Source organism: Acartia tonsa, chromosome 1 (genome assembly GCF_053477335.1).
Source record: "Acartia tonsa isolate MP-2025a chromosome 1, ASM5347733v1, whole genome shotgun sequence".
Lineage (NCBI taxonomy): Eukaryota > Metazoa > Arthropoda > Copepoda > Calanoida > Acartiidae > Acartia > Acartia tonsa.
In genome coordinates, this window is record NC_137260.1 from 20,941,851 (window position 1) to 21,013,645 (window position 71,795).

A 71,795-nucleotide genomic window follows, 5' to 3' on the forward strand; every position below is an offset into this window, starting at 1 on the left:
AGTAAAAAACATAACTTTTTATAAACCTATATATTAATGGCTTTTGTTAAAAAGAAGTTTTTTCTCTCCCAAAATTTTTTATCTTTTACTTTGGTAATTTGAACTGTCAGAAAGCTATCGTTGGGTTTCCCTCAGACAGATTTTAGTTTGTATTATTTGCATTTTTATTAATGAGTAAAAATTTTATTTGAAAATTTCATTGCTAATTAAAATTCAAAATAAATAAATAAATATGCACTTGGGTAACATTCTATCAAGTTCTTTGGATACTATACTGGATATAATGTAATGATATATCTGTACTGTGTTGTATTGTACAAAAATTAGGGTGAAGGTGTTGTATCAACTCCGTACTAAATTTTTAAAATTCAAAATACAACATCTAATTTATAAACTACCAAATGAAAATTCGTAGCTACCTTCTTTCCAAAAAAATAATTTTGTTATTTTTGTTTTTTCTATGTGGCCCTTTTTTAATGTTTAACTCTAAGCAGATTTAATAATTAAACTAATGTGATCTAACACCATTTATATTTATTTTTTCGTAGCAGACGAAATCATTATTTTTTCCAGAATTGTCTGCTTCTAAAATTTCCGCCATCTGTGATTTGGGCTTGTTTTGTATCAACCAATCACCAATTGGCTCCGCCAATTGGTGATTGGTTGATACAAAATAAGCCCAAATCACAGAACACTATTGGTTTAGAGCGGTAGCCAATATGAGCCGTCCGCCAGTAAGGTCATTAAATTAGGCAAATGGTAAAAGTTGCATGATCCCTTTCAAAACCAGGCCGAGACCTAATTTATGTCCAGGTTTCCTATCCCTTATCCCTGCTATAAACAGCTTCATTTCAACTATACAACTTGAAGATCTAAAAAAAAATATTCATTAAAATTACTATGGACATTTTCTATGATTAAAAATAATCTTGTTTACTACGTCAGTTCGTCATTTATCACACACTAAAATATTAATTATGTGACAAGGTTTATTTATATAAAAAGTATGTAAAAAAAAGTCAGAGAGGTAGGGATAAGCCCTGTTTAATTAATTTACAATCATTATTTCCCAATCAAATTCTACAAAGGCAGACAACTTACACATTTTTGTGATGAAGATATTTTTTGGCCATTGACTTATATCTAAATTTTGTATAAAATATAAAAGAAATCAAGATGTTAGGTACGTACTCAATATATTTATAACAAAATTAGACCTCTTAAAATATTTTGTTTTAAAAGTCTATTTTGTCGATTATTCAAAATCTATTATCAAAATTTCCCTTAATATTATATAGTACTTTGAAGTAAATATCCAGTAACTTACCACTGTGTCAGTTTATCAGGTATATCTATCCTATTCCTGTGTATGAAACTTGAAATATTTTTGTGAGGTTTAATTTAGATATCTTAAATATTTCATAGTGTGTAACAATAAACATACCAGTGTATAGTATGTTAAGGTATGAAATTTTAATATATTATTAGAAATTTTATATGAAACTTCCCTCAATATTCTATAGTACTTTGAAGTAAATATCCAGTAACTTACCACTGTGTCAGTTTATCAGGTATATCTATCCTATTCCTGTGTATGAAACTTGAAATATTTTTGTGAGGTTTAATTTAGATATCTTAAATATTTCATAGTGTGTAACAATAAACATACCAGTGTATAGTATGTTAAGAAATGAAACTTTTAATATATTATTAGAAATTTTATATCAAAACTTCCATTAATATTCTATAGTACTTTAAAGAAAATATCCAGTAATTTACCACTGTGTCAGTTTATTAGGTATATCTATCCTGTTTCTGTGTATGAAACTTGAAATATTTTGTTGAGGATTGAGGACTGACATATGAAAGGATAGAAGTTCTTACAAACTAACTAATTATGAATTTAAGAACCAAAATAACGTTTTGTATTTTGTATTTAAGTATTGCTTAATTTAACCCTCTTATAACAGACAGAAATAAAGTCATCATTATTTAATCTTCTTCTTAACCATGGGGAGTATTGTACTATAAAAATATTTCATGAAATTATGCCTTTAAATTTATTTTTCCAAAGAATTTTCTATTTAAAATATTGGTTAATTAATACCAAATTTCAAGATAATTGTTTCGACAAAATAAACTTGTAAATTTGTTAAGATCCATCAATATTTCAAACATCAACTTCTTTGTTTTTAAGGCTTATATTGTTCAAAACCATGATATATTTTTCACTTATAAAAACTATTATTAAATTTATTGATACAAGAAGTATTTAGGGAAGAAGTATTTAAACTATAATTAATTCAAATTACTGCTTCTTTGCTATTTAATCATAATTAATAAAAAGTTAGCGGAAAGAATCTAATTTTTTTTTAAATCAATTGTTATAGAAAAGTTATGTTGTTTTTTCTAAAGACTGTGTGAAGCCCAGCTCCGATGGGAGTGATGGAAAGGAAAGGGTATTGAAATACATAAATACAAAACAACCAAAATTAAACCTATATAAACAATCACTTAACGTTCATTACCATTAATTAGCGTTCGGAATTACGTAAATTAAAACTTACATTTTTTACATATACATACGCATGTCGGGGTTTTAAAGTTTAATTTCTACAATTATTTGGCTTAATAACTTTGCGGGGCTTTGATTTGTGATTGGTCTCTAATAGGTCAGGGTCTATAATACCCCAATTTATTCTAACTTAATTTAAATTTACTTTTACATTGCCAGGTCAGTCAGATACTAATCTACAATATTGAAAGTTGGCTGTTTATAAAATTTGACTGTACTGTATGTCAACCTCTCGAATCTCTATGATCCTGACAGACTGTAAATTAGTTGTAGAGACAGAATGACAGAATCTGTCATAAACACACACACAGACACACACACACACACACACACACACACATACAGACTCACACACACACACACATACAGACACACACACACATCCTATTTAAGGTATTGGGTAGGAAGGGGGAAATAAAAAGTAAGGTTTGCTAAATCATTATTAAAGTTTTCATAAAGGGGTAGGTAGTGAAAAATCTTTCTAATTTGCTGTACACAAACTAATATTTATGAATTTTCATTGCTTAAAGTACTAGTAGGGCTTAGCTACCCTTTTTATACCTTTTTACCTTTAATACAATTTTTATTTCAAAAAATTGATACTATAATTGAAAATTAAATAATTTTGAATCCTACTTTGAACAATATCATGTACCGTTCTTATTGAAACAACTTAGGTCTATTATTCGTTTTAAAAAAAAACCTTTAGATAGGAAAAATCTTTAACTTATATGAATATATAAAAGAGCAAAAATTGCTAAAGAGCATTTTTTCTTTATAAAATAAAAAATCTATAGAGCAATATCAAAAATTAAAGATTTATAATAGAAAGATCAGCTTTAAAAACTCAATATTGACAATTTCATCATTTTTAGTATATTTAAATAAAACAGGGCTATTTCAAGGCATTAATTTAATTAATACATATTAAACGTTTTGTTATGGTCACCTTAGTCTTATAATAAACCTAATTTTAACCATTTTTATTGAACCAATATTTATCCTTTAATTTTTTGCAGAGGAATACAAAAAGGGTACACACGCATTCGTTTTAAACTGCTGACATAAAAAATTTGATGGTCTTATGGAAATTTTATAGAAAATATTCATTATTTTTAGGTTTTATAACAGGAAAATTTTAATTCGTAGTTGAATACCAAATAGTTCAATAAGTTTTTAATTTGCTCCTTTGATTATAAGTAACAAAAAAATTCAGATCTAGCACAGTTAATGGTGAATGTAGCGTAGTTCGAATTATTCTAAAAACTCAAAACTTTATGGATGCAAGCGGCCAGATGGCTGAATATTTTATTCGCGCACCCTTGTGACCGACTAGAGAAGTCTAAACAGTTATCTGCGCAGACCAATGCGCAAAAAAACTTCTCGTGTATTTTCCTTAGCCAGGCACTTAGCTTATGTGCATTATTGTTTTTTAGCTTTAAATGATTTTTTAGGCCCATTTGTCGGTTATAACGAATATCAGCCGACACCATATTTACGTTTAGCCATACGGCCGCTAGCAAACATTAAAGTTCTTTATTTGGGGAAATACTCGATTCCATTAACATTGTACTATGAACTGAACCAGTTCCGGTAATTCTTTTAGCTCTAAATTCCTATTAATTTACATAAACCAGTAAACATGTAACTAATATACCTAATATGAGATAGGCTTTTCTTTAAACCTATGATTTTTTTGTCTTTAGCAAGATATCTCGGAGAAGCTGATCTAAAATACTTTCTTGGAAGCTGTATAATGTCACGAGATAGTTATAGGCTATTTTATTTAACCTCCCCTGTCCTCCACTAGAGGTGATTGAGGAAGCAACTATTAATTGCATATACAAATAAATATATAAAATATTGACTGCCACCTAACTCTTTGAATGGCATTTGTCTCTGTCCTACCCAGCCGTATCATTATTAAAGGCAATTAAATGTGTAGAAAAAAGGGAAACAGCTGTTTGGTTAGCTAAATTGACAAAATAAATTAAAATAGTAATGGGTTGGGTATGCTTTAGCTTCGCCCCAAACACAGTAATAGTGTCTGACTGATTATGACGTAACAAAAAAAATTAGCTAATGAGAGGCCACTATAAATTTTACCATTGGTCAATAACGGCCTCTCATTGGCTAATTTTTTTTTTGTTACGTCATAATCATTCAGACACTATTACTGTGTTCCTTCGCCCCTAGCATCTAGGGGCTTTTTTGGAGGGGGAGGGGGTTAGTCGACCCCACTATTTCAATTTTAGTTTTGAAAAGAATTTTTTTTTTGGGTTGGGGGGGTATTTTTCATTTTTTGGGGGAAGTTGGGGGTGTCCCACCCCCAAAGAAAATAGTTATAAAACTTCCCGGGACCTATGAGAAACTACCCTGTAAAGGAGAACCCGATCGGTTCAGCGGTTAGTGAGATCCTTCGCTACAAACAAACAGACAGACAAACAAACAGACAGTGATAAACAAACAGATATGTTTTGCCATTGGGGTCAAGAAAAGAAAACGAAGTAATAAGGGTAATTATGTGATATTATTAAAAGCCTTAACGTTTAGGTAGATTACAATATTGCTATAATTTACTTATAAAAAAGATTTATTTACTGTTTTAAAATTAAATTTTTGTTTAAAAATAATACGGCTTTGACTGGTTTGAAAAGGAGCATGGTATAAATTTCATCCTATTCGTCATAGAAATTGTTTCTGTACATATACAGAATGATATTCTACAATTTCAATCAATTTCTATTTTATAATTTGATTGTTAATATGTGCTTTAAATTTGTATTTTGTTTTATACTTGCGGGGGTAACAACTACACAATATGACCTAACCCAACCTAACTCAAAGTAAAAAACAAACAGACACAAACTAACCCCCCCCCCCCCCCAACTTAACTGTCCTCAATTTATTTTAAACTAATAGGGGGGGGGGGTCATTGATTATTAAGGCACTTTGTGCGAACATCATACCCCAAATTTGGTAATTTAACCTACTAGGTGACCAACCTTTAAAACTCAAAGTTCCAAAAGTGTCCCTAGATTGGTAGATTCATGTGCGAAGGGCGCAAAATTTTGTTTAACTTTAGATTTAAGGGTATGTGTCTTTTTTACTTTAGCTGTATTAGGGGGGTGTATCAGAGGAATGTCGTATACACTTGTTAAGGGGGTTGTAGGTGGGAGGAAACCTAAGATGGTTTATCCATCGCCCCTTTTGCACGCCTCTGGTTTGGTCTAAAATACAATGAAGTGAAGAGAATTAATCATATTTAACTTTTTTGTTTTTAATGTTAATAAATTTGAAGGGATAATTTTCAATTATATTTGACATATTTGATAAAATATGAACTCTAACTGTTTTTATACAATTGATATATATACTAGACAAGAGACAGTACATCCAATGGTGATACATAGCATTAAAGGAAAACATAAAATCGACATAGAGCTTATTAAATTTTGAGTTAGTTTTATGTTTATAAATCAGCTCATACCAATAACGAAATTAATTCGGAAGAAAATCACGAAACCTATACGTGTTTTTCAGCTGTCGTTGGGGGGCAACACATCATAAAATTGACGACCTCTCCATTTGCCCCCCAAATATTATTTTAGATTTATTTTGCTTGTTGGTTATACCTTATTCCTGGTTTATAAATACATTGATGCCATAATAAACAAATATACAATGACCATTTTAACAACAATTAGCGCATTAACCATATGTAATTAAAATCATTTCTTATCGTTGCAATTTATCTTTAAATAAAAACTATCGTTTGAAATCTACAGTCCCTTTAATCGGTACGTAATTGAAGACTTGCTTATAACATTAATCACCACTTTGGCTGTTGTGCGTTTAAACCAACACATATCCAACAGCATGGAATATTATAAACCAATCCTATCATAAACACCTATGACATTAGAATACAAACCAATATTAATATAAACTATAGAAATAACTATATAAAGAAGTCCATACATAATATCAATAGCATGAAAATCTAGGATAAGTGCCTTTTTATGTCAATGCTTTCTTCTTAAGCATATTATCAATGACAAATACCTGACAAAGTAGCATTATGTATGTTTTCCATTGGACACCAGCTTTACACCTTCCCTAATAATGTAAAAAGCCTAAAATCTTAGTATTAATATGTGTGGTAATGACAGCACACCCCCTTGGCTTATAATGGACTTGAAGCTTTGATATTTCAACTTAAATTTGTTTTATTTTCCATGAAATTCATTACGTCAAAAAGTGATTTACAGACTATAGTGGATAGGTTCACAACAATGTATTACGTCCATGGTAGGGGGCTCAGATATTAAGATTCTTTCTTCTAAACTCTAAACAAAATAGATTTTGATAAAAACACTATAGGAAAAGCTAGGTGAAGTAAAGATTCCTAAATGTAAAAAAAAAGCAAGGAAGTTGTCGTCATATTGGTTTAGGATATATACCTAATTCTTTTTCTTTATTTATTAGACATCTATTCTATTCATAACTTCATTGGTCCTTAGGTCTGTCTGTAACGCTAAGGCGAACATCCAACTTTAATATGAGAAATGTGCTATTCTCTAGAATTATGTAAGTTAAAAGTGTTTTTTTTGGGTGTAAAGATTCTAATATCAAGAGCATCTATCTATGATGTCCGTTTGTCTCTACATGTTATTTTGCAGATTCAAGTCATACCACAAGTCATAATAAAAAACAATTTGAGTTATAGAGCAACACTGCTATAAAAAAAATACAAAACTAATTAATAATTTTGACTTTGACCAATGATCTAAATTGCACCTACACTGCCTTTGATAAATGTTGATATACTAATTATCAAATTATTGAACAAAATCCACCAATTCGCAAGATGACCTAAATATGGAAAATATGTTTTGCCATGCTTTAATATAATATGTTTTTATGTTATCTGTATAGGAGATAATAGCAATGGCTGACTTATTATCGATACAAAAAATCACATTAATGATTACAGCACAAAATTTTGATGGGCAATGAACTCGACGAAAACTTGCAAAAAGTTTAGGGTAGATTATCGTTCCACTTATAAATTAATAGGTTTTACCTTTTATTTTTACCTCCTACCCTCATATTTAATTATATTGTATACAGTGCAATGTTGATATTTATATTTATTCTTTTACAGCAAAGCATCTCTAGAGTTATATACGTTTTGTAGGTTTGTTGGTCAATCGGTCGATCAATTTTCATTTACAATATCTAAATAGACAGCGGGCATTGTACTATTTTATTAGAAGTTGCTTCGCCCCTAGCCTTTAGGGGATGGTAGGATATGTTTGGAATATAGCCTAGAACCATCCACAGACTTGTTTAAAGTTTCATGAAAAGTATAGCTATTTCGGTCTAGCATTTTCTGAGATATTTATTTTCAGACATAAAACTTTTAACTTTTTATTTGATATCGCATTTGTACAAATATCAATTAATTTTAGTGGTTTGAATATTTTTCGTTTTACAGGGACATTTTTATTATTGTTGTGATTTGATATGATTTATACAATGCAATTTGTTTTATTAAAATGACAAATACTTTTAATTTATAAGATAATAAATATCAAAATATATTTCAATTAATCACAAACAGGCTCGATTTTTTTACTTTATTCATTCTTTTTACAAAATAGCTGTCCGATCGTCCTTAAATATAATGTTTCTGTAAAAAAAAAAATATGTATTTTTAGTGGTTTTACAGATAGTTGTCCGCAGACTTGCAAATAACAGAGGAAAGGTTTATTTCCTTTGAGAGCAAATGTATATAACAAAATTCATGAAATTTTCATTAAATATATCAAGTAACTGAACTTATACACTCGAACTGCACTTAGTTAGATTCAAATCTGTGGGGAGTAAGGTCAGACCAGGATTGGATTGTTCAAATTAACAGTGTTAAAACATTTTAACAAATATTTCAATCTACAAAATAGTAATTTTGTCTTTTGGATTTAGAATAATATTTTTTTTATTTGGAGGGGGGGGGGGAATTAGGGAATTATGTTGATCCAAAGGTAATGTATTCTACCTCGACGTATCTATGTCCTTGTAAAAGAATGATTATTTGTCAGAAACTGGCTGACACATCTTGTTGAATTATTACAGCCCTCCATACTTTTCAGATCCTAATTTGAGTTATAGTAAGATTAATTTGATCTATTACTATCATATAAATCATTCTAAATACAAGATACATATAAAGTAGAAAACATTACAATATTAAAAGCATTAAGTACATAGGTACTATAGATTAGTTATTACAATCCAGTATCGGCTTCGCTCCTTACCTTTAAGGGCTAAAACCTTTCTAACCACATAACTAAAATCTTTTAAAAATGGAATGAACCGCATTAGGCTTCAATTAAAAGTATATATATTTTTGTGTCAACTAAAATCTACATATACAACTCCTATGGGCATTGCTTATAACTAAGGGGTAGGGTAGAAGTTCTTTTTATCTAAAAAAAAAACTTGCTATCCTATGGAAAATCTGATCCAAAAAGGCACTTCAGAGGACTTTTGTATCAAACAAAACATTTTTGAGAAGAAAATATATACAAAAATGTATAAAAATAAGACACCATTAAAAAATGAAGATATTGAAAGTACATTTCTTTAAAATTATGTAGAAAAGTTTTAAAATCAATCTCAACCTTTCTCATGTGACATATGCAAACAATAAGAAACTTGTAAATACATTGTAGCTTAGCTCAAACAAGAATGAAAACTTCCAGAAAATTTGTACCAAAATTAATGTATTATCAATTAGATCTTACGCCAAATTATCATGTACTCTAATAAAGTGAAACTTGTAGCTTGCTAAATAACGATCTCCCATCCCCTCCCGTCCACTGCATTGTTAGAAATAGATAAATCAAAAAATGAAGTAGCTAAATGTGTATATGTTAATGTACGTAAGATCTAATAAATCTCGTAAATGACCTAAAGCAAAAATTTTTTCTTTAAGCATATTATTGGAAGCATATTATTAATAGATTACAAAAGTAAAAATACTTACAAAAAATTAGTTTGGTATGTAGAAAAGATTCGCTAATTTGAAAAAGAGACAGCGAGTGCGCTAAGAAAAACAATAATAACATCAGTCAAACAGTCAAATGACATACAACGATTCTTTCGCGAGTCAAAATGTTTACGCAATTACCTATTTCTATAATTCTGGACTGTTTACCACCCACCCTCTCAACAATATCTAACAATACTTCAAGTCAACACAACCTTTAATTTTTACTTTAATAAAAAATAAATTTTCATACCATTCTCTTTGAAAGAGTTAACTCTTCCCCAAAAGTAGATTAAAACCAAACAAAGACCTATACAAAGCGTACATGATAATTCAACCCGCTGAATTGCAAGGACGGTACAATTTAAGATACAAAAACTACCCCCAAAAACTCCTCATTTCTGTTAAAGTTGATTTTCCATATGTTATTTTGTCAACATGTCTGTAGGCAAAAAAAGACATTTTAACACTTTGCCTAACTTTTTAGGATACAAAGATACTCTATAGTTTATTCGTTATGTACGTCTGATCATTTAAATACTCCTCAACATTTATAGTTTTTTTTTCATTAAAAAAGTATTCATTGATGGTCCAATGCAAACTAGGGGAAAGTCATATCTTTATTGTGGAATTGTATAAAACCTGCCCTAACCTATAATAAAAAGTTATATAAGATTAGTAGACATATCAGTCTTTACATTTACGAGATCTTACTGGACAATGTCACATTGGTTCACAAAGATTTCTAATACGTTCTCTTGTACGTTGTGTTCAAAACTGGGGACTCAAATCTTAATTGGTTAGTGCAAATTATATTTTATTGTCCATTTTTTCCATCAATAATTTCAATCTTTTCTTTTTCTATATTTCTTTCCCGGCCTTTTCTGTCTGTATTTCTTTTATTAACTATCTGTCCCTATGACTTGTCATCACCATAATTATTCATTTGGGTGTAAGTGACTTTAGGGCCAACCCTCTAGGAAATAACTAGGTATTCAAAAATCAAATAAGAAATATGGCTATTGCTTCTAGTCCTTGCTTCCAGTAACTGTAGATTAATTATTGATTGAATCTTATTTCATACTATTTTATACATATTAGCTACTACGCCCCTAGTATTGACTCTATTTTAAAAGGGGGTAAAAGGGGTTCTGGGAATAGCCTAAAACTATCCTGGGACCTATGTGCAACTTAAATAGAACACCTAATGAGTTTAGTATTTATTGAGATCTTAAGATTCAGACAAAAAAAACGTATTACTGTTTAACATATGATAATATAATTAGTATATTAGTTCTACTATTAATAATTCTGTAAAATTTTTTTTTTTTTTTAATTGACAACCTAATAATTGATACTCAATAATGGATACTTATCCCTGTAACTGGAAAACAAATACAAGATGTCCTTTGTATGTGTATGTATGGACATCATTCTTGCACAACTAATTGTTCACACTTAGGGACATCATTTCAATCTTGTAATGTTAGAGTACAATATTCTTTGTATGTGTATGTATGGACATCATTCTTGCACAACTAATTGCTCACACTTAGGGACATCATTTTAATCATGTAATGTTAGTGCACAATATTCTTCACTTCTTAAATTTCTTTTGTTCAACCCCTCTCACCTTGTAATTCCATATTTTTTTATGTATTATCTAACAATATAACTGTACGTCCTTTTGTTAAAATCATCTTTAGCTAGATACTCTGGGCTAGCAATCAACATCTGAATCTTTAGAACTAAATCAACATTCATTAATAAAGCACTGATAGGGAAAAAATTGCTAAGCTAATGGTTCATAATATTAATAGTATTTCCCTAGTAATAAAGCTTTTAAACCATAGGTTACAATACAAGATTAAGATTTGTAAACATTAATCAATCAATATTTTCTTAGTTTTGTAATATATGGCTTTAATTTTATAAAAAAAAAATTCTTTACAATTATGAATATATTATGTTATTAGGTTCTGACGCTCTACCAGAGTTATTGTTCGCTATACCAACCATTTAGGAGGGGGTAATTACCCCCCCCCCCCCAAACAATTTTGCTTTGCGCGCATTTTTACTGGTAAATATTTGATAGTATTAGGTAGGTACCTTTTTACATTATCTAACCCCCCAAAAGTTTTACCTCAGGGGTAAATTTGGGGGGGGGGGGGGTAAAAGATTCACCCCTGCCAACAGATTTAAGGGGGGGTAATTACCTCCCCCCCAAGCAATTTTACCCCCCCCTCAAAAAAAAATATTACCCCACCCCTGAAAAAAATTTTATCCCCATCCCCAAATAAAAAAGCTTGGACGCCCCTGCGCTATATCACTATATTTCAGTATTATTTAAATAGATTACACTTACCGAATATATTTCCGTATCCGATGAACATATTAAGGAAAAGATAATAGGTTGCAGCTTGACAGGGAATGAAATCAAGGAATACAAAGAATGCGAGGTGATGACATTTAAACATTCAGGGATACAGGGACAGTTATAGCCCATTCCTAATATATTTAACAGAAATGTTTAGTTCTTCTCATGGCTAGCCTTTGGAATAATTTCTTTAATAGCAGTATAGTTATTTATCGCATCGTTTTATAGACAGCTTATTAGGCTAACCAATACGATACGGTTTTATTATGAATATACAACTTTAGGCTTGCAGTTTTCTTTATTTACAAATGTTTCACTTGGGATAAGATAATATCGTTTTTAAAGATTATTCTACTTTACATTTCCCTGCAGCCCTATGAATGATGACACTCAAAAATTCACAGCAACATTCTTGAAATTATGAATAATTCCCCAGAAAAATTTGAGTATCAATCTAGCAGACAAGGCTGGCTTTGTAAAGCTGACATTATGTCAGGATAAATTGTCCCAAATAGTCCTCGCCAGTGTTATTAACTTTTATTGTTTTTTTCTCCCCAGGGATAGGGAAGGTGGAACAGTAAATTTTTATCTTGAAAAAATGTTAAAGTTCATCTTATTACAAGCATCAAATATTATTAATACACCGTTACTTACCAGAGGGGTGAAAGCCTTGAGATAAAGTTCTACCAAATGTCAAGTAAATCTACCTACTTCAACAAAAGATACTTTTAAAAATAAAAATAAATAGAAATACATAGTAAAAAAATAGATGTTGGATTAGTTTATGATGAAAATCAAATTTACTTTACAGTTGCATTTTACATATTATGTAACATATCTAAAATAAAAATAATAAAAATGCCTGTACAGTTATTTATTTAGACCGTGCTTTTTTGAAAATTCATTTAGACAATCCATCAATTTTATTTTGAACTAAAGAAATTGGCGTTTAGTCAATATTCTATTTATTTATGAATTTATAGGCTAGCTATTTCAATAGGTGCTCTGTTACTCTAGCTTAGGTAATATTTTATATATTCCTGATATTTTCATAAACCCCATATAATTTAAGCAAATATATAAGGGATAAGACGTTAGCCGATAGATTGATGTACAATGATGATACACAGTAAATAAACCAACAAATCAAAATTTATACATTTAAACATAAAAGTTTCCAAGGTTGTGAAGCCAACAAATAAGAAAACATAAAGACTTTAGGGACGAGTGTAATAAACAGACCAATGTCATATTTCTCCATGCTGTTATCATCTGTATTCACACCCCTCTAAAGCTTACACATCCCAAAACCTCTTCCGATTTTGGTTTAAGGGGGTTTCTTTTTGTGTGCTTTGCACATCCCCCTGGAAAAAAACTTTTCTGGTTGTTTCAAAATATACGATAAACATTATAGAATAATGAATCTCCTTTTAAATACTTCAATATAAAGCAGATAAATTGATGTTATATTTAAATCAATCATTTATTCATTATTTTGAAAATAGAAATTCAAAATATCTATATAGGACATGGAAAGCACATTATAATAATTCTTTCATGATTTTTTGTTGTTTTTAGATCTTTACTGTCCCTTATAATATATATTGGAATACATCAATATTAACTAACAAAACAAAACAAAATAATATCCATTAGTTTGCATCAATATTATTTTACTTTATACCAGGGCTCGGCAGCCGGACATCAGCCTCGATTAAGCCTTCAATTTAAACCCGTTTGTAAGCTTTGAATTTTTTTAAAAAGAAGGATTATACTTCACGCTGATTTTTGAATTGATAAAAATTGATTTCCTTTAGGCTTACAGGCGGCTAACGCGCGGCTGCCGAGCCCTGCTTTATATTTACACCACACAATACATTTAAAATACACTGCATCAAAATTTATTTATGTAAACAGTAAACAATATTTCATTTATGAATATCTTATAGTAGAGAAGCTACTCTATGAGTCTATAGTTCACTTAGTATGTTCGTCTGTAATTCAATGCAAGAAATAAGGGGTATAGTCCTTTCCACGACATCCCTCCATAAGGAGCGATTCTTCGTATTTTTAAAATGGCTTTTTATAGGTTATTTCAGGTTAGGTTAGGTTATATTGTGTTAGGTGATTGCCCCACAGGGTTAGGTAATTGGCCCCGCAGGGTTAGAGCCCCCCGCAGGGGCTAGAAATAGGAGAAAAACTACTGTGAAAAATACGAAGAATCGCTCCTTATGGAGGGATGTCGTGGAAAGGACTATACCAGAAATAAGTTTTCCTCGGCTACAAAATACAGTTTTATCTCTCGAAAGGTTTCACGATTTTCTTTTTATGACCACTGGACAGTTGATCTATGACTCACTTTATCCGTTTGTTATCTAGGATTTTTTTTCATTTATGCTTCGTTACAGATGGATAATGTCATCTTTGTTTAAAATTTGAATATTAAATATGACCATTAGGTTGTTATTTAGAGTTGTCATCTTATTGATACAGATTCCTGGTTCATGTACATATTTTGCATTAAGAGGCACGAAGCGGACATAATTTTTACATTTCTCAAAAATTTACAATTAAATTACTAATTTAGGCACGTTCTAACTAAGATTTAATTACAATTGTTTAAAAATAATTTATATGTAAAACTAATTGATGTAGGTAATTAAAAGCATTATAACTTAAGAAAAATTAAATAGGCCTCTGAGCATTATGTTCACCAATATAATTAAATCCATTTCATTGATACTAATTAAAACAATAAAATTTATAGAGATTATTTTTCTAGCTTTGGCTACTATAAAACAAATTCACTATTTACAAAAAATGACAAAATATTCTAAATGGCGAAAATGCCACAAGCCATAATTGTTGGTTTGTTTGTCTGCCTGTCTCTTTATCGCAAATCAACAAACTAAATAATTAAAATTACTTAGTAAATTAACCCTTTACAGTCGGGCCCCTTGCCGCACCTGAATCGGTGGGGGGGGGGGGGGGGGGGGGGTGCGTTCAACGCATAAATTTCATTAATTTCGAAGGACTTTTAAATTTTTAGTAATTTAACACTTACTTAAAAATACAATTTAACCAATTTTAACTCATTGTATTAAAAACCTCAAACCTTAAAACAAAACTAAAATGGTGGGGAAATATTTAGGTGTGATGGCTCGCCATGGGGCTATGAAATACTACCTCTAACTCCTCCCCCTTGGAAATTAAACAATATACTTTAATTGCTGGTTACTCATGATTTTGATATAAAGTTTGATATTACCAATCATTTGTAAGATGGAATAAGGGTGGAGATTTCAAGGGATATTATAGCGTGCAGTTTTGGAACAATAGGGTTGGGGAAGAATTTTTAAAAATATCTAGCTGTATGTTTGTGTGTCTGTGCCATAAGATCTCGCTTGCTGTTGGACTGATACAGTTCTCCTTTAAAGTGAAGCTTCTTATAGTTCCAGAGAAGGTTTAAAACTATTTGGCAAGATAAATAACCCTTGGAACAATTCCCCACTGGCATTCCCCCTTCATTCATGTGACCCGTATCCGATGTTCTTTTTATAAAAATAACAAGGATAACATTAAAGCTTTAATAATTTATTTCCATTTAGAGTCGTTTTCATATCTTCTGTGTATCTCAGCAAATTAAATAAAATTTTGTAATTTTTGGAAAATTTACCAACCCTAACTTTCTCTTTGCATATAAAGCGGTCAACTGAAAATAGTTGCCGAATGTGTACGCAGTTTCCTGAGTGATTCCTCATCCTAGCTCAATATTTACTACTAGCTAAAAAAGCTTCAAACTTCAAAAAAAAAAATCAAAATTTAAAAAATTCAAATTTATAATGTATAATGTATAAATCGTTTACACATTCAAATTTTTATTTTTTTAAGGGAAGTTTGAAGATTTGTAGCTAGTGGTAAATATTGAGCTAGGATGAGGAAACACCCAGGAAACTGCGTACACATTCGGCAACTACTTTCAGTTCATTTAAAGCTGCCATTTCAGATGTAGAAAAACATGGTTGAAGGGGGGCGCAATTCTTATCATATCGACTCTTTTAAAGTATGAAGATTCAAATTATTAACGCGCTATGAAAATTGGTTTCAAACTTTTCTGAATATGCCGGGACACGGATAGTTTTAACAAAAGCAAACAATAGTTTTTAATTTAATTTTGTGAAACTTTTTATTATTTATAGGCAAATTTATTTAATTCAAAAACATTTTGCACCATCTAAAGAAGTTGCTGAAATTATTATTTTTTAAAAATTATATTTTTTTATAACTGCAATTTTGTTCCATTTTTTTCCTCCCGATAAATTTTCCTCACTCTGGACTGTAAATAAAATGTACATATTCTTATAAAGCTTTGGCTAATGATATGATATTCATCGATCAAATAAAGCTTTCACGAAAAGCCCAACCTTCTAGGTTAGGCTATTGTTGAGACCTAATATAATAGCTAGTGATTGCGTCTCTAGAATCTAGGGACTATGCATATACCTCATTAGATTATTATTCAGAGTTTATTTCTAAATCTTGGGAAACTAGAAGAAATATGATTTCGATGATGGGAAGTTTAGATAAATATTTCCTTTGATGGTGAACTAATGCTTTGTTTTTTAGAACTTTTTTATTTTGAATTTCTGACAAAATCTTATTTCCAGACCCCGCGTGGCTCTACCCCTTCAGTGTTCCCTATCTATATATCTGTTCTCTTAGGGATTCCTCAAGCCTTTGACTCACCTAAAATAGGCATTTTAATACGGTTTTAGCCACAAGAAATATGTTTGTAGTCCAAAAGCAATATTAGGGAAACTGCCATAATTTTAAAAAAGAAATTTTGGGTACAAATAGTAAAAAACTTTTTGGATAATAATTGTTTAGCGCATCGTATTATACACAGCTTTCGGCGGATATAAGATGAAAAATTATAAGATTTAAACCGATTTTGGTAGACCGGAGGGGCCAAAGGGCCAGGCTAAAAAACAGGTAATAATTTTATGATTTTTATTTTCATATTTGTAGAAAATTGTCTGTAATACGATTCTATACATGATTTTTCAGTATGACTGAGAAACGGTTCTAATCCAGCGGATTTTAATCGGTTTCGAAAAACACAATCGTCTCAATATATAAAGTACAAAAAAGGACCCTGAAATCAGATGTGCTTAAAATGGATTGCCTATTTCTCCTTCAATTTCTAAAGTTGTACAGCAGATAACCCAATTATTGCAAACGCTATTTTCAGCTACTCCGGTCAAAGGGAAAAGCGGTATGATGTATAAACGTTATACATTATACATTAAAAACTTTAATTTTTCAAATTTTGATTTTTTTAAAGTGTGAAGCTTTTTAGCTAGTAGTAAATATTGAGATAGGACGCGGTAGCTAGGTACACTTAAGGAAAGTAAAATTCAGTACATCTGAAATCAACCCCCATAGTTTTGATAGATGTATTAAGTATGCAGTGTATTCTTATTTGGACTAATAAGACACACGATGTGCAAACCATAATACAAAAAAACTTTGCTATACTGATGAATAGATGGTTTGTGTGTGTTTTAGTAATTTTATTTAGATTTCAGAAGCCATAAGACCAGATGTATACAATTTTGAAGATAGCAACATATTGGTCCGTGGAAACTTAAGGTTATTTAAAGGGGAGGGGAAAAAGTCTCAAAATACTTCTATGAGCAACCACCCTAAATGAAAATAAAAATCTCCCTAGCAAAACTAATTTGATCCTGCAGTCTAGAGATCTTGTTGGACACATTTGACACCTTTTTTAACATTAATCTTTGAATGACATCTACGATTTGACTATCTGTGAGTAAATTTTATTTTATGTTAGGATGAAGAAACACAATTAGATATTCCAAAGATAAGAAATACATCAGAGGAGTAATTCTCTGTTAATCTTATTATCATACTAATAATAATATTATAATTATCTTATCAAACATTTTTTGTCATTGTTACTATTTATTTTTGTTGCTCAATGTTACAAACTATATGTGAAAAATGTTTGGTTGTCTCTAATATGGTTGTCATAAAAAATATATCATTTTAATAAAAACTAGTTCAAATTTTTTTAAAAATATTTTTTTAATTATTTGATTATGTATCTAAAGATTTTTTTGGGGTGATCATTTTTTCTAGGGGCGATTTCTCTTGTTGTGAGAGTTGTGGTACTATCCCCCCCAAAGAGTTATAAATCTTCCTAAGACCTATGACAAGCTGACACTGTAAGTGGGAACCATATCAGTTCAGTGGTTACAGAGATCCTTCGGTACAGACAGACACACAGATACTGTTACTTTTATAAAAGTATGTATGTGATATATATGTGCTTTTGCAGTTTTTGTTATTTTTCTAGTTTCTATTATGCTAAATTTGGTGGCTATGTTCATAGGTTGGCAACCCAATCTTAAAGTCCTATCTGGTAGCCATGTTGATAAAACTTGAAAAAAAGTTGTGTGTGTGTTGGTAACGTGATGTGACTGATGTGTAGTAGTGAAGGGATAATGTATCCTCTACATGGGATCACGTCTATCTCAATAATTTTTTTATTATATAATGCAGAAACTACAAAATTTTAACAATGATAAAAGACCCCCCCGAACCCAGTAATAGTGTCGGACTGATTATGACGTAACAAAAAAAAATTAGCCAATGAGAGGACATTATTGACTAATGGTAAAATTCATAGTGGCCTCTCATTGGATAATTTTTTTTGTTACGTCATAATCAGTCCGACACTATTACTGGGTTCGCCCCCCCCCCCATCCCCCCTCTTTTAGATGGGTTCGCATCTGCGATATACAGGTAAAGAAGACAATGCTTCAACTTTTATAGTAACTGTTTAAAAATACCATGTTTACATATTATATACATAAACACAAGTTATTTTTTAAATATTTTTTTAATAAAAGACAATTGTTCACTACTATATAGATCAGCAGTTTCAATTAGTATGTATAAAATAAGAGTTAAAAATTATATGTCTTTTCATTTTGAATCCTTTAAAGAGACGCTTATGCTCATTCACATATTTATACCCTGTAATCTATATATCTACCAATCTTTCTAGCAATCTATATGTCCAACTATGTATCCTTTGTATGCCTGAAATAATGCTGTCAATTTGATGTCTGTCATCCTATACACTGTCCATCTATCTGCAGAGAAAAGACAAGACGGTTCATTCATTCATTTTCTCAAATTTTAGTACATAAAAATCAGCGAGAAGACCTTACCTGACCCCAAATCTGTCCATCTCTCTTTTCAGTAAAATTGTCAAAGCATCCAAACGGCTTAGTCGCAGCTGCCGAGAACTACCCAAAAGTAGAGTGAAACAGAGAAAGAAAGAAAATTCTAGATGAATATAAAAAGAAGGAATATTTCTTAAAAATGCAGTAAAATGGTTGGATTCATTTGAAAAATAAATAAAGAATAATATGGATAAATAATAAAAAAGTATTTCATGAGAAAAACAATTTTGACTATAAATGCTTTCAAGATGGTACACATTTCTGGTAGACTTTGACAGTAGTTTGTTACTTTTATGTTTTTTCTCTGTCAATACTCTTGTCTTTTTTCTCTTCACTCAAGAAATGTCACACTTAATCCTATCTCTTTCTCTCTCTCCTTCTCTTTCTTTCTCTCTCTCTCTTGCTCTATTTTATCCTTCTTTTTATTCTCTTTCTCTCCTTCACTTTCATTCCTTTCTCTTTCTCAGTTCGAAGAAAAAAGTATTCCAACTAAGAACATTTGATGTCATTTACTGCAATTATTAGCAACCCATGGCTGCGTATGGCAGGTGATCTACTAATTATTTATTCTGTAATTATTTTTTACTTTGTCTAGAACCTATTATCCTTTTCTCTATGATATTTCGTCACTAGTTTATTTTTAACTAGCGGCTATGCCCATAGTGGCCTCTAGGGGCACTTGAGGAGGGGAGAGTCAAATTTGATAACCCAATTTCTTATTTTAGATTTTAATAGAAAAAATAACAAAACAAAAATTTTTTTTTTGGGGGGGGGGTTCCCCCCCTTCCCTTATCTTTAATTTTAGTTTTAAAAATTTAAAAAAAAAAATTGTTTTGGGGGGGTTGGGGGTGTCCCACCCCCCAAGAAAATAGTTATAAACCTTCCCGGGACCTATGAGAAGCTACCCTGTTAAGGAGAACCCGATCGGTTCAGCGGTAAGCGAGATCCTTCGGTACAAACAAACACACAGACACACACACAAACATCCTGTTACTTTAGTATTTATTTTTAATATATAATGAGTAGTGAAAACATTCATTTATATGCTTTATTCTATTACATATATGTCTGTTTGTCCATCTTTAGATCTGTAAACTTTGGTCAGTTTGTCTATCTAGGAATACTATACATTTTTAATCTTTTTGCTATCTATTTATCAAACTATCCATCTATCTATATAAATACATAGTTCTCTTGAAATTACTGTCATAGAATATTGCAGGCCAAACTAAAATTATGGCGAAAAATTGGCAACATAAGAAATCAAGATACCAAAACAATACACTGAGTATAGGAGAGAGAGGAAAAAAGATATATGGAAGAAAGGGGATAAGAGAGATAGAGAAACAGGAAGAGAGAAAAGCAGGAATATATGGATAAGACAATGGGGTATTTATCAATATTCCCACATTTTATGTAATTTAAATTGTATGTATTTTTTTGTGAGAATTGTAAGTGATTTAATTATCTATAATACAAAATAGAACGATGTCTGTCTGTTTGTTTGTCTGTGTGTTTGTTTGTTTCTTTGTCTGTTTGTTTGTTTGTAGCGAAGGATCTCGCCAACCGCTGAACCGATCGGGTTCTTCTTTTCAGGGTAGCTTCTCATAGGTCCCGGGAAGGTTTATAACTATTTTCTTTGGGGGTGGGACACCCCCCCCAAAAAAAATATTTTTCTTTTTTAAACTCAAATTAAAATAGTGGGGTCGACTACCCCCCCCCCCATAAACCCTCCTACCCCCCCCCAAGAATTTTTTTTTAGATTTATTTTTTTAAATCTAAATTACGAAAAATTGGTTTGTTCAAACCTCTTGGGACAAAGCCGCTAGTACATAAAATAACATTTCCTTTTTCCCTGCATTTACGAATCTCTCACTCTCGCTTTTTTTCTTTCTTTTTTCTCCTCTTTTCCCCTTGCTGTTACCTAACCCTTGCCCCTGCGGGCGTGTTTATAGTAATCCATAACTTATCAGAAAGTGTTTATACCCTCAAATTATAATCTTCGTGCATCGTAAACTTACTCTTTTAGATATTTCTTGAAGTTTGGGTTGCGTAGCATCTCTATAAATAAACCTTTGTACATTGTAAACTTAAATTGTTGTAGTTTAAAAATTGCTGTAAAACATATTTAAATTGTTAAGCAGCCAATTATTTAATACATTTAGCTATAGAATGTAGAGTTGCTTTGCTTATTGCGTTTTAGTTCAATGAAAAACAAAAAAAATGAAAAAGTTCATACAGAAGTAACTGGACAAAGTGTCTGAAAAATCAGCCATGTGACGTCATAAAAAAAGGGAGATGAGAGGAAAACCTTAAAAAAAAGATATGGAAAATCACTCATTTTTATGACGTCCCATGGCTGATTTTTTAGACGCTTTGTCCTGTTACTCTTCTAAGAAACATGACAATATCATATGTAACCTATTTTTTTCAGGAGGCTTAGAACTTTCATAAAAATGGATAAACTTGTTATTGTTTTCCAAACACATATTTTTAAGGTAAGAATGTGTATTACATGAAGTGTGGCTTGTCTTGTCATATATATTTTTATTAGAAATGTTGCTACTCTTTCATTTTTATTGTTTGTACGTCCGTATGACCATTGGTCTTTTTCCTTTGCAATATTTATGGAGGCCTATACCTCTATTAACATTTAAGAAAGATAACAACATACCAAAAATAAAGCTCAAATTTGTAGGGGAGAAAGTCAACCAAAAATCATACACGTGACGTCATAGAAATGAGGGATTATCCTTCTCTTTTCTAGGGGTTTTCTTTCCCACTTTTTCTCTCATCTCCCTCATTTTATGAAGTCATGTGTCTGATATTTGAGTGATTTTCTCCCCCTACCTTAAATATTAAACATTTAACAAAGTATATTCCAAGTTCATGAGTATTTTTGATGCTACTGATGGATGTTGACCTCCTTGTTCCTCCATCAAATATGAAATTTGTACCCAAAGTATTAAATCGGGTGAATACGCACCTCTTGTTTTATGCAAAAAATAAAACAAGGTTGGTATTGTCCAAGAGCAGCCAAGTTTTTATATTAATTTTTGATAATTTATAAAAAGTATATCCAATGATATAAAATATTTTTTTTTTTTTTTGAGGCTGATGATCTCATAAATTGTTTTCGTATTAGTCTTCAGGAAAGCCTTTTCAATATCTAGGTATGGTTTTGGAATATTTTCTTGACCTCCATCGCCCTTACCCTAGAGGCTAGGGGCGAAATAATTTGCATTTACTATAGGATAGGAATGTTTATTTGAATGCGAGTGGAGGGTACCTATACTCTAAACAAGACTGTGTGACTGCTACTGACAAACAAACTGATTTACCGTCAAGTTTGATTTATAGAGTAGCTTTTCAAGTGCAAACTGGCAAACTGGCACGGCATCGTTATCGATATTTCATTATTACACGTTGTAACTACCCTTATCTTAGCACGATTACCACTTCTCACATTTTTTTAACACTTTTAAACAATGGTCGAAATATGTGCAATTAATTGTTGGTAGCGAATCTATTCTTTAATTAGGGTTTGCCCTTATGTCTGTCTTTCAAATCTAAAGATAAAATGTGTGTGGATGTCTGGTATGTTTTTTCAACATTTATTATTTTTGTTGTTTTTATCAGGGATCCTAAGGGATAAGACAATGAATTATAAACACAACTACCTCTTCTGTTGATTAAAATTAATTGTTATGATACTTCTTGTTTAAAACCAAAATTCGATAGAAACTCAAAGAGTTTGAGCCGACGAAAATGATATCATGGTTACAATTTTACGGACGTCGAAGGTTTTTTTAAAGGGTTAAAATAAGGGGTTTCCAAGTTTGAAAATAATCTCCCCTTATTCTGCCCTTCCCCTTGGACGTCTAGGTTACCAGTGTAATTTACAGTCCATTGTCCCCTCCCTCCTTATTATTTTTTCTAATGCAAAAACGTTGATCTCTCCTTCTCAACCCCCTTTCCTTTGACCAATACAAACCTTTTCTAAAGTTGTAGAGTGAACAGTTTAGTCGTTTTTCCAAAACTTTTTTGAGATCACTAGAATAGGTTGACCAATTTTAACCCATTGTGTATGATCTTAAAGTTTGAATAAATGTGCAATGAATGTTGATCCGTAACTAGATACTCATACTTTATTTATCATTTTTAACACCAAAATTACATGTACCTTTTTATGCAGGGATCAACATATTCAAAATATGGCATAGTAATTTGCATTATACGTCTATCTTTCTATCAATGAACCGCGGCTGTAGCGTACATCATCTGATTGATTCGAATCTTAGCCCACACCGCGTCATAATAAAAGACGTAAAACATTGTACCTACTGTTTCTATTCCATATGTGCTACTTAACTTGTAAAAGTAGGAAAAATGACTGAGCCCAAAACAGGCGCAACTGATTACTGTGTACAATTATGACTTTAAATGGTCAATAATGTTTTTGTCTGCGATGGTTGGGATTTTAAGGCCAAGGAACCTGCTATAAGTGGTTTTTTTCTAATTATCAAAAACAGAACAAAATTGGTAACGTTATATTATATGTATCTATCTATTTTTCTAACTATATTTTTGATTACGATCTACTTATCTCTTTTCCTATCCATTTCATTATATCCTTCTATCTATTTATTTAGAAATATGCTTCTATTTTTGTTGTTGCATAATTTTTTATATTTGATAAGCCTATATATCTATGTACAATTATGAATCTATTCCATTATTTATCAATCCTTCATTCTATCTATACATCTACTCATCTATATATCTATCTATCTGCATATTTATTTTATTGTTGTCAAATATAATACTTACACACTCGTACAAACCCATTTTGCATATGGCTTAACATTGGGACACTGTAAAAAAAAAGGCTGTAAAAGAACATAAATAAATCACAAACAGTTCTGATCATTTTGGAACAAAGCATTTCCCCTTTAATAGTGTACAGAATTTTTATAATTCAACTGATTTGTAAAATCTTAGAGCTTTGATCCAAATAGCTAAACTTTTAAATTGTTTAAAGAGGTTTCAAATATTTTAGAGAGGTAGAATTCGTTTTTACCCCATCCTTTTTAGCTGACCAAATTTGAGAGATTTTTACTCCGCATTTTTAAGAGTGACCCCCTGGCAGAAAGGCCCAATGTTATGGGCCTGTACAGGCATGAAAGCGTGACACTCGCCAAATTAAACGACGGTGCAATGATTTTTAACTTCGTGTTGATTAGTCAATAGTCATACAGTCATATTTTTCACTTTACATGGCTTGCCAATGATAGGTAAATTGAATATAAGAAAAAGTTTGAAATATGGCATAAGTATTTAAATTACACCTATCTTGAAAATCTATACATCTATATTTCGATCCGTTTGAAAGATTTTACAGGAAAAAAACACATAAAACTAAGCTGTAGGTTGTTTGATTTTCTTTTATATGATTTATTTTTTTGGAATCATTGTACCCAAAAAGTAAGACAGAAACAAGTATGACAACAACCATAATAATCATACTAATAGATCAAAAAAAGAACAAAAACAAGATGCTGTGAGTATTGGTGCAAAAAATATGACGTAACAAAAAAAATTAGCCAATGAGAGGCCGTTATTGACCAATGGCGGCAATGGTAGTGGACTCTCATTATCTAATTTTTTTTGTTACGTCATATTTTTTGCACCAATACTCACAGCATCCAAAAACAAAAAAAAGGATATGCAACGCTTTAAATTTTTAAAAATGATTTAGAAGAATGAACAAAATGCTATATAAAGCAATCCCAAAACTTATTTAAAATCAGGATTCTAAAAATGGACATACTTACATTTTACAGATACTTCGCCCATGGACAATTTCTAGAACTTCCATACTTCTTAGTAATGATTATAGAGTTGCATCACTTTTTAATCTGTGTCTACCTTTTCCAGGAATCATCATGCCATCATTTAATCGATAGGAAAATTCTAACATAAATTAGCCAGTAGGGCCCCCCCCCCCCAAAGTGTAGAAAAACTTCGCTTTAAAAAAAAGGAAGATAAAAAAAGACAAGGAGAGAGAGGAAAAAACAAAGATATGGTATTTTTACGAGGTTGTCATTAGACATTTAAAACCATTAAACAAGAACAACTACATGCATAGACAGACAACTATTTTATTTTATTTTTTAGACTATTCCTGTTAAAACTTTGATTTGATTTTTAACCCTTTAACGTAGTGCAGATATATTTTAATCAGGCTCTATTTTTCGTCATAGATTAGTTCAATTCCAATAGATTTAACAAATAAGGTGTATTTTTGACATTTTTACTCCCTTGTAATTTTTTTACCTGGGAAAATAAAGTGGTAGCAGTTTTTCTTCCACCTCCCCCCACAAAAAAAGCTGGGATGTTCTTGGTTGCATATTTATCTATGTATTTTCTAACTAGCTATCAAACCAACTTTTGTTGGGGTTTGTAAATCTTGAATGAATTTGTTTGCTTCTTTGTGGTTGAAGAGTTAAAGTCGTTCTTAAAGTTAATTATAACAGTGGAATAACAGTTAGTTGCAGTTTATCATGCATCCTTATTATACTGTCATCTCGTGGCATGAGACAGTTATAGGAACCCAGTTTAGATATAAAGGAGATATCACATATATATCCTTCTTTATGTCTAATTCTTTCTATACATGTGTGTTTGTTGGTGTGTTTGCAGACAGGATACAACATTCTGGAAAAGAATACAATAAAACATTTTTGCAATTCAATTCTACTCATTGATTGGCGACAGTACAATATCATTTATTTATTAATATTTTTATTAGGTGCTCTATTTAAAACCTTCACTAAAGAATGGCTACAAGTATTCTTAAAAACAGAAAGCAATATATCTTTAAGATCAGAGTGGTCTTTCTACCTTCTCAAAAAGTAAGCTTACAAAACTTATAAGGGGGAGGGTTTTATTATAGCTTCAGTATTTATTCTAGATGGCTCTGTTTGAATATGTATATTTTTCCAGCAAACTTGTTTGTTTTGTGTATTTGCATGAAGGAAAAGGCAATGTGAAAATCAATCATCCCTTGCATATTAAGCTTTCAATTAAAGTATTAAAAAGATTATGGGAAAACATAATTCTATATTTCTATCCCTGTATCCTTGACAGATATAGCTAGGATACTATAGAATATATATTCCCATTTCTATGTAAAAGAGTTTCAATAAATTGTCTGAATTGCTAGCTGAGCTAAAATATAAATATCACAAATCTGGTGTACCAGAGAGGAACACACTGTGACAAAGTTGTGGAGTTTTTAACTTTATTATCTTAATATTTTTAAAACTTACTGTTTTTAAACCATATTAATCCTGAATCATTTTCTAGAAACTAGAAAGACTAGAAAGATTGGTATATTACAGTATTGGCGGCCACAGGATACCAGCAAAATTTACTGGGTTATAAAATTTACTTTGAAAAATCTTATAAATTTTTTAATATTTTGTTATTTTCATGAGAAATTATTAGGGTTAGCTTCTAAAAAAAGAAGGCTAAAAGTTTTCTTCTTAATTTCAACTTAATTGATAGTTATAAAGTTTTAAAAAATTATCATTCTGAGGGCCAGTTGTGCCAGCAAATCCTCTTGGTCATCCAGGTACATTGGGTAAATATTGTAGTTGGATTCCAGGTATGTTTCTGCAAGTCAATATCATACAGGTTTTTATGAAACGTGTTGTGCCAACTTACCATTTTTTAGCTTAAGCTTTAGAGGCCTAAAAGTTTGGGGTAATATTGTTAAATGGAAAAAAAATCTTCCAAAATCTTGAACTGTTATATTGTTGGACGAGGGGTAAGAATATAAAATAAAGAAAGGGACAGAGATAGAAAAATAATTAAAAAAGAAAGGAAAAGAAAAATGTCTGTACACAGAAGTGACTTAATAAAACAAGTTGCTCTATAAGGATTTTATTCTATTTGTTTACTGAAAAGTTGCTAAATCCAAAAAAAGGAATGACATTGGAAAACGTTATTTTTTGTAATAAAAGTTTAGAAGTTAAATCCATTTTTCGATCATTTAAATAACTTTTAGATTAATTTTATATCCAAATTAAGCAGAAAATTATTAACAAAAAACTGATAAACATCTCAAATTAACACTTATCTATAATACAAAGTAGAACGATGTCTGTCTGTCTGTCTGTCCGTCTGTCTGTCCGTCTGAAGCTTAAGATCTCAGTAACCACTGAACCGATTGGGTTCTACTCTTCAGGGAATATAGCTACTGGTCCTGTGATGGTTTTAAGCTATTTTCTTGGGGGGTGGGACACCCTTAACCCCCCCAAAAAATGAAAAATACCCCCCCCCCAAAAAAAAAAAACACAATTTTTTTTTTTACTTTTTCTTTTTAAATCTAAAGTACGAAAAATTAGGTTGATCAAACCTCTTGGTGCAAATCTCCTAGAGGCTAGGGGCGAAGCCGCTAGTTATTTTAAAAGTAACAGGGTGTATCTGTTGAGAAGGATCTCGCAAACCGCTGAACCAATATGATTCTCCTTTTCAGTGAAGGTTCTTCCAGGGAATAGGGTCCCAATTGAAATTGACCCTGGATTTTTTTTTTACTTTTTCTATCTAGGACTAAATGTAAAGGTTGACTTTCCTGCTATTATATACAATAAACATGTAAATTACAGACCAATTAAAAAAAAAATATTATCTTAATGAAAGAATTTTCATTATATGCTAAAACTGAAAAAATGTATACAAGCTAAAATTAGCAAAGCATTAATATCTATGGATGCCTTCAGTATGGAGTATTTTAATAGGGAAAGATAGATATAGAGAGGGTTAGTTATTTTCATTAGATAAAGGAATAAAAATAATCAATTTTTTAGAATAATTTTACAAATTGAGTTAAGCTTTAATACATAAATTCAGGCAGCTAACAGAGCCATCAAACTTCCAGGTTACTCTGGTGCTTTCTAAAAAATACTGACTTTTAAAATCTTTTAATGTATGATTTTTAAATTTTAATTTGATTACCTACTACAGTACTTTCATTCCCTCTCTAATTATTGTTTTCATTCACATAAAGATAATTTATATTGTTTATTTTATCTCTTCCTTTTTCTATGATGTTTCACTCTTTTTTTTCTCTATCTCCTTCCTTCTCTCTCTCTCTCTATCTATCTCTTTTTCTAAGTGGGCGTGTATATATTCACATATAGATAATTTACAACCTTTTCAAAAGTGAAAATTTTCTGTCTCATAAATATTGACGAGTGTAGTATGCAGCACTTACCCACGGACCAAGGACGAGCATTCCTGAAAACTATTAGGAGAACAGGGTAGATTAAGAATTAAGCATAAGAAATGCAGGAATGATGTTAAATTGATCTGCCTAGATTATTTAAAGCCAAGTCAAGTATGACTTCGAAATCAAAATCCGCTGAATCGTTCCGTATTATAGCCAGTTTTCTACGATTAATAAAAAATCATATTATTGATTTTTTTTTCCGGGCCTTCGGCCAATTTTGGCTAACAAGACTTGTTTTAGTCTTTAATTTTTTATTTTAATATCCGCGGAAAGTTGTCTATAATACGATGCGATAAATAACTATTTCCATGTAAAACGTAAGTAGAAAAAATGGTAATAAAATTGGGCAAAAAGTGCCTTCAACTTTAATTTAACAGTTGTGTTGTAATAGTAAGTTTTTCTTGAAAATTGAAAATTTAGGACAAAATCGCCCTTGTTTAGAATCTAAATCTATGTCTTTAAAAATGGAAGAAAATTAATGGGGGAGAAAAAGAGAGGATAGAAGGTTAATTGGTTGTAGCAGAAGTATATCTGACATGAAAAATATATCTTCTAACCGGTTTGTGGCCATTTCCCTCTCCCCCTTTATGGCCTGAAAATGGGGAACACTTTCGCTTTCATGAAAAATCTTAAAAATGGTTTCAATATGTGGGCTCGTATTAACCCCTTAGCTGACGATAACGTGAACAGTCTAAAATAATTTATTTTAAAAATGTTTTTTTTTATTTTCATTTGGGGTTTATGGTTTTTAGTGTCGTTTTTTACGATTGTAATAAGTTTTTTTGTATTCATGTGATATTAATGAAATTTTATACAGAGACTACCAACTACTTTCACTAGCTAAGTTTAAAATTTCATCGATCTACATTGAAAGGCTAACGAGTTAACGACACTCAAAGACAATCAACATTTTTTATTTAATAGTATAAAAAAAGACTTTTTTAAACGTAGTACCTACGGACAAAGATTGCATAATTAAAGAGATTTAAACGTAAAAATCGATCATGAAGCATAAAAGAACTGCAATTCTCATTTGTCTAAAGAATCTACACAAAAAATTTCAGACTCCTATCTTTATCTTAAGTGGTTTTTTTTGCACAAAAAGTTAACGTTAATTTTGTGAAAGGAAAAAAATAATTGATCAGAAATTTAAACCTAGTAAATGAAAACTAGCATAAATCCTAACTAAATAACTATTCCAGTATGGCTTCAAACCAATTTATATCCGATGGATTAGAACTGGCTCTAAGCAATACTGAAAAATCATATTTAGCTTCGTTTTACAGTCAAATTTCCACGATTATTAAAATAAAAATCATAAAATTAATGTTATTTTTTTACCACGGGCCTTAGGCACATCAGGGGCCACAAAACTGGTTTTATTTGTATATTTTTTCATTATAAATAACTGTGGAAAGCTGTCTATAATACAATGCAATAAATATATATTCCAGTATGTCTTCAAACCGATTTATATCCGATGGATTAGAACTGGCTCTAAGCAATACTGAAAAATCATGTTTAGCTTCATTTTACAGTCAAATTTCCAAATTTAATAGAAATCAAATTAAAATAGAAATCATAAAATAATGTTTAATCTTTTAGCATGGGTCTTAGGCACCTCATGGCCCACAAAACTGGTTTTATTTGTATATTTTTTATTCTAAATAACTGCGGAAAGCTGTCTATAATACAATGCGATAAAAACCTATTCCAGTATGGCTTCCAAACCGATTTATATCCGCTGGATTAGAACCAGCTTTATGCAATACTGAAAAATAATGTTTAGCTTGGTATAACAATCAAATTTCCACAATTAATAAAATAAAAATCATAAAATTAATGCAAAATTTTTTTAGCACGGGACATAGGCACCTCAGGGCCCATAAAACTGGTTTTATTTTCATTCTAAATAACCGTGGAAAGCTGTCTACGTTAAAAAGTTAATGAGTTAACAACAACCAACATTTGTTATTTAATAGTATAAATAAAGACTTTTTTTTATACATAGTACCTACGGACAAATATTGCATAATTAAAGGGTTTTAAACATAAAAATCGAGCACAGAGCATAAAAGAATGACGATTCTCATTTGGCTAAGGAATCCACACAAGTTGTTTTTTTTTGCACGAAAAGAATGCACTATACAACAAGTTCTACCTTGTCAATATATCCATTTTATGAGGGATCTTTAAGTTTTTCCAGTATGGCTTGGCAACCGATAAATATCCACTAGATTATAATTGGCTTTCAGCCATACTAAAATGCATCATATTACAGACAATTTTCTCTCAATTAATAAACCTTAAATGAATAAGGCAAATGATATTAACGGGACTAATTGGTACCCAAACTTTTATAACCATTAGTAAACATTGAACTGTAAATTACATTTGGTACCCAAAGTTTTATAACCATTTGTAAACATTGGACTGTAAATTACATTTGGTACCCAAAGTTTTATAACCATTTGTAAACATTGGACTGTAGATTACATTTGGTACCCAAAGTTTTATAAACTATATATGGCTATATCCGCTAGATTAGAGTCGGTCCTCAGCAATTCTGAAATGCATCATATTACAGACAATTTTGCACAAATATTGTTAGTGATTTAATGGCTATAGAATAGCGGTTTTAAATCGTATTTTACGTTGTTTTTACGTTTAAAATCGTTCAATTTAATGACACTTCTCAACAAATATTATTAGTAATTTAATGGCTTTAGAATAATGGTTATTTTAATCATTTTTATGTCATTTTTAAGTTGAAAACCGTCCAATTTAACGATACTTTTTAACAAATATTATTAGTAATTTAATGGCTATAGAAAAACGGTTTTTTAAACCTTTTTTATTTACGCCGTTTTTACGTTAAAAGCAATCCAATTTAATGATACTTTTTAACAAATATTGTTAGCAATTTAATGGCTATAGAATATCAGTTATTTTAATCGTTTTTTACGTCGTTTTTACGTTACAAACCGTCCAATATAACAATACTTTTAAACAAATATTGTTAGTAATTTAAAGCTATAGAATAACGTTTTTTACGCTGTTTTTAAGTTAAAAATGATGCTTTTTGACTTATTAAAAAACATTTTTTAAAGCTGTTATTTTGATATCTTTTAACTTAATTAGAATCAGTTCTCAGCCATACTGAAATGCATTATATTGGATATAATTAAATATCTAGGTTTACATTTCGAATATAATGCTAATTCTATCATAATGGGGGATAAAATCTTTTTATCATTTTTAGTCTTTTAAAATCGCTAGGATTTGTAGTTGCACCTAAAAAAGGGGCGAATAATGAGATTTTCCTTTTATTATTGTTATTATCATAAACCGGTTAGAAAATATATTTTTCATGTCAGATATACTTCTGCTACAACCAGGTTAATTGGGGTGGCTATGCAAAGGGAAAGGGTGCTAGGAGGGGGGGGGGGGGGTATTTCATCTATGCATGCTAAAAAAGCAACAAATGGACATTCAAACAGACACAGACAGACATAGATGGACAGACATACAGACAAACACACCAAAAAGGGGGAAGGAAGAGGCATCAAAGAAATTAATGCAAAGTTGTTAAAAGATACAAAGTTAGGGGGAAATGCATCTGCTTAGGGGTCTTAAAAAGGTTGTTGACAAAGGAGTGCCAAACTAACCCATGCAGTAGGGGCGTGATTTAAATATATATAGTACACATTTATTTAAACTTAATTTAGGGGGTTACATATATTTGCAACGTAGTTATAAGACTTTGGGTAGCAATAAAATGAGACATTGGGTACACCTCTAACTGAAACGATTTTTGATTAGTCAACGGATCTAAATTTGTCTCGGACAGGATATAATTAAAAGCCTAAATCGGACAAGGAATAGCCGAAAACGATATTTTTATACTTAAAATTTAAAATATAGAGCTAAATGAGTGATTGCGTCTTTCTCTTTTTATCGACAGACGCACTTGGATATATCATTTTCATAATGAATGATATGTATTTCCGATTTTAACGTCAGCTCATGTTTAAATTTGGTGAGCTATATTATTGAGTAGCGTTGTTAAGATTGGATGGAAGAATTTTGTAATGAAATCGAAAGTGGGGAAGGAGGATAAGGGATGGGGTAAACGGGTTATCAAAAAACCAAAATTTCTTGCCAGTGGAACAAATTCCACCCTTAAAAAAGAAGTTTTATTGGGGGGAAGTTAAAAGTGTTTTACACCTTTCATCATTTGCGGGGAGAGAGGGATGGAGATGAACAAAAAGGAGTGGAGTTGTTTAAAAGGCTCCAGTAATTTATTGAATTAGAAATTGAAAGAAGAAAAGATAATTACTGCCAACAGAAAACCATAATTTACCTTAAATTCAGAAAGTTGCATATATCAGTTTTAAAGGCCTGGTTATTTGGAAACAATTTTAGCACTACTTCTCTACAATTTTGCAAAAAAGGAAGTTCGTCTGTTCAATCAAATACAACATTTTAGATTCACATGTTTATTAATTATCTTTTAAGCTGTATCATATTTTTTTCTTCAAGAATAAGTTTAAAATGCAAATAATTTAAAATCTTGAATAATCAAAATCCAAACGGACACATAGAAGTTTTAATACGTTTTAATAGATTGAATGATTAGTTAATCAATTAGTGTTATTTTGTTAACAAATTAACTTGTACAAATTTTTAATTTTTTTTGTAAATTAGGGTATTTAATCAAAATATAGTTACATATAAAATTCTGTGTAATAAGTTAGTGTTAGTCTGTGTATTTTGAATTCCGCGGCTGTGCTTCATTCAAAATCCCCTATTTCAATTCCATGGTCCTTTCCCTGCTATGTAATTGATCGATTAAGCCTACTTAAAAATTCATATACTCATGCAAAATTAGATAGTTTCCTAATTGCTAAAAATAATAAATAAGTACTCTATTCATTTAAAATATCTGACCATAGACAGAAATTTTTACTTTAAATATGTAAGGAAATAAAAATATATCTAGTCATTGTATCATTTTTATCTGAAAAAGTTTAGCAAAAAATAATGATGAACATAGAAATAATATTTCAAATTTTATTATGATAAAATTAGATACATAACAAAAGACAAAAAATCTTTAAACATAATATAAATATTAAATAAGAAAGATTTCCAAATACTAAAAGAATTTAGTTAACATAAATAAGATAATTTCAATTTGGGTTATTGGACCAAACCCATCCAGAATTTACAAGCCAAGTTAAAGTAGAGGCTTGAGACGAAAAATTAGGTTGTACCGAGTTAGAAGAAGACGGTACAGGTGGACAAGAATGATTTTGATAAGAAAATAAAATAGTTTGTTGGCAACAAAGAGGCAATCCAACAAGTCTGTCAGAAAAAGAAGCAAAATTTGAAGAAGAATAAGAGGCATTATTTGGAACTTCAGGATTAAGACTTAGTTTAGTAAAAACGTTTAATAAAGTAGAATGGTCAAGACTGCGATAATGCTGGGAAGTACCTAAGTCCTTCCAGCGTCCTAAAATTCGTACTTCATCGTCAGTAGCCTAGAAAAAAGGCTGTACTGACTCCTAAAACTTTAGCTGATTTTGAAGTTATTGGTGTCTCAAACCCGATTTGTTTGTAAAGGGCGTTTGTCTGGCGAAGCAAGGTCTGGACTGACACACTAGCTCGACCGTCGGCTACTAAGACTCTAAAAGAAAAGAAATAGTAGATATTTTGAAACAAATCTTAACATATACCGAGTTAGATAGCTGAAAAAACGAAAAGAATAAATGGTTAAGAATCTTATTAAAAATAAAAGAAATAAATGTCTAGGCTAAAAAATCTAAAGAAAAAATAGATAACTTAAAACAAATCTTAACATATATCAAGTTTAAGAAAATGGAAGGATGAAAAAATTTAAATGTAAGCATCTTTTAAGTAGAACGAGAATAAAAGGAAGAAAAGTAATCGTCTTAAGAAAAGGATTAAGTACCTAGGCTCACCGGGAGCGGCGCCATTGTTTGTCCTCGGGATTAAAAAAGAGTTGTCAATCATACCGGATCCCCTGGGGAAAATGCGGAGTCTATTCAGGTAGTGTATTACAAAACTGTAAATACAAAACTCGCCACCCGAAAAGACTATATAGGATGTGTTGCCATCATACCTAGAAAATTTTAAACTAGGTAACTAAAATTGGAAATGAGAAACTTTAGTTTGATGGCGAAAAAATTCTAAAACAAGAGGTGTAGTTAAAAAGGAAAAAATACCTTTGATCATTTTTAGCTGTAGCAAAGAAAACAGCTAGCGCTGGAGTTTGTAGGTGGCCCAATTTTACCAATGATATGTCCTTCCCTTTCAGTTTACGGAGATCCTCTAAACGGGCACAGAGCGAATACTGTAATAGCTGGACAAACAAAGCTCTCCAAGTAATGATTGAAATCTAAATAATAAGAAAGAAAAATAAATAAAAGAAAGAAAAAATTGATATTTGAAAAAACAACAATATTTGTCTTGGTAAAAATAAAAATTCTTGAAAAAAGAATGATTAATTCTAAAAAATTAAAATAAGAAAATAAAATTTCCATAATGAAGTGTAAAAAGAGTAACTATTTACATTGTTATTTTTTGCTAATAGTTTCTTAAGAAATTAAACTTAAAAAGTAAATAACCTTGTCAGGATTAGAAAGAAATGGAGTGATAAAGTGAGATACGGCAGATCTTAAAACCGAAAGAGGAAGAAGAGCCGCTTTCTTCTTCGGCTTCTTCTCGGAGGCGGCGCGGCGGATAACCGCGACATAAGTTCTTTCGACGACAGCGGTCCAAACATTATTGAGTCTCAATGCTGAGCATAAAAACTCAATACTACCGGCTAAACCGGAAACATGACAAAAAGGACTTTTACTATCTTCTAAGAACATAATATACTCAATCAAAGCATCTTCATTAAGATGCATCAGAGAAGAATTATTCTTTTTCAAATATTTATTTAATCGAGTCAAAGTGCGATTGTAACTATCTTGCGTACCTCGACTACGTCCTGCTGTAACTAATTTAACATGTTTAATTTGCTTCGACGAAAGCGAAAAGTCATTAAAAACATGAAGTAAACGTAGTGGGCCTCTAGAGGGAATATTAGAATCTTTATCACTGAGCAGTTTTTTGTTAAATCGAAGATAATCGATTTTTTGCTCACGAAACATACGCATTATGTAAGTCTGAAAATAAATTTTAGTGGTAAGAAAATAAATATTTCTTATAAGAAGAAACCAATAAACAGTAAATTAAACCAAAAACAAAAATTACATTATTATAAATTATTGTCCTGTAGAGCCAAAGCCGCTACTACCTCTTTGTGTGGCTTCTAACTCTTTTGTGATTTGAAAAATAGGGTTAGCTATCCGCTCGAAAATAATTTGTCCGACTCTGGTGTGAATATTAACTTCAAATGGTACATCTCCGTTATTAGATATGAGAATACCTATATTGCCTCTAAAATCGCTGTCGATGACGCCTTGAAAAACGTTTACTCCCATGAGATAGGCAAAACCAGATCTGCCAGCTATTCTACCGTACATCCCTGGAGGAATCTCCATAGACATGTCCGTATACACGATCTCGCGGGCTCCAGGCTGGATAACTACGTCGTGGGCAGCAAAAAGATCATAGCCGGCGGCTGTAAGAGAGGCTCTATGCGGATGCATAGCCTTGTCCGACAACATCTTAATTTTTACCAATTCCTCTGTCATAGTTTATTCTGAAAGCAGAATAAAAAATCATATTTGAAATTTTAATCGTGAATAATAGAAGTTAAAATAGAAGATTCTACTATGTGAGGACAAAAATCAGGGAAAAACATGATTTGAGCAACCAAATCGGCAACGTTAATAATAATTTCTTGAGAATCCATATTAAGCAGAGTAACATAAATCATATTACAAAAATCAGAATCTATAATCTTAGGATTTACTGCAAGCTTTTTAGAATCAACTAAAAATGGACAGGATTTAATTTGTCCGAAATAATTAGGGGGTATTTCCATATACAATCCAGTAGGGATTTCTTTGACAGCTCCGGGAGGAATAGTAATTAAAACATTGCTATATAAATTAAAACTAGTACTATCATCCAGTCTTTTTGTGGGTAACATAGCAAACTCGTCAGCTCGACGAATATGAACAATAGGTATCCGAGTTTCTCCTTGTGAAATAAAACGAAAAGGCCACATTTTAAAGTCTGAAACGAAAATAAAATGAAAACAAAAAGATTTAAAGTAAACTTTCGGGTAACAAAATACGTGACCTAGTGGAGGTGTTAATTAAAATTGCTAAGGTCTTAAATTTCTTTTGACCTTTGAAAATTGTGTCCTTGCTAAAGGAAACATAGGTAGGATTAAAAATCACAAAATCTTGAATAAACCAAGAAAAGAAGGACGTATCTATTAAACAACTCCAGAAAGCACTAGATCTCCAAATAGGAACAATTAAAACTCCATGAAAGTCAGAATAAAGCAAAATTTTAGAAATAACTTTACGAATCAAATGTGTGGGAGGGTGAATGTAAAACAAAAGTTTGACATTAAGATTACAAAGAAAAAAGTCTACATCAAATGCTTCATTCTGAGGTATCTTGGAAATAAAACGTGAACAACGTCTATTACGATAAGAAGCAAATGCATCGATTTCAAAAATAACTTTAAAATATTGCTGTAAAAAATTAAAGTGATCATGATCAATTCCATATTCATCTGAACTGGAATTTAATTTGCTGCCAAGATCAGCTAATCTAATAGGATCAGTTTCACGATGCATCCACTTGACATATAAAAGCAATCCTAATGCATATTCTTTCTCCTTAATTTGTAACAGAACTTTTTGAATGGCGGGAACTCTTGATCCTTTATTAAGAAAGGAAAAAACGCACTGGTTATCAGTGATCCAAATAACAATTTTATTACGTTGAGTTTGCAAAAAATTAAAAAATTTATCAAAACCATGAGAAATTGCAAGAAGTTCCCTAAAACTGGAACTAAGTTCTTGTTCTGTAGAAGTAAACATATAGTTAGAGACTAAAGAACATTTGCCGGCAATATAAGCATAAGTTTCAGTATTAGAGGCATCTGAAACAATAGTGCTAGCTTCTAAATTAACATGTGCAGGATTAATATCCGAAATAAGAAATTGAACAGTATTTTGATCGAAAATCTCAAAAGATTTTTGAGCAAGAAACATTGGCCTGCCGTTAAATTTAACAAAATATTTATCACATAATAAAAATTCTTGAAACATATCATGAGTTACATATAAAAAGGCATTCCAATCTTGAGTAGAAACAACACTACCCAGATGATAATTGGCTGCTCTAGAAACTATACGAACAAAGTTTCCATGGGTATAAAGAGCATGAGCTAGCTTACCTAGGAAAGAAGCTAGTTCCTTTGCAGGAAAAGGTAAACTTTGGTGATAAAAAGATTTTAAATTGTTTAACATGAAATAAATTTTTTCAACTTTAATATCAGGTAAGGTTAAAGTTAAATCTACTGAATTCAGCCAGTAGCCGAGATACAATATCTTGGTGGATGGAACAAAATTACATTTAGGAATTTGAAAAGTCCATCCACAAAAAGAGACAATAGTTATAATAAAATAAATAGAAATTAGACATCTATAAAATGTGGCTTCAATACATAATCCATCATCGATGTACACACTAATGTCGCAATGAAGTTTATGACAAAAAATTTTCAATGGACGGAGAAGCTGATCCATAATGTATACAGCGGTTGCCGTTCCAAACGGCAACCGCTTGTATTTGTAATAAGAAATTTCTCCTTGAATATTAGGTACGGCAAAGCCAAAAAAATCGGTGATAGAAGGATCTAAAAATAGCTGGTGGTACATTGACGCCAGGTCAAAACTGGCAAAATAACTATTTTGTTGAATCCGACTTAAAACGACTTTAATGTCATCCATGAGAACTTTATCGATCCAAAGATATTTGTTTAGTGATTCTGACAAATCTATGCACAATCTAAGAAAAAATAAATTTGAAATCTTAATAAACTTAGAGATTTATTTTTAAAAAACAAGAAGATTCTCTCTCAAAGAAAAGCTGTTATAAATAAAAAATTTATGAAATCAAATTTATCTTTTTTTAGTCGTATTAGTTAGGCAGCAAGTTCGAACCGCTACTGTAAGAGGACTTACAATAAACGGACGAGACTCACATTCAACGATAATACCCTTTGAAAGAAGAGAGTCAACTTCTTCTCTAACAAAGGTTAGGTCTCGTCGAGCGCTTAAGTTATTACGTTTATAATATGGAGGAGGAGATTCAATAAAAACTTAAGATAAAGATTAATTAAACTCTAACTTTTTGAATTTGAAAAAAGTTTTAAAAAGTTAACTATATAGGTAGAAATTATAAAGAAAGAGTAAAATTAACCTGGTCTATAACCAAAACGAAGCGTATTTAAAACTAAATCATTAGCTTGCAGCGTATTCTTAAAAAACAAAATAGATTGAGCAGAGTGAATAGAATTCATAGGTAACTTATAAGTTTCAAAGATTTCACGTTGAATATTACTAAGATATAGTAAAGAATCTTTATCCGAATCCGGACAGTTAGGAAACAATAAATTTAAATCATGAATAGGAATTTCACTGGATTGTGGTTGAAAATCATAAAGATCATAGATCAACGGTTTAGATAAATCAGGTAGATTTAGCTTGGGTTGGACCGTTTGGGCAGACGTTAGCATAGTGTCCTGTCTGGCGACACTTAAAACAGGTGACAACTCTACCGTCGGAGGAGCCTGAACCCATCTTCTTGTTAACTCGTCCTCGTCGACTTCCTCCACGAAACCCAGCATTTAGGTTCGTATTGGACAGGACTTTTTTCTGGTCAGGAGTCATAAACTGCCTTGAACCAGATAGGGCTATGCGAAAGACTTCTTGAAAGTCAAAGCCTTCAAAAGTCGATTCTAGATAGCCCAGAATATTTTCGGCCAACTAAAAAATAAAAAAGAGTTGATAATATAAAGATTCCAATATCTAATTGTTTAGAAAATTCCATAAAAAATAAATTGGTATTTCAATGTTTGGAAATAAATGAAATAATCCAGATATAACAAAGTAAAACAAGAACCAAATTCTTAATATCACTTAAGAAATTGAAAATCTTACTAGAAAAAGAAATGAAAATAATTCATATGTTAAAAAATTATGCAGTAAGAAAGAAATAGATGAATAATAAACTCAATAGGTTTAGGTCTTACTAATTATTATAAAATTAAACCAAATGTAAAAGATTCAGTAGCAAAAAATAATAGATATCATAATATCAATGAACAGTTGTAAATGTTTCTATAACATATTATAAAGATTAAAAAACTTTATTCAAACATAAAGCAGTAAGAAAAATAATGGATTAAAATCTTACTTTAATGCCTTCTAAGCAGTCATTTTTGGCACTATCGACATCCTTGAAGATGGAGTGAGGAACAGTGAGATTAAAGAGACGCCTGGTGGCATCCTCTACAAAGTTCTTGAGTGCGAATACGTCTCTGAGAATTTGTCTCATTAAAATGAGAGCAGCGTTCCCGTTATCCGCAAAATTCTAAAATAAGACAAAATTTTAGTCTTATTGGATAAATCCAAAGAAAAGAAAAATAAAAGCGAATTGAAACACATTTTTTCTATTTGATAAAGAACCCCAGAAAAGAAAGAAATACAATATAAGGCATGCAAAAACAGCTCCGACTGAACCTGAAAAGAATTATTATTAATATCCAGAGCTGATCCTGCAAAAATAAAAGAAAAGAAAGAAAGAGATAGCCCCCCTAAAAAAGCACCCTCAAAACCCAATACACTAACGTGAGAAGAGTAGAAGTGAACCCAAAAATAAAAAATTCGCTTACATTAAAGTTTATAAGAGATCTATCCCGATCCGTGGTGAGGTCTCTATCAGACATCAACAACCATGGTGAGGGTTTGGCAGCTATCTGGGCGGCTTTTTTCTTAGCCTTCTTGGCAGCCGAACCGCCAATACGTCTCCAAGCGTCGGAGTCTGAAGAGCTATGCCTCCTCTTTTTGGACTTCTTATTCTTCCTTTTCTTGTCTAAGAAGAAAAGAATAGTTAGAAGTCAAACAAAAATAAAGAAAAAATGGAAAGATCTCATAAAAAATTAAACAACTGTTCAACAAAAAACTCTCTGTAAATAAAATTTGGATTTAAACAAATTCCAAAAAAAAAATAAATTCATATAAGAGAGAATAAAATTCAAAAGAATATATTAAAAAAAAAAAATTAATATAAAAAAAAAGGATAAACTAGATCTAAAAAATCTAATCAAAAGAAAATAGAGTTACATTAAATCACTCTAAGTAATGAAAAAATTTACCTCTCTTTCTACGTGGAGAAGAATCTTCACTAGAAGAGGAATCAGACGACGAAGAAACTTCACTGGAAGAAGAAACTGGCTTCTTCTTCTTAGCTTTCTTAGCTTTCTTTGATTTTTTAGGTTTTTTAGAGAAATCCGAAATCTCTTCCTCCGAAGAAGAAGAAGAATTTTTACGAGCTTGGGGAATCGGTGGGCGATTGATTTGGGGCACTTCAAAATGAGAGATTCTAGGCTGACCACTGAGATTACTTTGAAGAGCTAGAGGATCTGTAATTGTGGCCGAATTGGCATAGGCTGGTGGTACAAAAGTGTTAAACTGTTTTTAACCTATTTTTAAATCATATATCAAAAATATACTATGACACCAGTAGAATTAAACTGCAGAGCCTAAATTTGAATTAAGTCCCCAATAAACTTTTTTGAGGGGATTTAAAAATTAATTTTAATGTTGCTGTGGTCTTTTTTGATCAGAGCAAAAGGTCTTTTTTTATTTGGGTAAAATTCGTAGCTTTTAGAGTGTTTTGCTTCATATATATAGTATTCTGGTATAGAGTAAAATTAGGCCTTTTGATTTCATCTAAATTAATTCATTAAAAACTTAATTCTTTACAATATATCAATGAATTAACTTTATCGTGCTTGTTTTCCATCACTTATTTAAAACACAAACAAATTGGCTGTAAAGGGTTAAATAGTGAAAGATGACAACAAACGTTTACGCAATACAACAAATTTTTTTTTGTCACATATACAAATATGATAAAATATAAGATTATTCAAACTTATTTTTTTAAATATTTTTAAAAAGCACGTATCTTTTATGTGTATAGTTTTCATTCTTTTCATTTTAATTAAATAAAAATTATTTAACTACATTGGAAATAAGTCACTTTGTGAAAACACTCTTTTTTGAATTGTAAAAAACTGAAATGAAACAAGGCTTCTAATTGGTTCAGACTTCAGAATAATATGTTTTATTTTAATGTTAAATTTCTTCTATATAAATTATTGTTTTAGAAAAAATTATTTGCATCGAACAGAGTAGAGTTTTAATTATTGTATTGATATAATCTGAATCACATCAAATTGTTCTGTAAGAAACAATTTAACCCCAAACTAAAAAATGCTTTTGCTTCCATCAAAATGATCACAGCAACATATAAAATTGATTTTTAAATCCCCCCAAAAAAGTTTATTGGGGACTTAATTCAAATTTGTGCTCTGCAGTCTGATTCTACTGGTGTCATAGTATATTTTTGATATATGATAAAAAAATAGGTTAAAAACAGTTTAAAAAGACTAGTTTGAAGAGAACTAGACATTGGCAAATTGACACTATTGGATCTAGACACATTTGGAATACTAGGACCAGGATTATTAGCAGGAGTGGTCACAGAAAGTCCACCAGAAGTAAGACTAGTTAAATTATTTTGGGGTGGAGTAATGCCCGATGTTTGCAAGGTAACTGTGGTGGAAGGAAACGTAGTAGGGGGCAGAGGTGGTCTAGAAACTTTTGGAATGGGGGTAGTTACAGTTGGCTTAGCCTTAGAACCCGAAGGGACATTAGACATGATTGTCTGAAAAGAAAATAAAAAATATGAAAAATTCTTTTTTGTATTAAACAAAGAAAGAAACATAAAGAAAATTATAAATAGAAATATAAAAACGAAATTTAGAAAATAACAAATAAAATAATTGTGCATAACTAAAAAACATAGAATAACACTATTCTAAATAAATCACTAAAGTAAAATCTGTCAAAGAATAAAAAAAAACATGATCAAATACATCAAATGAACAGAACACAAATTGATAAAATTGAAAAAACTTAAAATATGGGAAGGGAGGGTGGGAAAAATTTAAAAATAAAAGAAGAAAACATGAAAATCGTTTTTCATGTATTAATTTAAGACTAACTAAAATATAAAAAAGATATTTAGATTTAGACTGTTACACGTTTGAGCTGTAAATAATTTTGCGCGGCATTCGAATGATTTTGCGCCAGCCAAATCAATCAATCACATAACATGAAAAGGATCTAATTATTTTGAAAAGAAAAGTATTTTGAATTCCGCGGCTGTGCTTCATTCAAAATCCCCTATTTCAATTCCATGGTCCTTTCCCTGCTATGTAATTGATCGATTAAGCCTACTTAAAAATTCATATACTCATGCAAAATTAGATAGTTTCCTAATTGCTAAAAATAATAAATAAGTACTCTATTCATTTAAAATATCTGACCATAGACAGAAATTTTTACTTTAAATATGTAAGGAAATAAAAATAAATCCAAACATGAAACACTAAAAAATGCACACAAAAAACAACCCTTGAAGAAGGGAAAAAACTTTAAAAATTTAAAAATAAAAGAAGAAAACATGAAAATCGTTTTTCATGTATTAATTTAAGACTAACTAAAATATAAAAAAGATATTTAGATTTAGACTGTTACACGTTTGAGCTGTAAATAATTTTGCGCGGCATTCGAATGATTTTGCGCCAGCCAAATCAATCAATCACATAACATGAAAAGGATCTAATTATTTTGAAAAGAAAAGTATGTAATAAGCTAGTATGTGTATGTGTGTGTGTGTGTGAGTGTAAGCCGTAAATAATGTTATGTATCTCTCTTGAGCATCAATAGTTATAATTTACAACCCTGCTCTGAAGAAAATATATCTCAGCTGTCTCATAAATACTATACATCTACCATACAACTCATGAATGCAGGGAAAGGGCATTGGCAGATTAATTTACCTTCCCTCATTATATTTAAGCTTTTTGATACAGAACTGGTAGTTTAAAATTTGGGTGAAGCTTACTTTTTTTCATTGCCCTATCCCTGCATCTCTTACAACTACACACATCCTTCCACTTTTGATAAACAGTACCCCTTTGGTTTATCATTTATTCCAAAATGGCCCCACAATCTTTACAAATTTCAATTTTAGCAAAATATTTATGAATCTGCCCAAAAGACTCTAGACATTTCAATTTCTATACTTTCGATAAATTTTAGACACTGGGTCTAAAGGTTAATTATTACTAATAAAAAGAATTTAACTTTTAGATTTACCTAACTGTAAGACACTAGGAGAAAGAGCAAGAGGATAAAAATATTTTTAAGAATCACACTTACTGAAAAAAATCATTATTTGCAGCTAATCAATTATTTTCCTTATTGGCTATTTTGCTTTATTAATAAAACACCAGCAAGTTAAAAAATGCCCGTACCCCTTTTTATCCCCCTCACATCATACACCATACATTTTAGATATGAGGTGAGTTAGAAAAATTTTACATAAACATCAATTCAAAACATTAAAAAGTTACAATTTATGAAGTCTTAAATTTTAATGGCTTCAAACACAAAACATAACTTTTACAATTGAAGTTATATAAAAAGTTTACTTTGAATTACTTTGAAAGTTTTTTAGAACTCATCTTTGTATGTCCATTTTTGGATCAATTTAATTACAGGGCAAGGGGTGGGAAAGGTTATATTTCAATCCATTGGACACCTCAGACTACCAAAATGCTATCTATTTAAGGATTAATGGATATCATGTAAGTTTTATGATATTGAGAATATGATGATATAAAATATCTAAACTGGCTTTAGAAATTTATTTTTATGTATTTAAGGGTGTTATTTATTGACATATCTTAATAGTTTTGATCATTCTAATTTCTTTTCATTTATTAGTATAAACATTACGAGATTTGCCATTTTTAAGCTTTAGACTATTAGAATTTATGCACAGAATTAACTACCTTTTCTGCTATTGGATATCATTATACTTGTTTTCTGTTTTTTCCCTATATTTGTATGAAATTTATGTAATGTTATGCAGCATTATATTATACCAAGTAAAGTCAGTAAGTAACAAGGAAAAAGGTATAGGACAATTAGATATTAATTAATTATACCAAGTAAAGTCAGTAAGTAACAAGGAAAAAGGTATAGGACAAGTAAATATTAGTTAATTATACCAAGTAAAGTCAGTAAGTAACAAGGAAAAAGGTATAGGACAATTAAATATTAATTAATTATACCAAGTAAAGTCAGTAAGTAACAAGGAAAAAGGTATAGGACAATTAGATATTAATTAATTATACCAAGTAAAGTCAGTAAGTAACAAGGAAAAAGGTATAGGACAATTAAATATTAATTAATTATACCAAGTAAAGTCAGTAAGTAACAAGGAAAAAGGTATAGGTCAATTAAATATTAATTAATTATACCAAGTAAAGTCAGTAAGTAACAAGGAAAAAGGTATAGGACAATTAATTATTATTTAATTATACCAAGTAAAGTCAGTAACTAACAAGGAAAAAGGTATAGGACAAGTAAATATTAATTAATTATACCAAGTTAAGTCAGTAAGTAACAAGGAAAAAGGTATAGGACAATTAAATATTAATTAATTATACCAAGTAAAGTCAGTAAGTAACAAGGAAAAAGGTATAGGAGAAGTAAATATTAATTAATTATACCAAGTTAAGTCAGTATCAGGGAAAAGGGCTTTAAATCTTAGATAAAAAACTTTACTGATACCTGTGTCCATGGTGTTATACTAAAGTCGCATGGAAAAAAAGTAGCCTATTTTATATACAAATATATTAAGTGCTCTTAAAGAACAACGAAAAAAAAAATAACTTTACTTTTTTAGTAACTTCTCTAAATTAAAGCAAGTTTTTTTAGTTTGACAATATTAATTCTAAAAAGATTCTGAAATGATAAACATAAAATTAGCAAGTTTTATGTTGTTTTTGATTAACAAATACTTTTAACATACATAACTTACATATGTAAAAGAAAATTTAGATTATTAACAAATGTTGTAATAACAAAAGGCAAAAAAAAATTATGAATGTAATTTTTTTCATTTGATTTATATCTGCCTATACCGAAGGATCTTGCTAACAAGTATTAGTAAGCTTATATGGTTCTCCTTTATAGTTTAGCTTCTCTTAGGTCCTCGGCAAATAACTTTCTTATTTTATTTGTTTTTAAAACAAAAATTTGAAATGAGGGATTGGTCGCTCCCCCCCCCCCCCACAAAGAAACACCGATTTATAATAAATGACTGTATCGACCCTATATTAAGAAAATGCTGTAGGAAAAAGGTAGTAGCACCCCATAAGGATATTTAGGTTTGTAAATGAAATTGGCATTTTCATTGTATTGAAACAATATTGCAAACATAGGCACAATTCAAGTAATATTTCAGTCAATTGAAATAGTCTCCCACCCCCCCCCCCCCACAATCTCTTTTTCTTTCATATTTTTAAAAGAAATTAAATTATGTAGTATTAGTTATTAAGGGTAGAGCTATGAATCAATGTAATTTGTGGCCAAATTGAGAAATCATGAGAAGAAAACTTTGAAATACAATGTTGTTATAAAATGAATCATAAATATAGACAATCTAGAAATATTTTCCGTTCCGGAGAATCCTTTTTTCCGAGTTGGGGTGTTATTTAGTCTTAATGAATGTTTAGACAATCTTAAATGCAAAGTTGCTCAGGTTTTTATATCTGATTGGAGCCGAGTGATCATACTTTTACCCTGATACTGGAAATAATTGGCCTACAAATTAATTTAGAAAAAGAATGGTTTTTAAATGTATGTTAGAGGGATTGTTTGAATGAAAAAGGAAATTGTTGAGGAATGAATTAGATTGCATAGAAGTATGTATTGTACATGCTCTGGCTAATTTTAATACTTGTCTACTTCATCTAAACTTTGGTTAACTACATACTTACATTTTCAGTGGACATTGGGCTGTTTATTACACTAGTCCCCAAACGTTTCAACCATTGTTTTAACGATTGTATTCTACAAAAGGGGTGATTTTGTGTATCATCATTGGGAATGTACATCAATTTAGCGACCATTTAGATCCCGACTTTCATTTTGCTACCCTGTTAACATTTGGAGTTGTTATTAGTCAATGACTCATTGACTATATAACTAAATACCTAATAATTAGGGGAAAAAACGCGGAAAATATATGCTATAGTATGCAAATAAATTGTCAGTTATAACTACTTTTTTAAAAATAACATATAACAATGGAATTATTGTATGTATTCAAATATTGCCCAGTTCTATAGAGTTTACAAGCTAAGCTTTTTGATTCTTTTACTTTACTTTTAGCAGGTTCTGTGCCTATTTTTAAAACGTGTAGCTTCACTATAAGGGTTAGGTTAACCTTCCTCCACATATCATTGATTTTTTGATAGAAAAATAGTGAGTGGAGAAAGTCGCTCAAAAAAATCAGCATGTGACGTCATAAAAATGATCTCTTTATAGTGGTTTTCTTTCTCACTCCTCCTATTCTCATCCCTCATTTTTATGACGTCAGAATTTGTATGGAGCGACTTTCTCCCCTCACGAAAAATAATGCAAAGGTCTTATCTCTTTATAGTGGTTTTCTTTCTCACTCCTCCTATTCTCATCCCTCATTTTTATGATGTCAGAATTTTTTGGAGCGACTTTCTCCCCTCACGAAAAATAATTCGCCCCCCCCCCCCCCAGAAAGTATGATTATAGTTCATCAAATGCTTTAATAATGTCAAACAAACACATGTCATTTTCATATCAAAACGGAGAATATTAAAACTCTTATTCATTCACTTTTTGATTGATTATTAGAAGAAAATGTCCTGTCCCAATTATGGAAGAAAATCTGCAGATTATTATCAAGAATTCCCCCTTCTATTTTCTTCATCTCATATTGACCATTATATTCAGTGTCTTGAATATCACAAATTATGGTATAACATTACAGGATATTAGGCGTCCGCATTGTTCGGAAAGGTGCTATTTTCAAGTCCAAGCCTAAACTACATTATAAATAGTTACATTCAATTACATATTTCTGCTATACAAGGCGCTTGACATTTCTTTGTAAGGGAAGGGTTCAATGCCAGGGAGAGAGGGGACATCGAACTGTAAATTCAACTGATACTAAAACTTGTTCTACTAAATTCATTGGCTTAAAAACTTTGGCTTTGGTTGTAACAAACTTATAGTGTCCTAACTTTTCCACCAATTATTACAATATACATAAGCGACTCTTTATATACTTCTTTTTAACCTATTTTTAAAAAAATACACTATTCTAAGACATGAAGATATATTTCGATTTTAGCAATCATTATTAAAGTTAAGAGGTGGGAGTTAAGTCTTTCAAAATAGGTTTGACTTATTAACATGAGCCTAAAGGATATGCAATCAAAGGTTTTAGTGAATTAAACTGTAAATTTGCCATAACTAGTATTATTATTGCGAATATGAACCAAAATGCGCAATTGAAAGTCCACCCCTTTTTACATACCCACATATTACATGTACACACTCTCATGGTAGGAAAACAGGGAAAAGTTTTATAAGAATAAGAATAAAGTAGAAATGTGTTACCAAATTAACTTGTTTCATTACAATTTTAACCTAATGAACCAAAGACCCTTACCATGTAACTATACTATAATGACATATTTTTTATAGGGACATAGGCAAAAGCAAAAGATCTAAAAAATTCTAGGACATTCAGATATACTTTTCAGAGAAGCATAATAAACATGCTTAGAGTGGTTTCAGGCTATTTTTTTTCTCATTGGAGCCCTTTGTGGCCTCTAAGTTTATAAAGAAAGATTTTTTATAGGGATTTAATAATATGTTCCCCTATTTGTTTTCTACAAAATGTGTTCGTCTCCGTGTGTATATATATGAAGATGTCCAGGCAAATTAGAATTTATCCTGATATAAAAGCAGACTTTAGTATCCCTCTCCCCTCCCCCCATCCCCTAAAACTACTCCCTTTCTTACATTTCCATTTCTTCATAATAGAAAAGCGAAACTTTTCAAAATTGTGGTAGTTTTGTTTGTATGTTGTACTCAAAGATACAGCTGTTTTGAAGAGTTTCCAAAACATTTATAACCTTTTTTGTATGATATCATTTGTAGCGAAGCTTTTCTGAAAATTACAGTCTGTTGGTAAAGCACTGTCAAAAATTGTGACATTCTTTTCATATACCATATCAATGATATGTGTGTTTTAAGAAGTGGTCATATCTACATTTTTAAAAATGACATATGGTTTTTGAAAGGGGGTGTCTCGAAATATTCAGTTTTTTTTAGTATTTAATTTTCTTTACCTCGTCTTCTTTTAACTCTCTTGAATTATGTTTTAATTCCCCTTTTAAAATCTTTACTTTTCTACATTTTTTTCAAATCTTTGCTATCATGGATGTTGTTATTATGTTTGTTTTGATAGTATGTACGTACATATGTGTGTCCAAAATAAGAATATAGGAATACACATATTTATAATACAAGTCAACACACAGGGAAAGGGAAATTGAATATTGATAACAATAAATAAAAGTTAAAATGAAACTTTAAAATCCAATTTTTTATAATTCAGTCACTGCTAACCCCCCCAACTTCCTTCCCCTCTATTTTTAAATGTCTCATTTCAGAAGATTTTTACGGAAGGGCCTTACTTCAACTTGAAATCCCACTTAACCTTAGAGTATTCAAATTCTTAAAACTTAAGGCATTTTCCTGTGGAGCACTTTAAAGAGAAAAAATAATATCATTTTTCATAATTAAATTAGGTAAATTAAAGGTTAGGAAAGCCCTGTAAGGTAAAACTTCTTGCTAGTAAGTGTTGGTCACACCTTCTGAGTATCTATTTATTTCTAAGAAAACTTATCCCTTTAAAATGTGGCGCTCTATTCTAAACAAGAAATTATGTTTATAACCACAAATTCTATGATGCTGTGCTGTGTAATATTTACTACATATTGAGGGCTTAACTTACAATACCAACATAAACTGGACCTTCTGTCTGGAATATAGCCCTACCAACCAGGGATATAAAGGGATAAGTCAATGGACGATAGATTGATGAATATCCCAAATCATGATACATAAACATTAGATCTTTTCATGAAAATACCCTTTCTCGAATTTCATTCTTCTGCTAACCTAAAAAGTTACTTTAGGGGCCTAGAAATACATGTACAAAATTTTAGCTCTTTATCTCTACTGGCGACCTAGCGCCAGGCATGTAAAATATCAACAGATAACGGCAGAACGGCGGTTTTAACAATATCTCAGTAATGTGCAGGTTTTAAGCTCTTCTGCATATTTCAATTTAAACACATAAGGCCAAAGATATTATATCCAAAAAATCTTTTGTCAAAGTCTACTCTACACCTAGCGCCAGTCAGTTTTCTAAATGAATGCATTTTATACCTGTGAAAAATGAAATCGCCAGCGCTAGGTGTAGAGTAGACTTTGACAAAAGATTTTTGGGATATCATATCTTAGGCCTTATGTGTTTAAGTTGAAAAATGCAGAACACCTAAATTCACCTTCCAAGCCATTCTCTAAGCATTTTATTTTTTTTATGAAATAACGGGATTTCAAAACTGCCATTTGAAAAGGCCTAAAAAATATCTTTTTTTGTCCCTCTTTTCACTGTTTATAGTTACAACTTATTAAGATATTATTCTCAGTTAAAAAAAAATTGGCGCTTCCAGCACCAAAACCGGCAAAAACAGGCAGTTAAACTTCTGTACCCCCTACTTAACCCCCTAACAGACCCCCCCTGTATCTCGGCTCCTGTTACAGATAGAGACATAAAATTTTTTTCTGGTGGTTCATGTGTATTTTTAGAGAAAATTACTTTTTCTAGTCATAGCAATCAGACCGCTCCTTATCCGCTTTATAGCGGCCAGCCGCTAAATATTTAAACAGCTGTAGAGCAGCCAATTTTAAAGCTAAGAAAACCAAATTTTATGACAAACTATTATTTTTTATAACAAAAAAAAATACCTATTCTGACCATCGCCGAAAAACGGCAAATAACAGAAACCGCCAAAATTGGCAGTAAAACGGCAGTTAGCGGCGCTAAATAATATTTTTTATCTGTTTATAGTTACAACTTATTAAGATATTATTCTCAGTTAAAAAAAAATTGGCGCTTCCAGCACCAAAACCGGCAAAAACAGGCAGTTAAACTTCTGTACCCCTACTTAACCACTTAACAGACCCCCCCTCCATCTCGGCCTCTGTTACAGATAGAGACGTAAAACTTTTTTCAGGTGGTTCATGTGTATTTTAGAGAAAATTACTTTTTCTAGTCATAGCAATCAGACCGCTCCTTATCCGCTTTTTAGTGGCCATCCGCTGAATATTAAAACTGCTGTAGAGCAGCCAATTTTAAAGCTAAGAAAACCAAATTTTATGACAATTTATTATTTTTTATAACCAAAAAAATACCTTTTCTGACCATCGCTGAAATACAACAAATAACGGAAACTGCCAGTTTTGGCGGTAAAATGGCGGTTGGCGGCGCTAAATAATATTTTTATCTGTTTATAGTTACAACTTATTAAGATATTATTTTCAGTTTTAAAAAAATTGGCGCTTCCAGCACCAAAACAGGCAGTTAAACTTCTGTACCCCTACTTAACCCCCTAACAGACCCCCCTCTCTATCTCGGCTCCTGTTACAGATAGAGACATAAAACTTTTTTCTGGTGGTTCATTTGTATTTTTAGAGAAAATTACTTTTTCTAGTCATAGCGGTCAGACCGCTCCTTATCCACTTTTTAGTGGCCAGCTGCGGCCAACTGTTTTACTGCCGAAATTGGCGGTTTCCATTATTTGTCGTTTTTTGGAGATGGTCAGAAAAATTATTTTTTTTTATAGGAAAATTAATAGATCGTCATAAAATTTGGTTTTCCTAGCTTTAAAATTGGCCGCTCTACAGCTTTTTTAATATTTAGCGGCTGGCTGCTAAAAAGCGGATAAGGAGCAGTCTGAACAGCTATGACTAAAAAAAAAGTAATTTTCTCTAAATATGCACATGAACCAACAGAAAAAAGTTTTACATCTCTATCTGTAACAGGAGCCAAGATAGAGGGAGGTCTGTTAGGAGGTTAAGTAGGGGTACAAAAGTTTAACTGCCTGTTTTTGCCGATTTGGTGCTGGAGGCGCCAATTTTTTTTTAACTGAGAATAATATCTTAATAAGTTGCAACTATAAACCGATAAAAATATTATTTAGTGCCACCAACCGCCGTTTTACTGCCGAAATTGGCGGTTTCCATTATTTGTCGTTTTTCGGAGATGGTCAGAAAAAGTATTTTTTTTATAGGAAAAATAATAGATCATCATAAAATTTGGTTTTCCTAGCTTTAAAATTGGCCACCCTACAGCTTTTTTAATATTTAGCGGCTGGCCGCTAAAAAGCGGATAAGGAGCGGTCTGATTGCTATGACTAGAAAAAGTAATTTTCTCTATAAATACACATGAACCACCAGAAATAAGTTTTACGTCTCTATCTGTAACAGAAGCCGAGATAGAGGGGGGGTCTGTTAGGGGGTTAAGTAGGGATACAGAAGTTTAACTGCCTGTTTTTGCCGGTTTGGGTGCTGGAAGCGCCAATTTTTTTTAACTGAGAATAATAGCTTAATAAATTTTAACTATAAACAGATAAAAATATCATTTTGCGCCGCCAACCGCCGTTTTACCGCCAAAATTGGCAGTTTCCATTATTTGTCGTTTTTCGGTGATGATCAGAAAACGTATTTTTTTGTTATAAAAAATAATAGTTCACAATAAAATTTGGTTTTCTTAGCTTTAAAATTGGATGCTCTACAGCGGTTTAAATATTTAGCGGCTGGCCGCTAAAAAGCGAATAAGGAGCGATCTGACTGCTATGACTAGAAAAAGTAATTTTCTCTAAAAATACACATGAACCACCAGAAAAAGTCTCTATCTGTAACAGGAGCCGAGATAGAGGGGGGGACTGTTGGGGGGTTAAGTAGGGGTACAGAAGTTTAACTGCCTGTTTTTGCCGGTTTTGGTGCTGGAAGCGCCAATTTTTTTTTAACTGAGAATAATATCTTAATAAGTTGTAACTATAAACAGTGAAAAAAGGGACAAAAAAAGATATTTTTTAGGCCTTTTCAAATGGCAGTTTTGAAATCCCGTTATTTCATAAAAAAAGTTAAAATGCTTAGAGAATGGCTTGGAAGGTGAATTTAGGTGTTCTGCATATTTCAACTTAAACACATAAGGCCTAAGATATGATATCCCAAAAATCTTTTGTCAAAGTCTACTGTACACCTAGTGCTGGGGATTTCATTTTTCACAGGTATAAAATGCATGATTTTAGAAAACTGACTGGCGCTAGGTGTAGAGTAGACTTTGACAAAAGATTTTTTGGATATAATATCTTTGGCCTTATGTGTTTAAACTCAAATATGCAGAAGAGCTTAAAACCTGCACATTACTGAGATATTGTTAAAACCGCCGTTTTACCGTTATCTGTTGATATTTTACGTGCCTGGCGCTAGGTCGCCAGTAGAGATAAAGAGCTAAAATTGTGTACATGTATTTCTAGGCTCCTAAAGTAACTTTTTAGGTTAGCAGAAGAATGAAATTCGAGAAAGGGTATTTTCATGAAAAGATCTAATAAACATACTATACAATTAGTGGTTGAAACGTTTGGACACTCAACTAAATGAACCAACCAATTAAAATTCAATTAAAGTCTCCAAGGTTATTAAGCCAACGAATAAGAAAATATTATTATAAGACTTTGTGGACTAGTGTAAAAAAAAAGCCCAGTGACCCCTCTCTGCCTACCAGCGGACTTGGATAGACATTGGGAACAAAGTTTAACTTCAGGGGTATGGACAGATATAAACTTAAATTGATAAAACAACCTTAACATCCTTATTTGAACAGAACCCAATAAGGGACATGGATGGACATTCTTGTAATGAGGAAAGGGTTTTGGATTACACACAAGATATACAGAAATGTGTATTACAGTAAAAAAATTTCAAATAAAAAGTATTCCTTTTTGAAATAATTCAAATTCATATATTCAAACAATCATCCAGTATTAAAGATTTTACCCCCCATCAGTATTTTCTTAGCTTCTGATTGAATTAGAAATTTTATTATGGTGTTCTTTTTTCGTAGGTTTTCTGGCCTCCTGTGGGTGACAGGGTGGTGCTTCTCAATTCCAGATTTAATTTAGTTTTTGAGAACAATCTTCTCCCTTTTCTCCCTCAAAGTCCTGAATAAATAAAATAGATATTTTCTCATTATACAGCCAAGAATAGATAAAAAATTTGTTAAAATACAAAAATTTCAGATAGAAATAGTTCATATTCATGTTCAAATTCAAAAACAATCATTCTCTATCCTTCTATTCACTTATTAGTTATTTTGATGGGTGTTTCAAAATTTAAAACTACTACAATTGTTTTATTTTTCTGTGTTAGAGTATTAAGTATGTACATATGTAACTCCATCTCTCTTCATGAAAACTTATACAAAAACTTTTTAGCTGTAACACAAAGTTTTACTAAAGGACCATAAATTTTACCAACCACAACATGACTAGGTTATATACACTTGTAGCTTCATATCTAGCCTCTAGAGTACCACTACATCACTGGGGTTATATACACTTGTTGCTTCATACCTAGCCTCTAGGGTACCACTACATGACTAGGTTATATGTACTTGTAGCTTCATACCTAGCCTCTAGGTTGACAATACATCTCTAGGTTATGTATACTAGTAGCTTCGTACCTAGCCTCTAGAGTAACACTACATCACTAGGTTATAGATACTTGTAGCTTCATAGCTAGCCTCTAGGGTACATCTACAGCACTAGGTTATATATACTTGTAGCTTCATACCTAGCCTCTAGGGTACCATTACATGACTAGGTTATATGTACTTGTAGCTTCATACCTAGCCTCTAGGTTGACACTACATCTCTAGGTTATGTATACTAGTAGCTTCGTACCTAGCCTCTAGAGTAACACTACATCACTAGGTTATAGATACTTGTAGCTTCATACCTAGCCTCTAGGGTACATCTACAGCTCTAGGTTATATATACTTGTAGCTTCATACCTAGCCTTTAGAGTACCACTACATCACTAGGTTATATATACTTGTAGCTTTATACCTAGCCTCTAGGGTACCACTACATCACTAGGTTATATATACTTGTAGCTTCATACCAAGCCTCTAGGGTACCACTACATTACTAGAGCTGGATCTTTAAATCATTTCAATGGTGCACTAAATCACCCCGCGCAGAATTTCAGCCAATCACAGCGTCGCATTTCGTAAAATGCGCCGCTGTGATTCTGCGCGGGTTGATTTAGCGAACCATTGAAATGATTTAAAGATCCAGCTTAGGTTTTATATACTTGTAGCTTCATACCTAGCCTCTAGGGTACCACTACATCATTAGGTTATATATACTTGTAGCTTCATATCTAGCCTCTAGGTTACCACTACATCACTAGGTTATATATACTTGTAGCTTCATACCAAGCCTCTAGGGTACCACTACATCACTGGGGTTATATGCACTTGTAGCTTCATACCTAGCCTCTAGGGTACTACTACATCACTAGGTTATATATACTTGTAGCTTCATACCTAGCCTCTAGGGTAACACTACATCACTAGGGTTATATATACTTGTAGCTTCATACCTAGCCTCTAGGGTACCATTACATCACTGGGTTATATATACTTGTAGCTTCATAACTAGCCTCTAGGGTACCACTACATCACTAGGTTATATATACTTGTAGCTTCATACCTAGCCTCTAGGGTACCACTACATCACTGGGGTTATATATACTGGTAGCTTCATACCTAGCCTCTAGGGTACCACTACATCACTAGGTTATATATACTTGTAGCTTCATACCTAGCCTCTAGGGTACATCTACAGCACTAGGTTATATATACTTGTAGCTTCATACCAAGCCTCTAGGGTACCACTACGTCACTGGGTTATATATACTTGTAGCTTCATACCTAGCCTCTAGGGTACATCTACAGCACTAGGTTATATATACTTGTAGCTTCATACCTTGCCTCTAGAGTACCACTACATCACTAGGTTATATATACTTGTAGCTTCATACCTAGCCTCTAGGGTACATCTACAGCACTAGGTTATATATACTTGTAGCTACAGACCAAGCCTCTAGAGTACCACTACATCACTAGGTTATATATACTTGTAGCTTCATTACTAGCCGCTAGAGTACCAGTACATCACTGGGATTATAAATACTTGTAGCTTCATACCTAGCCTCTAGAATACCACTACATCACTGGGGTTATATATACTTGTAGCTTCATACCTAGCCTCTAGGGTACCACAACATCACTGGGGTTATATATACTTGTAGCTTCATACCTAGCCTCTAGGGTACCACTACATCACTAGATTATATATACTTGTAGCTTCATTCCTAGCCTCTAGAGTACCAGTACATCACTGGGGTTATATATACTTGTAGCTTCATACCTAGCCTCTAGAATACCACTACATCACTGGGGTTATATGTACTTGTAGCTTCATACCTAGCCTCTAGAGTACCACTACATCACTGGGGTTATATATGCTTGTAGCTTCATACCTAGCCTCTAGAATACCACTACATCACTGGGGTTATATGTACTTGTAGCTTCATACCTAGCCTCTAGAGTACCACTACATCACTGGGGTTATATATGCTTGTAGCTTCATACCTAGCCTCTAGGGTACATCTACAGCACTAGATTATATATACTTGTAGCTTCATACCTAGCCTCTAGAATACCACTACATCACTGGGGTTATATGTACTTGTAGCTTCATACCTAGCCTCTAGAGTACCACTACATCACTGGGGTTATATATGCTTGTAGCTTCATACCTAGCCTCTAGGGTACATCTACAGCACTAGGTTATATATACTTGTAGCTTCATACCAAGCCTCTAGGGTACATCTACAGCACTAGATTATATATACTTGTAGCTTCATACCTAGCCTCTAGAGTACCACTACATCAACCTATAATTTACCCTATTATTTACTTTGCCCGTATGTTTTTTTGTTCTATGAGCTTCTTTACTTATGGATGTTTGCAGTTTTGTTTGGAATACACGTCTTTATTTTAGTTTTATACTCTGTAGTGAGAGAAAGAATGATATTGATTAATAGGACTAAGATTACTCATTTCAAGGAATAATTACTCAAAATTTAAAAAATCAAATCTCTAAGAAACAAATGACTATTTCATAACTGTTAATATTCTATTTATATGTAGTTGCAAGTATATCATAGTAGCATATGATTACAATACTACATGCTATTAATAAGGAGTAGCCATGAATGGCATAATACAGACCTAGTTATAGTCTAATATTATCTAAGTTACATATTTATGTTGGCATGATAAATAAATTATTTTTTGGTCTCTGCTTTGAGATTTTTTTTTCTTTACTTTCTGCTTTGTCTTCCTTCTTTCTCCAATTCTTTCAATGGTATTTTAAACAGCTTTGCTTTATACTATTGTACGTATTCATAAGTATATTCATAAAAAGGACGCGCAATAACTATTCTATTCCCCAACAATGAAAAATCAACACATCAGGTACCGAATATTTTTGTTTATTAGCATAAACATCATCAGGATCTAAAAAAATATAAAAAAAATTTTACAAAAATAAGCTACATGGTCATTTATTACATTTTGATGTATATATTTTCAATCCTTTATGTATATATTCCTTGTCTCATTCGTCTAAAGTTATCTGGTATGAGAAGCATCTAGAAACCTAGAGAACAAAAGTAACATAAGAAAACATACCAATATCTCAGGGATCTTAAGGGATAAGATAATAGACGGTAAGTTAACTATTAAGATAAAAATAATTGCTCTTTCTGTATTAAAATTACTGGTGGAAAAGTTTGAACACTTCTAGTTGGTACCAACCAATAAGTATTTAATTAAAGTTTCAATTGTTTTAAGCCTACGAATGAGAGAACACGTCGTCCCATATCAGTAATTCCTATTAAATAAAGTAGCAAGGTCTTCTGTCTAAAGCTTAATATCTCAATAACTACTGAACCGATTGAGTTGTCTAAGTCTTTCTTAGATAAGCTTTGCGAGGTTCCTGTATGGTTTTAGGCCATATTCAGGTTTAAGTGTTGGGATGGTTTTAAGCTATTTTAGCTCCTCTCTGTCTTATTAAATACATAGCCTCTAGAGGCCTAAAAAAATATGTTTGTGCATCGCTACTTACAGATGTTGTTAGTCTTGTTTATCTTTATTTTAAAAGTTAAACAATGAAATACAAATAGTGTTATAAAAAAGATGGATTAACAAACTATAAAGATGGATTTCTGATTAATGATAAACAACAACATTTATTTTCACTCACAACAGACACGTTATCAATCTATCTATCTTTATATATGTTACTAATTTAAAGTGTTTATCAAATTTGGTAAATAGTAGATTTAGCAAATGTAATAAAAATATAAATAAATCTTTTTAACATTAGCTTTTTCTTTAGTTAAAAAGATAATATTGAGATGTGAATTATTTATTTATCATTTCAAATAAATAGTATTTTTCCCCCAGCATTTATGGTCTGTATTCATAGGGGAAAGAAGTAGCCTAAAAACATTCTAGAACCTATGTTACAAAGAGAACTCTATCAGTTCATTAAATTTAAAAACTTAAACTTTCAGACAAAAAAATTTGTACTTTATATTGTAGGATAATGGCATGATTTCATACTTGGGTTGGTGCAAAAGGTCCGGGGGGGGGGGGGGGTGCGTCAACCTCTCATGCATCTTACATATAAGGACTGAAATATCTTGTATTATATTTTGTTTCACTCGGGGCTCTTAGCTTTAAGTAAAAGCTATGCACCTTTGTAAATTCTAAATATTTTAGTTGTTTTTGAGAATCATCTTTTTCTATAATATTGTATGATCCAAATGTTGTGTGTATGAAAGTTAAGCAATGTATCAATATAAATCTTAGCCACCTACCCATACAACAGAGATAGTGTGGCCCTAACATAGCAAGATAATGTATCAATATAAATCTTAGCCACCTACCCATACAACAGAGATAGTGTGGCCCTAACATAGCAAGATAATGTATCAATATAAATCTTAGCCACCTACCCATACAACAGAGATAGTGTGGCCCTAACTTAGCAAGAAAATGTATTATTATAAATCTTAGCCACCTACCCATACAACAGAGATAGTGTGGCCCTAACTTAGAAAGATAATGTATCAATATAAATCTTAGCCACCTACCCATACAACAGAGATAGTGTGGCCCTAACATAGCAAGATAATGTATCAATATAAATCTTAGCCACCTACCCATACAACAGAGATAGTGTGGCCCTAACTTAGCAAGAAAATGTATTATTATAAATCTTAGCCAACTACCCATACAACAGAGATAGTGTGGCCCTAACATAGCAAGATAAGGTATCAATATAAATCTTATCTACCTACCCATACAACAGAGATAGTGTGGCCCAAACATAGCAAGATAATGAATCAATATAAATCTTAGCTACCTACCCATAAAAAAGAGATAGAGTAGCCCTAACATAACAAGCTAAGGTATCAATATAAATCTTAGCCACATAACCATACAACAGAGATAGTGTGGCCCTGACATAGCAAGCTAAGGTATCAATATAAATCTTAGCCACATAACCATACAACAGAGATAGTGAGGCCCTAACTTAGCAAGACAATGTATTAATATAAATCTTAGCCACCTACCCATACAACAGAGATAGTGTGGCCCTAACTTAGCAAGATAATGTATCAACATAAATCTTAGCCACCTACCAATACAACAGAGATAGTGTGGCCCTAACATAGCAAGATAATGTATCAATATAAATCTTAGCCACATATCAATACAACAGAGATAGTGTGGCCCTAAGTTAAAAAGATAATGTATCAATATAAATCTTAGCCACCTACCCATACAACCGAGATAGTGAGGCCCTAACATAGCAAGATAATGTATCAATACAAATCTTAACCACCTACCCATACAACAGAGATAGTGTGGCCCTAACATAGCAAGATAAGGTATCGATATAAATCTTAACCACCTACCCATACAACAGAGATAGTGTGGCCCTAACATAGCAAGATAAGGTATCGATATAAATCTTAGCTACCTACTCATACAACATAGATAGTGTTGCCCTAACATAGCAAGATAATGTATCAATATAAATCTTAGCCACCTACCAATACAACAAAGTTAGTATGGCCCTGTCATTATCAATACTTTGCAAAGTAAAATCCAGCTATTTCCTCGCCACACCCCACTATATGTGTTCCTCTCATCTTTCCTTCCTATAAATCAAAGAAAAATCCATCTCTTTTTTTTCAGGAACAATACCCCGTTCTCATTTTTTGCTCCTTATTTTAAATTGAGGGAAAGGAGAACAATGGGGTGGGGGGATAGGACATTATTTTGAGGTTTAATAACAATGTGAATTGGGAAGGTCAGTAATGGGGGGAAATTTATAGATGTCACAAAGGGGAGAGGGGTGCTTGATTTATTTACAATTATATATCTCATAAAATATATAATATATAGTTCCCCTGCTTTTTAATAATAAACCATTAGTTTTTTTTTATCAGCCATAATTAGATAAGGTTTAACTGAATCGATATGAAAAACCGTTGTTTCATATTTTTAAGGAAAAGGAAAGGGGTTGAGAAAAGGAGCGAAGCAGTTCTTTAACGTATTGTCATTTTTAAAAGCGAAGCTTTTCTATAATTAGGGTCGGTCCGTACGTCCGTACGTCCGTCCGAGATAGATAGCTTTTATTAGTTAATTTAGGCATGTTAGAATTGTCCTATCGATTTCAAACTTTGCATGATGATTCCTGTAGTAGTTGGGTACGATTCAGAAAGCGTAGCAACTCTATAATCATTACCAGAATGTCCGTACGTCCATTTTAAACATGTTGATTTTTCTACTTTTTTAACAACAAATTTTCAAGTGTTTTAATTATCCGTTTGATCTGATTTTTGGTATATTGATTCCCTGGACAACAAAGAACAATATTATAAGCGAAGCAACTCTATAATCAAGTCCAAAAATGTAAGTATGTCCATAAACATTATCCTGTTTTTAAGCAGTTTTTCAACAAATTTACCTACAATTTTGATTCGACATTTATACATTTATGTTCCGATTTTTCAGTTCAGATACTATACAAGTGTTAATGTCCGTTTGTCCTACCGTTTCAGTGCTTCGCTTTTATGGATGTTGTCATCCTTGTTGGTTAATTATTTCTTTGTGTAGAAGATCGGTAACAGCAGTAAAGTATCATTGTAGAGTAAGAATATAGACAAATTTTGGGCAACATAAGTTTCTTAATTATTTTTAATTAATTATTTTGCTAAAAATTTATATCAGCTAGTGTACCTAATAAGAGAAAGACTAAACTACAAAACTTTTGTGTCACTTTTGAGGAAGACGATTCCCTTTTCTCCTATCTCTTTTTTCCCCCCTTCCCTTTTTCTTTTCCCTTTATATGACGTCATATGAATCGTCTTCCTCATAAGGGACACAAAATTTATGTAGTTTAGTCTTTCTCACCTAATAAATAAATTGATATTTTATGAATTTTTGAAAATAAATTTGTCATTTTACAAGATATTAGTAAAGGTTAAGAGAAACAAACTCATGACATAAAACAATTATTGAATGATTGCACATTTTTTTTTATCTTTGGAAAAAATAGATCTTGTATTTATTTTTATGTGAATGACTTTATGATTAATTGCGATTATTATACTAATATCTTTTAGATAAGATTGTGTTTTCTTTTATTTTTGGATTCGTAATAGTGAAGCAATTTAAATTATTAAACTAGATGCTTTTCCTCAGTAGGTTTAAAATTTGTTTTTTTATTTTAAGTAAGATAATGAAAAAATTTCTAGAGTTTTGTATATCTAGGGCCTTTTGTCTCAGCAGGTTTTACATTTCCTGACAAATAGGTTAAAACCTGCCAAGGCAAGTGAAAAAGTTTCATGATAATTGTAGATCGATTGGTCTAGATTTTTATTTAACTATACTTAGAATATATAATTTTTGCTATTGTAAACTCCCTGAATTTTAAATCATCTGCCAAAACCGTTCGTGTTGATTGACATTTTATTCTTTTGATTATATTCTTTGTATATTTCCCACCTTGTTAGTGTTTTAGTCGACAACAATTAAATGCCTTGTTTATATCAAGAAATGTTAAAATGAAACAAAGACCAACCTAGCTATTCTAAATCCAACACATACACAGATAGAAAGATCATATTCCCTTCAAACTTCACATTAAAGAATTGAGGAAGAAGTAAATGATCCGATAAAATCCAATGGAGCTTTCCCTCCTATCGCATTATGAGCACTGTAGACTGTTAAAGATTATAAGAGCTCTGCATGGTTGGTAACCTACTGTTATAATGACTGGTTTGGTTAGAGCCCCTCACAGTGGCTAAAAAGGGTTATTTTTGCTGTTTACTTAAAGGTAAAAATTGCCTACGCCTATTCTAGTTTACAATATAAGAAAATGAGTGTACCTACTAGAAAATAGATAAGTCAATCTACCAAATAAGTTAAATTATCTCAGTAAAGAGAACGCATATTTGATACATATTTCAGTAATTGTAAAAAAAAACTTAAATTACTACTTGATTGACTTTCCATTTTAACCTGAAACGCTAGAATGAAAGAATATACATAGAGAAAGAAAAGGGAAAGAAAATAATAAAGAGAGAGGCATAGAAAGAGAAAGAGTGAGAAAGAGATAGAGAGAGTTGCCGAGATTGTGCATTTATCTCATTTATGTAATGGGTCCTTTAGTTAAATTTATACCGGGTAGTTTCCATATAAATGGTAGTTTGAGCTCGGGAGAAACTTCATAATTCTGATACAGAGTCCCAACTGTCCCATATTTCTTCCAACATTTACACACAGACAAAGAGAAAGAACAATGCTTAAAATTTGGAATACACTCCAAAAAAAAAACTTTCTAATTTCAGACAATTAGACATAATGTACTTTGTAATCACTTAGGGGGAGGGTTACTTTTTAACCTCCACGCTTCCCCATCTCAAAGCTAATTTACCCCAACTAATGAGATTTTTCACTTACCCATCTAACACACCACCCTCCCCCTGCACCCCCCACCCCCGCCAAAAAAGCTTGGACGTCCTTGCACCTGATCATAGTCTGAATATGACAGGTTTCCTACCTTCCATACCCCTAATCATTGGAACTTAAATATTGTATACTATTGAGTATGCCATAAATATTGTGCTTTCCATTTATTCCTACTGGATGGATTGCTTTTTTTACAGTGTGCTATAAATTCATAAATATATGAATGTGTGTGTGTGTGTGTGCATGTGTGTGAGAGTGTGGGTGTGTGTGTTTGATATGTGATGCAGGATAATAACTGTTTGAAATCTATGTTCATTACATGGTAGAAGTTAAGATATAAAACATCAAGATTCAAGTTTGGTACAGTTTATAGATGTAAATTACAGATCGGTTAATTTGTAATTACAGATATTATAAATCACATCATTGATATACTTTAACTTTATATTTACGACTAGTGGTTGCGCCCCTAACAACTAAGGGAGAAAAAAGGAGCTAGAAACTATTCAAAGACTTAAATTTACAAAAAAAAAATACTTTAAAAATCTCGGGATCTAAGGAAAGTTTCCCTAAAATAGAAAACTCAATTGGTTCATTGGTTAGCAAGATCTTAAAGAGACAAACAAAAAAAGTTTTTCTTCTTTATATATAAGGACCAGCGGGTTCGCCTATAGAGGCCTCTATCATTAGACGGACAGACATACTATTAGTTTTAAAGTAGCTGTTCTTATATATCGCATAGTATTATAGACAGTTAGCCACGAGGGGCCGCAGGCCCGGGCTAACAAAACTGATACTAATTTAATGATGTTAATTTTAATATTTGTGGAAAATTGTCTGTAATAGGATGCTATACATTATGTTTCAGTATGACTGAGAACCGAGTCTAATCAAGCGGATAATAATCGATTTCGAAGCCATGCTGGAAAAAACATATGCTAAAATTGTAGATAAAAGAAAAATAAATATTTTGAAGAATAGTAAAATGTATAAAAAATTGAAAGGTGATGATAAGGATTTGTCAGGAATAAAAAAGGTTTAGCAAAAACATGAAGATAAAAGAAAACAAGAAGATTAATACACAAAGGTGGTATAGAAAATATGACCTAAGAAATTGTTTTCCATTTTGTCGTTGGTGAGGCGATTGGTTTGAATCTCGGCTCAAAAGACATTTAAAGTTGTACCTACTGCTGCTATGTCAGATTCATTAATAGAAAACTAAGGGGGATGCCTTGGCTGAAAACAGGCATTACTCGCTACCATGCTCAGTAAGTACTTCAAGACAAAGGTCATGCAATCAAAAGGTTGGTTGTTGCAATATTTAGGATGTTAGAACCTTAGAACCTTTCTAGAAAGGTCTGGCCCTAGGTTTCCCCTGAACCCAGAGGTATTGATGAGGTATGTTCTAGAGTAGCTGTTCTGCTAAAATTGTCTCATTGAAAACATGTGTTGAAAGCTAATCCAATTATTCAAGAAAACCTGTCAAAAATAAAGACAAATCTTTGCCTGTCAATTTATTCTTTAGAATAAATGGAAAAAAAGTAACCCTACATTTTATAATGTATGTTAGCTAGAGATTTGCGTTCCTAACTATGTCTGTAACAACGTAACTATGTATGTGATGAGTATGTAAGGATGATATTTGGGTTAATCTTAATTGGTGACTATGGAGTCCTAAATTTTGTGTTTATTTATGACCATTATGAGTACTACTCTTTTTCTATAACTCTTTTTATAATATCTATGATTTCATGTTTGTTTTGATTGAATTTCATTTTTAGTTCATTATTACTTGTTATGGTATTATGTGTTCTTGTTTGGTTAAACAAAGATATAACATTATTTAGTGATTTTTAGTTTTCTTTTATAATCACTTCAAAATAAAATTTATTACAAGTTTTATGTGAGCATTATTTTCTATTAATATTACTAAATAAATGTGTTTTCATATTGGTTACAAATTCTTAGATAAATGGGTAAAGTAAAATCAAATTTAGGAGCTTTGAGCATTTCAAATATTTGACTCTAATTTTAGAATTAAAGAAAAAGCTGAGAAGATATTTTCATTTGAAATGAATTGCTTTGATATGCGAAAACTTAATTTAAAGGAAAATTGTTTAACATTCTACAACTATTTAAACGTGTCACTGCTTAGATTAAACATTAATAAAGAGAGAGGGAAAAAATGAGGCAAGGAGAGAGAGAGATTAAAGGGGCAAAGCAATGTTTGAGAAATCACTCGGTCTATTAACTTTTTCTCAAGATGAGATCTCTTCTTGAATACTAACTTATACTTTACCCTCTGCAGTAGGCACACAGTGGCACAAATATGTTCTTAATATTTCTGAATTCACAATAGGACAAGATTAATATATTCTCGAATTCTAGCCTTTACTTTACCTTCTGCCGTAGCACACTGAGCACAGATGCACAAATATGTTCTAAATATTTAAAAATTCTCAATGGGACAAGATTAATGTATTCTTGAATACTAACTTATACTTTACCCTCTACAGTACCACAATTGGCACAGAGTGGCACAAATATGTTCTAAATATTTCAGGATAAATGGGACAAGTCAAATGGAGATATGAACAGACTAAAACACTTATAGAGTAGCCTTGCTAATTAAACAAACTAATCCATTAATTTATTAATATTAAGGGCTAAGACAATTAATGATAAATTAATTTATATCCCCAATTATGATAAACATAATTGCTCCTTCTGTTATTGGTTTACTAATTAGGAACCAACCAAACAAAACTTAATGAAAGTACTCAAAAGTTTTAGCCACCCATTATGAAAAAATGTTTCAAGCTTTGGGTTACCAATTCCATGTCCCATCTTTCCCTGGATTAATAAAATTAACCAAAAAGGGTTTCAAATAATAAGATATATGTTATTTAAGTTTTGTTTGACCCTACAAAATTGATTTATCATAAAAAGGTACAAGAATAAATTGGGCCTATAAAATATTGGATGTACAATTAGGTTTGACTTGCAATTTATGGTTTATTGAGCACTGTATGAAATAAATTGCAAGAATGTCACAAGTAGACATAAATTATATCCAAGTATTTACTCAATCATAGGAAAAATACCACAATGAACATTGGGAATAATAAATTTTGGCATATTTGTTTTAACTGACTTATTAGTTTTGCAAAACTATGAAATTATTTCTTTTGAATTAATGTACAACTGTCTTTTTTTATAGCTTCATTCATTTATTAACCAAGTTTCCATTAACATTTAATTTGATAAGGATATATAAAAATGTTTTAATGCAGTAGCGTACCTTAGGAGGGTGTCAACACACACACCCCTTCAAAATTTAAACTTAGAAGACCATTTTTTTACTCCTTAATGGTTTCACACATCCCTTGGTAAATCGCTGTAAACGCCACAGTTTTAAGCTCATCCATTAAAAAAACTGGTTTTAAATACAACAGCATCATGTGATTGGCGGATGACCTCAAACCTTTTTTGTGTCAGGAAAAGGTGCTGTTGCTTAATATTGAAAAACTGCTGATTAAATGAGGTTTTTACTACAAAATGAATATTTACATCACAAGATTTTAATTGGACAAGGGATAGCAAACCATAGTGTAATATTTCTCTCCATTTTTATACAACTGTGATTTTTTGTCCAAAAACACAGTATAATTCATTATTGGAAAACCATATCTATTTGAGATTTGTTCTACAAAATAATATTTGTCCCTACTATAGGCCATAGTGTAGTGTGTCATGCTCATTTTCAATTCATTCAAACTTGCCATCTTGATAAAACTTTTTTATACAAGATATTGCATGTTGTGAATAATATTCAACTACTACTGTCCTATTTTTTATGCTGAAAAAAGGCACTTTAAAGTCACAAAACCAGAGATTGGAACAAGTTATAATCAATATTTTTTTTTAAATCGAAGCTTTTCTATAATTAGGGTCGGTCCGTCCGTCCGTCCGTCCGTCCGTCCGTCCGTAGTCCGTCCGTCCGTCCGTCCGTCCGAGATAGATAGCTTTTATTCGTTAATTTAGGCATGTTAGAATTGTCCTATCGATTTCAAACTTTGCATGATGATTCCTGTAGTAGTTGGGTACGATTTAGAAAGCGTAGCAACTCTATAATCATTACCAGAATGTCCGTACGTTCATTTTAAACATGTTGATTTTTCTACTTTTTTAACAACAAATTTTCAAGTGTTTTAATTATCCGTTTGATCTGATTTTTGGTATATTGATTCCTGGGACAACAAAGAACAATATTATAAGCGAAGCAACTCTATAATCAAGTCCAAAAATGTAAGTATGTCCATAAACATTATCCTGTTTAAGCAGTTTTTTAACAAATTTACCTACAATTTTGATTCGACATTTATACATTTATGTTCCGATTTTTCAGTTCAGATACTATACAATTGTTAATGTCCGTTTGTCCTACCGTTTCAGTGCTTCGCTTTTATGGATGTTCTCATCCTTGTTTAATTTAAAAACATAACATAAGGAATTAACCAAGAATTATTTGTTCGATTTGTTTCATTTAGTTTCATAAAGAAAAGGTGCCAAATTCTAAAGACCTTTCTTTCGGTTTTTTTTTATTCATTTTTTAATAGCATTAATGGTGAAGATTTTGTGGGTATGTAAATACTTATAGTTCAGTTACTTCAATAACACCAATGCATATTTTAAACCTGTTTGCTGTTTCCATCTTTTCTTATAACAAAGAAAAACAAATGTATTTCCTCTATTAAAAACACAAATTTTGTTTAATTAGTTAGCTCCTAGTTTGATCATATTGAATTTCATTGTTGATAGGCAAAACTTGTAATGCAATTATCAAAACACTCGTTTCAAACTTTTTCCTTCGGTTAAAACTTATTTTTGTCACAATTTTAGGCTTGTTACAAAATGCACTTTATTATAACTTATTTAGTTATCTTGATATTAAAACCAGTTTTAAGAAACTCTGCTATCCCCTGCCTCCCCCCCCCCCTCCCCCGGACTAATTTAGAAAATACTTCAAAGGTAAAATTTTACCCCCTTACTACCCAACCATATTGAGCGGCCTTGTTTGTTAAATCTATTTTTTTTTGTGGAATCTTAATCTACTACAAAAAAAAGATATCCTTTACATGCCTAGTTTGGCCAAAGAATAGGAAAAATATATAGAATATATATTGGATCTATCAATTAGTAACTTGACTAATTAAGAATCCATCGCCCGCGAGTAATACTATACTAAAAGTTTTTTTTACTAATAGAAATGATACATGTAGAATGCTGGAAAAAAGTGGAAATAATACATTTTCCACAAAAAAGACTATATTAGTATGTGCTTGTAATTAATGGCAGGCGAGTCCACGAGCTATAATAGACTTCAAAAATAGATTTGAAACTCTAAAAAGTGCTTAAAATATAGGTTTCAAAAGTCAAGAAGCCTTAGTTAATACCTAAAAGTTTTTTAACTCTTGTGATCTTTGAAGTAAATTTGGGAGAAAAAAACTGAAGGGAAGAAAATAAACTGATTGCAAACCCTCTTTAAATCTCTATTTTATTCTATAGCCTAATTCAAGAAATGTAGTCAAACACAAGAATGACAATATTCATATGAAGCGAAACACTTGTTTATTTCTAACTTTGTGCAGGCCCTATCTTTGAGATTCCCTAAACCCTGTAGGGGTTTGTTACATTTTATCTTAACCTAACCAAATCTACACTACAATGAAAGGATCTACTGCAGTTCACGGTAAAATATTGCTGGTAAAGAATATTTCCAAAAATCTATGAAATTTAAAGGCTGCTAACTGCCAAACGGCTGAACGTACAGATCATACCCGCACACCATTTTAAGCGGCATAAGAAGGCCTACAAATAATCTGGAATAGCCAAGATCCAATGATGCACAGGGAAAGCTTCACTGAAGAAAAAACGCGTATAATAGGTCTTTTTCGCGCATTTCTCTGCACTGCGAGATAATTATGCATCATTGATTTATGGCTATTCCAGATTATTTGTAGGCCTTCTTATGCCGCTTAAAACAGTGTGCGGGCATGATCTGTACGTTCAGCCGTTTGGTAGCTAGCAGCCTTTAAAATTCATAGATTTTTGGAAATATTCGTTACCAGCAATATTTTACCGTGAACTGCAGTTGATCCCAATGAAATAATAAACTAGAGTGGATATAGAGATATTTTTAAATGTTTCACAACTGGCAGTTACTCTGCATACTGAAGGACTAACAGACAACCTAATAATTAGGTCAGCTCCTTTATAGATAACACATTTACATTTCCAAAGTTTTCACCGCATATCAGACCAATAAGTATTTATACAACCTCTACGAAGGACTAACATAATAGTAAGGAAAATTATGATGTTGGTTCTCAAAAATTCATAAAAAGGATTGGGAATCGGCTATATGGTATACCATTTCGAAAGTGAGTCAACCATAAATAATTTCATTTTCATTTCATAAAGTCAATAGGCATTATTAAGTAAATCCTATTAAAGTCTAAAATAGTATTTAAATAAAAAGATATTATCTTCGAGTGCTATATCACTTTCTTAAAATACACATGTTTGAAGGTGCAAATAATTTACCTTGTAAAAACTACAAATCAATCCGCAAAGACCATTTGGATATCCGCAAAACATATTCAATTATATTAATAGCCGACTTAAGATACTCTTTACACTTCGTTTGTATGTACTTGTAAGTATTTTTTTCTTAATAGATACATACATAAAGGTTTTTTTTATTCGAAGTTGCAGGGAGTGGTTAGAAAAATAGCTTGAAACCACCACAAGAAGAAATCTTAAAACAAAATAACCAACACAAGACCTTTGTGATGCTTACCTAAAATAGAGGACTCTATTGTTTCAGTATTTATTGAGATCTTAAGCTTCCCAACATTACCAAGTACGTTATTTAAGGATTTAGCTACAAATAAATTATTTCATTTAAGGTGAAGAAAGTCTTTTTCATTACCAATAATTACAACCAGAACAAAATGTAATTTTAGAATAATAAAAGTCGCTTCTGTTTGTTCAGAAATAGAGATAAATATTTTAGCAAACATTTGCATGAACTTATGCGTTGTCAGGAAAAATCAAAACAATAACTATTTTGCCTACAACTTTACCATCAGTATAAATACATTTCCGTTGGAATATTGCAATAATTGCTTTGAAAAACTTGTCTACTCCAACAGAGTAGTTAGGGTGTCTTTAACAGCAACTTCTGTTTCATGTTGCTTTTTAATTAAGCTAGAAAGCTGAAAGATTTTGATAAATATCTGTCGGTCAATGGATGCCTGCAAAGCTTGCTAAGACCAATTGATCCAAGAATGGACCAAAATTATTAAATAGAGCTGTTAAGATACCATCTACAAACTCTAGATATGATACTGTCAGCTTTAAATAACTTAAATAACTTAACTTTCATATCAGAATATTAAAATTTTATACTTTCTATAAAAAAGAATAGGCTTAAAGTAGTACTGTTTTTTTTCTTAGAATATTTATTTGAGTCCAATGTTGCACTATTTCAAGACTTATTACACATACAACATTTAAAAAAAAAACAAGGTTTTAAGATCCAAATAAGATATTGAAAATAAAATAATAATTAAATAAAAATTTAATCCTTAGTCTGCCCTAATTAAAAATTTTATTTTTATGAAAATTTTCTACATAGACACTCTAAGAATCTTAGTTATCTTTTTGGACAGTTAACAAAACCGACAAATAAACAGCTTTAATTCTAAAGAAGCTGTGCTACCAAAAAAGGGGTACAAAAATGTATAGGGGGGAAATAAGGCGATTGTTCATCCATAAAACCATAAAAATGAACAAACCGAAGTCTATAAAACGGCAGCTCTTCGAGCTATGTAAGTGCTTTGTGTAACACGTCACTTTTAGCATTAGTCACATCTGAAACTGCTGTGATGTTGCTCTGGCAATTCGTCTTTTGGAGTCGTCCAAATTTATAAGAGAAGCCGGCTTTGTATGTATTGGTGTGGTGAGTTGAGGCAAGGGGGTAAGCGGCTGTAAACACATATATATTACATAGTAGCCTGGTTCATATTGTTTAGTTGAGGCAGGGGGGTAAGCGGCTGTAAACACATATATATTACATAATAGCCTGGTTCGTAATGATTAGTGGAGACAAGGGTAAGTGGCTGTAAACACATATATATTACATAGTAGCCTGGTTCATAATGTTTAGTTGAGGCAGGGATAAGCGACTGTAATAACATATAAATTACTTAGTAGCCCTGTTCATAATGTTTAGTTGAGGCAGGGGTAAGCGGCTGTAAACACATATATATTACAAAGTAGCCAGGTTCATAATGTTTAGTTGAGGCAGGGGTAAGCGACTGTAAACACATATGTATATTGTATATATAACACAGTAGCCTGGTTCATAATGTTTAATTGAGACAAGGATAAGTGGCTGTAAACACATATATATTATTCTGTAGCCTGGTTCATAATGTTTAGTTGAGACAAGGTAAGTGGATGTGAACACATATATATTACATAGTAGCCTGGTTCAAAATGTTTAGTTGAGACAGGGGTAAGCAGCTGAAAACACATAATTATTACATAGTAGCCTGGTACATAATGTTTAGTTGAGACAAGGGTAAACACATACAAATTTACTTAGCAGACTGGTTCATGATGTTTAGTTGAGATAAGGGCAAACGGCTGTAAACACATATATATTACATAGTAGCCTGGTTCATGATGTTTAGTTG

The 71,795-nt window shown here is 31.5% G+C and overlaps 2 protein-coding genes across 5 annotated transcripts; both read right to left on the reverse strand.

Moving 5' to 3' along the window:
* Positions 1-33,345: 33,345 nt before the first annotated feature.
* On the reverse strand, positions 33,346-39,133 carry LOC145314739 (deoxyuridine 5'-triphosphate nucleotidohydrolase, mitochondrial-like). Of its 4 annotated transcripts, none has more exons than XM_080154802.1 (5): positions 38,998-39,133; positions 35,226-38,896; positions 34,824-34,996; positions 34,550-34,621; positions 33,346-34,264 (listed from the first exon to the last, which is right to left on the reverse strand). In XM_080154802.1, exons 2-5 carry the CDS (start codon positions 35,760-35,762, stop codon positions 34,111-34,113), a joined length of 936 nt encoding a protein of 311 aa, XP_080010928.1. In that variant the 5' UTR covers positions 35,763-38,896; positions 38,998-39,133; the 3' UTR covers positions 33,346-34,110. The 4 variants fall into 4 exon arrangements, with proteins under 4 accessions (XP_080010928.1, XP_080010922.1, XP_080010936.1 ...); XM_080154796.1 differs by having other exon boundaries at positions 34,550-34,720; XM_080154810.1 differs by lacking the exon at positions 34,550-34,621.
* A 117-nt stretch (positions 39,134-39,250) lies between these two features.
* Positions 39,251-42,525, reverse strand: LOC145326827 (uncharacterized). The gene is made up of 5 exons (XM_080170260.1): positions 42,289-42,525; positions 40,955-41,270; positions 40,472-40,671; positions 39,994-40,170; positions 39,251-39,563 (listed from the first exon to the last, which is right to left on the reverse strand). Exons 1-5 carry the CDS (start codon positions 42,523-42,525, stop codon positions 39,267-39,269), a joined length of 1,227 nt encoding a protein of 408 aa, XP_080026386.1. The 3' UTR covers positions 39,251-39,266.
* Between the last annotated feature and the right edge of the window lie 29,270 nt (positions 42,526-71,795).

What these genes read in the sequence shown, in the direction of transcription:
- LOC145314739 (XM_080154796.1), bottom strand. Translation starts at nt 35,762, where the DNA reads ATGCGTATGTTTCGTGAGCAAAAAATCGATTATCTTCGATTTAACAAA. An exon ending in ACAGCTAAAAATGATCAAAG is followed by an intron (nt 34,721 to 34,823) that starts GTATTTTTTCCT and finishes AAAATTTTCTAG; the next exon opens with GTATGATGGCAACACATCCT. An exon ending in GCCGCTCCCGGTGAGCCTAG is followed by an intron (nt 34,265 to 34,549) that starts GTACTTAATCCT and finishes CTTTTCTTTTAG; the next exon opens with AGTCTTAGTAGCCGACGGTC.
- LOC145326827 (XM_080170260.1), bottom strand. Translation starts at nt 42,525, where the DNA reads ATGTCTAATGTCCCTTCGGGTTCTAAGGCTAAGCCAACTGTAACTACC. An exon ending in GATCTCTTATAAACTTTAAT is followed by an intron (nt 40,171 to 40,471) that starts GTAAGCGAATTT and finishes GTCTTATTTTAG; the next exon opens with AATTTTGCGGATAACGGGAA. An exon ending in ACTGCTTAGAAGGCATTAAA is followed by an intron (nt 39,564 to 39,993) that starts GTAAGATTTTAA and finishes TTTATTTTTTAG; the next exon opens with TTGGCCGAAAATATTCTGGG.